This window comes from Anolis carolinensis, chromosome 5 (assembly GCF_035594765.1).
Source record: "Anolis carolinensis isolate JA03-04 chromosome 5, rAnoCar3.1.pri, whole genome shotgun sequence".
Classification (NCBI taxonomy): domain Eukaryota; kingdom Metazoa; phylum Chordata; class Lepidosauria; order Squamata; family Dactyloidae; genus Anolis; species Anolis carolinensis.
Genome location: NC_085845.1, coordinates 23,032,804 through 23,104,892, shown reverse-complemented (window position 1 = coordinate 23,104,892; position 72,089 = coordinate 23,032,804). Strand labels below are relative to the sequence as shown.

General features: G+C 38.8%; 1 long non-coding RNA gene across 2 annotated transcripts; it reads left to right on the top strand.

Moving 5' to 3' along the window:
* The first annotated feature begins 19,818 nt into the window (after positions 1-19,818).
* On the top strand, positions 19,819-68,135 carry LOC103280076 (uncharacterized). Of its 2 annotated transcripts, none has more exons than XR_507139.3 (4): positions 19,819-20,482; positions 63,814-64,013; positions 64,158-64,395; positions 66,829-68,135. It is a non-coding gene; the product is annotated as an uncharacterized LOC103280076 (long non-coding RNA). The 2 variants fall into 2 exon arrangements; XR_010006662.1 differs by lacking the exon at positions 19,819-20,482 and adding an exon at positions 41,500-41,793.
* Positions 68,136-72,089: the final 3,954 nt, after the last annotated feature.

Here is a 72,089-nt window from a genome sequence, read left to right as displayed (position 1 = left end):
TACAACTGGAAATTCAGGCTGTGTTGTTAGGTGCATGTCGGCAGTGAGGATATACTGAAAGCAGTTTAGGTTGCCATCTCATGCTGTTTTTTTATTTTTATTACGCATTTTGAATGACAGAGCAGTTAACAATAGCTGGTGTATAAATCATAGTTATATGCTGCTTTTTAGCCACATCTCAGATACTTTAATGTGTGACATGCTTGACTGAAGAGCCTAAATCTGTACGTTACTCTTATGTTCAATATCCCTTTATACCCTCCCTGTGGACTACGACTGTTTAACCAGGTGGCTCCCAAGTGGGAAAATCATCCTGCCTTGTAATTTCAAAAGCTCATGTTTGTGTTTATGGTGGAAGCAGAAAGTGGCACTATCTGTGTCAAGCTGTTGGATTCTACATCCAATTTCCTGAGTCACTGGCAAAATAGCTGGAGGCTAGGCAGGTATATTGCTCTTGCAAAAACAGATGGCAATGCACACGGGAGGTTTAAGAAGCACCCAAGTCCCAGCTCAGCAAATGATTCCTTAAAAATGAGCCAACCAATTTATTACAGATTATATGAAATCTCTCATTTAAGCTTCTATGATTTGCCATTAAATATACACTATGTAGGAAATGTTTGTCAACACAAAAGAGCTTTATTATTCAAATTCAGAGTCTTGGTGTTAAACACAAAATGACTTGTAATGCCTTGATTTTATGTTATGCAGTTTGGTATATAAGAACCAATTCAGATAGTGAGAACCCATAGCTAGTAATAAAGTGCTAAGATTCATCCAGAATACCAATAACAGGGAATAGATGAACTATCAACTCCAAATATTTAGCAACCCCTCCCCAGCTGTAGGTATCTGTCAGGACCCAGGCTGCAGAGCACCAATAACCATACGCAGAGGCCAGAATCTATCTAATATCTTTATTAAAGAAATATATAAAGTCAATAAAAACAAGTGTAGAATATAGTTCAGAAGTAGACCTTTCAGGAAAGGTCAAATATAGTCCAGGAAAACAATGTCCAATATATGATATTAAAGTCCAAAGTTATAATCCACTTCACCGAAACACACACTATTTGACAAGCAATAGTGTGGGGAACTGTCCATAGTCTTTGAGGCTTAAGGTAAATCCGAAGGAAAGGAAAACAAGGCTGGAATCCGAGAAAGAGGGTCCGTGGTTTAAAACGCAAGGCAAGGCAAGACTTGAGACTTGGCAAGGTCCAACTTGAAACAAGGCAATCGTGGAACAAGAACTGAGTCCATAGAAATCCGTGGAACAAGGCAGGGCTGGGAACTTGATTCAGGAGCTGGGAACTGGAGTACGAAGTCTACACACGATCTCACTCCATGAGCTGACGAATTGACTCCACAAGGCTTCCTTCGAGAGCAAACACCTAAATAGGATCTTGTTTTCCCGCCAAAGAGCACTTTCTCTGGGGAACAAGAAACGAAAGCCATTCTGTGTCCAGATGTTTGACTCCTTAAAGTTTCCCAAGGGAAACAGACTTAATCAGCTAATTGTCTGGCAGCTATCCTGGCGCTCCGGCGAGTCGCCTCGCGAGCGCCTCTTTGTTGATTATAATAATCCCGGCGAGAAAATGGGGGAGATTTCTGCTCAAGGCTTGTTTGGCTGACTTCTGGAGGGCAAATATCCTGCAGGTGCAAGGGCTCCAATTCTGGCTGAAACGGTGGGAAATCCAAGTTTTCCTCTTCATCTGTCACAATAATACTAGGAACAGGACTACATGGCCCATGAGACATCACAGTATCTGGGATGCTATTTTTGCCTATGCTCCAGGTTGGGCGGTTGGGTCTAAAACATTATCTGAAATACTTATTTGAATGCAACCTCTATATACAGCAGCAGCATCTTTATTGGTGCAGAGGTTTCATAACATATCTCATTATTGAATCATTTCAGCAATCCATCCAGACTCCCTAATGATAATAGCAAAACAGGTGATGTGTTAGTGATCCATCAATACTACTTGTCCACTTATCTTATTTAGAAATTAATTAGTGCATAAATTATATCAGTATTGATGACACAGCGATTTCAAAGCCAGCTCACCCAAGACTGAACAGTAATTTGTACAATGCTACGTCTGCATTATTATGGCACAGTAAATCGAGTGCCAAAATGTCTCCAAGTAACCAAAAGATTGTCAGAAATACACCACAAAATTTAAGGGAAATTGGCCATACCTGTATTAGATAAATGCAAACAAATGATGGCTAATTTCTTACTCTGAAATGAAAGCCATACATATGGCTGTGTGAAGAAAAAGAGTTCTACATCTGGTAAATTGAACTATGACTAATATAGAGCCTGCTGCACATAGTACACTCTAACTGTGTTTGACTACATATGTCATCATCCCTAACAAAATTGTAGTGAACGAATGTGGATGACACCAGGCTGGAAAGTTGGGCTATAAGTTTGGAATAATGTTGATCTGAAGACTGCTGGCATACACCCTGATCAGGTGCATGACCAGGTGAAATGGCACCAACAAACCAGTAAAGTGGAGAAAAAGAAGAAGGAACCAGATCCAACATGCTTGCTCTTATGTTTATAATGTGGAATTCAAGGACTGATCACTCTAAAAGTGGATAAGTCCAAAGAAATTCAGTTTTTGAATGTGTAGGGAGTATGTTGTGAGAGAATAAAAATTCAATTCAAATCTGTATAGGCTCATAATTTATGGATCTTTGCTTTCTCTCTTCCTTTCATGTACACACACACGTGCCATAGCATTGGAAATTGGAATGAGTATACAGCTTACATTTTAGGCAGGAAGATGCTAAAAGTAATTTCATTATCACAATGAAGCATATTTTTAATAACCCTCACTTTACCTCTTAGATGAAATCATCCTCTCAGCTGTTCAGTGAAGGGGAGGTCATGCAGAATTATCACTGGGAAGGGACAACTGTGAAGCTAGAGTGTCTCTTTGGACTATCTGGCTTCAAGCCTCAAAACAGATGGCAAAAATAAATAATAATTTTATTCCTTTCCCTTTTCAGATCTGCATATATCAGCATTATAGACTCAGTATCTTCAGGGGAATGAGCCATCAGAAAAGAGACCTTTACCTAGAACCCCTAATTTATTGGCAAGCGAAGTAATTCACAGGGTTTTTTTTACGGAGCGGCTTAAAGAGCTGGGCATGTTTAGCCTGCTGGGCATGTTTAGCCTGCAGAAGAGAAGGCTGAGAGGAGACATGATAGCCATGTACAAATACGTGAAGGGAAGTCATAGGGAGGAGGGAGCAAGCTTGTTTTCTGCTGCCCTGCAGACTAGGACACGGAACAATGGCTTCAAACTACAGGAAAGGAGATTCCACCTGAACATCAGGAAGAACTTCCTCACTGTGAGAGCTGTTCGACAGTGGAACTCTCTCCCCCGGGCTGTGGTGGAGGCTCCTTCCTTGGAGGCTTTTAAGCAGAGGCTGGATGGCCATCTGTCGGGGGTGCTTTGAATGCGATTTCCTGCTTCTTGGCAGGGGGTTGGACTGGATGGCCCATGAGGTCTCTTCCAACTCTACTATTCTATGATTCTATGATTCTATGATTCTACATCCATGGACACTTCTACAGTTTCTTACTATCTTAGTCCACCCTAATTTCTTCCCGTTTTCTTACCATCTTCATATATTGGCAAAACGGAGTTCCACAGAGGCCATCACTTCCAGTGGCTGTGTGTGGAAATCTATCTTGCCAGTGTGTGAAGACAGTCAGAAGATGTCATTTTCAGGAATCAGGTGTTCCCTGACTCCTGATTGAAGGCAGTAGGAAGAAGAAGAGGAAAGCCGCAAGAAGAAAGCGAAACTTTGTGGGATGGCCGGCAATCCCTGAAGATGAACCTTTACGGAGTTCGTCAAGTCCCCACCAAAAGGACACTTTCTCCCACTTTCCTCCTGCTGGTGGGATAAAGTTCTTATATTTTCAAATAAATAGGTGGAAAATTGATACATATCCAGCAGTAACAGGTTTATGTTTGGCGTATAGTGAACTTTCCCAATTTTTCCAAAGCTTTTAAAAGGTTTTTTAAAAATGAATGTAGCTGTGAGTTCTGGATACATCTTATTTGATTTTTAAAAAATATTTTATAATTTGGATTTGGGGGATTACTATGGGCTAGAGGTTAGGTGGTCCCCATAGGCTAAAATATTAATTTGCTATTTCTACTTTACTGGAAGGTAAAGACTAATGCTTTCTTGTTCATAATGTTGAATGAAATGATATCCTTGGCTAAGGGAGGATTTTTCTGAATGTTCAGGGAATGAGGGAGATGATGGGTTCCAAAATTAGGAATTGCAGGCAGAAGAGACTGATATTTTGGATTCTGCAGCTTGCTCCCAGACAACAGGGGGAAATGGAAGTACCAGCTTCCTTGAGAAAAGGTTTCAAAGGAGAATATATTAGGCCTGAGAATGCAGGGCATTAAAAACTGGCAAACTAGATATTCTCAGAGGAATCGAGATAAGACCTTGAGGTCCAGATCTTTGGCATGATGTCATGGGTGTCTTGGAGGGCTTAATTTAAGTAGTTTGATGTCAGGTCTTCAGAGGAGACAATGTTGCCAAAAGAAATCTGTCTTCTGTTAATGTTCATGTGCTGTCAAGGTTCCTATTTCATGTTCCTTTTTCGTGTTCCTTTTTCATGTTCATGTTTATGCCCATGTATCTTTGGAGAAATTGCCCTGGAGAAGTTCCTGTCTTCATGTACCTGTATATACCTTTGGATTAAAGTTATGCTTTTGGATTCCTTGGTTTTGCATGTTTGGGTTTCTGTTACTGAACTCTTGCTTCTTTTGAGAAGTGCATTTTATATCTTTTACTGACTCTTTTGTATTTTGCCTTTTTCCTTTTTATATCCTTTCTTTAAGAACTCTTGTGTGGTGTTGTGTGAATGTGTGTTCCTGTGCTGGACTGCAACAGGAGGGAAGAAATTATGGGATTTTGTTTTAGAATAAAATTCCTATAATCCTCCAGCAATTATGGTTACTGACCATACTGACTGGGTAATTCTGGAATTGAATTTAAACTGTGAAACTTATACAACCTTTCCCTTTGACTCATGTGATCTTTCACATTAGAAAGGTCAACAATATCTGGATAAAATGGGAAGGAGACATAGTTGCTGATATTATGCCTTTTGCACCTGTGATTTATCCTATACTTAACATGAGTAGGTATAATTTTCCTGTAAAATTCTTGTAACTGTAAATTTTACAAAGATGCATATATGCATTTCTATAAAACAGTGAACAATCAGGAAGTAAAGGCAACATAGTTGTAATAACATGTCTCTTTACATAAAAGGTGCCATACAGTCAACACTGTAATTATATTTAGCTGTAATGTAATTGTCTGCTGGACCCTCTTATTATGATGATGAAATGCATGATTATTTCTCCTTTAAAGTATACAGAATAGATTGCATGGTATTTTCTCTTCATCACCTAAGTACTAACGAAAACTTTTAAAAGTGCATGTATAATTATTATTCTGTTTAAACCAAAAGGCAATCAAACTAAAAGAGAATGTATGTCTAAGTGCATTGAGGGGGGGGGGGGTTAAATATGAAGGAATTTCAGAGAATCAATCTGTAAAAAAATGATGAAATAAGGATTCTTTTTTTTTCTAAAACCACAACAATATCATAAAGGCTGTCACGCTGTTACAGAAAGGAGGGTGCTGGCCTGGTCTCTTCTGCCCCAAAGGATAGAAACAGGCCTAATGGTTCCAAGTTATAGGAAGGCAGATAAGAGTGGTTCAGAACCAAGTGCCTAAAGAGGTGATGAGGTCTCCTTTTCTGGACATGTTCTGGATAACTGCCGACTAGAAATGCTTTAGCTGAAGATCCTTAATGAGCAGGGATTGGACTTGATGACCAATGAGGCTCCTTCTAGCTGTGTGATTCTATAAGCAAAAGGGCAGATTCATATTTTACCATTTATATTCAGTATAGAAATCCTGAATAAAAGACTTTGATTTTGAATTTTATCAAGTATGAACACCTCACAGGGAAATTTCCATTTCCATTTCCATCTTCCCAGTCCTAGTCAGTACAATCCCTTGAAAAACCTTTCTGTCTGTTTAAATTTCACTTTAATGCAGAACACAGATGCATTTCCTTTAGAAGTATAACACCAGAAATCTTCAGAATTATGGCCATGTTGCTAATGGCTAGGCTGGCTGGTGTACTATGGCAGTCAACTTCCAAAACAAACTTTCTGAAGTTTAGACACTTTCACTTTGCTACCATTTTCCAATGTATTTTATTACTTGTTTCAGTTGAATGGCCCAGATGTTTCTCTATAAGTCAAGATAATTGGACCATGGCCAGAAACCAGTTTTCTGCTCCTAGGACTCTTTGGAATCACAAGGACTGCCAAAGTGCCAAACAAAATAAAACAGAATAAAAATGGAAGTGGTTGAAAGTGCAAGGTTTTGTCTGCCTAGTTACAGATGTTCACATTAGCACTGCATCATGGGTAGGTACTGTAGTTTTGAAACAGCTTTATCATGCAAAGTATTATCCTTCCAATACAGTGAAGATGCTTTGAGTTGAAAGTAAGATAAGGATGAAGAATGGTGCAAAATTGTTGAAATACTGTGAGAATATAGATATTTTGGTATGTTTTGTTTGCATATAAGACTCATAGTCACTTCGCTGATAGGAGAGCAAGACTCCAGAATATACATTCATATGTTCCTACCAGGATTTGGATATATAGTGATGAAGCCAAATACCTCTTTTTGCAAATTTTGTGAAATGTGCTCATGTAATCAATGCAACATTTTGGCAGTTCAGATACAAAAAGTGTGTGTGCAAAGCAGCTTTTTGGATAGAGAAGATGCAAAAGGTTACTACAATGTTAGCACCATTTAATAGAAAAAAGTTTGTCCCAACTGCATAATGACAGCATGAAATTTTAATTTAATGGCTTCATTATAATGCTACAATAAATGGTGTAGTATGGTGACATCCATATCTTCCTATGGCTTAACTCATGCATTAGTAAACCATATCTGTTTCTGAAATCACAAAACCTGTGTGTTCTTTTGTGTTTTTCTCCTTCCATTACTCCTGGTAATTCTTGGACTGATGGTGTTCTGAAATTGCAGTTGACAAAAGTGAACAAGGATTTGTCTAAACAACATTATGGAGAAGTAGAAACAAATAAAAAGAAAATAGATAAGAAGAAATTGAGACAGGCAAGAAATGACTTAGTGGTAAAGGTCATTCCTATTACTTTTCTCATTCTTCACCCTACAGAATTAAAGTGCTATTCGTCCACCATAGCTGTAATAGTCCCTCTAATAAAATCCTTGGAATGGCAGTTTAGGGAGAAGAATCTAGAATTCAGTGCTTCACCAAACTTCAGTGCAATAACAGTGTTATAATTCTGTTGTGTGAATGGGCTTCAACAGAACAACAATTTTGTTAATATTCCTATTCCTATTATCACCAGAATATAATACAAAGAGAAAAAAAGGTCAAATATAATCAAATGACACATAATGCTATTCCAGACAATCCCTGATTTCTAATCGAGAACTCTTGCAAAGATATGATAGATAAATTTGTAATTTTATTTCCCAATCTCAGACATCCTTCAGTTGGACACCAATGGTGACATGGCCAGACAACTTCAAACTGCCTTTCTTTGAAATCCACAGATTTCAAGTTTTTAATGGTTCAATGTACATAAACTCAGCTTCATGTGCAAAATTATTAAAATAATTTATAAAATCAGATTCAGGATATATATATATATATATATATATATATATATATATATATATGCACACCCTGTTTCCCTGAAAATAAGAGATCCCCGAAAAATAAGACCTAGTAGAAGTTTTGCTGAATTGCTAAATATAAGGCCTCCCCCAAAAGTAAGACCTAGCAACATTTTTGTTTGGAAGCATGCCCAGCGCCTGCCAAACAGAACACCAGAGCATGCAGGATTGTACATCCAGTTATTTCCAGTTGTACATGGAAAAAATGGTAGTAACAAGAAATTCTTGATAGGATTCAGAGTTTGTCTGGTTATGTTGGTTTGTGATGACAACTACTGTACAACAACAATATTGTTGTTCAACAATAAATGGAAAAATAAAACATCCCCTGAAAATAAGACCTAGCACATCTTTGGGAGCAAAAATTAATATAAGACACTGTCTTATTTTCGGGGAAACACGGTATATATATACAGTAGAGTCTCACTTATCCAACATAAACGGGCCAGCAGAACGTTGGATAAGTGAATATGTTGGATAATAAGGAGGGATTAAGGAAAAGCCTATTAAACATTAAAATAGGTTATGATTTTACAAATTAAGCACCAAAACATCATGTTATACAACAAATTTGACAGAAAAAGTAGTTCAATACGCAGTAATGTTACATAGTACTTACTGTATTTACGAATTTAGCACCAAAATATCACAATGTATTGAAAACATTGACTACAAAAATGCATTGGATAATCCAGAATGTTGGATAAGTGAGACTCTACTGTGTATGTATGTATGTGTGTGTGTGTGTGTGTATATATATATATGTATATATATATATATATATATATAGAGAGAGAGAGAGAGAGAGAGAGAGAGAGAGAGAGAGAGTACCCCAAAATCTAAATACATTTTGTGCTTAGACTTAAAAGCTGGAAAAAATCTGAAATCTAAGGAAATTATGTCCCTAGGCATTTGAATACGACAATTTTTCTAGTTTCTTGCCCACCAACCGTTTTGAAAGTAGGGAATAATACTATGAAGTGCAACATTTGCTTAAAGTGCATGATTCCCACAGCTCATCCTCACTGCTGGTTTTGGTCTCACCATATTTCCAATTCTATTATCATTTATATCCCCCCTGTTGTTCTTATATAGTTTATTCTATGAAAATAAGACAGAATTTTTCCAGGGTCACTTAAGGTTACTTTTGTAATAATTATGGAACTTGAGCATATTGTATGTCTTATTCATTAAATAGTCATTTTTTTTCTTCTGAGTCTATGATAGTGCTAAAATAAAGCCAACCTTTGTATGTGTATGACCTGCAATATTACAGCAACTCTGCAAGTCTCTCTTTCTTATTCAATCCATGAAAAAACCTATATCCCACTGTAAAACTTTCCCGGACTTTGTTAACTGTTCAAAAGACTTAACCATACTTTTTTTTTCAGATTCCAAGCCATGGATTCCACCATCCAAGGCTTGAAATTATATATCTTTTAAAAATTAAAAAATGATTTTATATAACAGGACTGGAGCATCCATTAGTATTTTGATATTCAAAACAGTGAGGGTGAAGGGTTCAAACAACAAAATAATCTGACACTCTGAATTGGTACTGAGATCAGTAAAAGTGTGGCTAGTAACACATGCTCATTTAAATTCACTTTCAAACTGAACCAGATTATCAGATTCTACACCAAAATGTGGTCCTGAATGTAGGTTATCCCTAAGATTTATGGTCCCAGAATATTTTTTCCATCTACCCTCTTTCTTTCCCTTTCACGTTTCATCCTTTGTTTCCTCAAACTATGGTTTCAAGTATAAATTCTTCAGATAATGTTTTTAGGATTATGACAAAGTGTTGAATGATTACATGACTGCCATGGTCAGTTACGGTCCATTTTGCATACTACTAAATTAATATTTCAAAGATCGTCTTTGCTGCTACAAAACATTTCACTCATTTAGCATCGATGCTTTTTTTTTCCCTTTCAGAAGACCTATGACCCAGCAGAAATTATGTATAACATAAGGTAAAATAAATGATGATTCCTGCTGGATCAGAATAAGGGTCCATATAATTCATTTGGCCCCCATCAACACATTTCATTTACAAGGCAATCCTAACTCAGTATTTTGGAGATTGTTGCAAAGCCACAGTAGCATCGAGAGCTGGAAAAAAAAGCTGTGAGAATGATAGCTCAAACCTGTTCCTTCATGACTTTCCTCTCATACACACTGTTTTTTGAAGGAAATTTTAGGTAGATACGGGGCAAAGTCCTATACTGAGGCAATGGAGGTTATGTGGCTCTGAAGCTCTGCTCTTTTTCAAACACACCCCATTTTCGGCCCTACTTCCGGCAGCCATGCATTTGAACAGTACCAGACATATATTTATTCATTAATAATATTTTAAGTGTCTTCACCCACATAGGCAAAACACCTCTCAAAAAGTGGCAATGTGCAAATAGAGGGACATTTACACAGCATCCTAATCCATCCAGAGAAGAGATTCATTGTAGATTGTGCTTGGAACTATTATGGCTAATAACCACTTGTGTTCTTATCCTCAGTGAATTTATCTAAGCCCCTTAAAGCTTCATAATCCCCGATAGGTTTTTTTGCAAATACACCCCTATCTTTCAGCCAAGATCTAATGGTGTTCTTCTCGTTCCAGTGATGTACTTCCAAGGCCAATGGAACTGGGAATTTCTTCCTTGGTTGCTACATGGCATCAAATTACTGCTCCTGAGGATTTTCTGTCCTTTTGCAGCAGGTTTTTTTTTTTTTAAAGCATGTCGGTTTTAAGAGGGAGCAAAAGAATTGTAGTAGAATGAATAGGATCCAATAGAAATGTGTATTGCATGAATGCAGAGGTTCTGTTTGAGTATCCGGTCTCAGAGCTTTTAGCTAACTTTCAGAAATGTCTGCCCAAGTAAGTACTACTCTCTCTCTCTCTCTCTCTCTCTTTTTTTTTTTTACAAAATTCACAGCACCTGGCACACATTATTAGTGGGAGAATATTGAGTGCCCACTGTTGAAATTAATAGGCTTACTAGATGATTAATGCAAAATGAATATTTTCTTTTCTTTTTATTCCTTACACATGCTTCATTTTAGAACTATTCCCTCTTGTTGCAGTAGCATAAGCAAATTAGTACCACTGAGACTTGGAAACTATGAAAATACATCTTTTGAGCATCTGTTAAGTGGATTTTTGTTATGCCATCTAAATGAGGATCAGGCCTAGGTCAGGTCAAGTACTGTGAAGGACATACTAAACATCTCAATTTGTTGCATTTATTCATCTGTATGTAAAACAGAAAAAGCAATATACTCTTCCTCATTTTGTAGTGAAAAATTATTGGAGGACATGACAGTTGAAAAAATAAAACTGTAACAAAGACCTTTGCTCAATTTTTTATTTATAAATTTCTTTAAGTCATGTTTCCAGAATATTTGTAAATGTATTTTTTCAAGTATTCAATTCAAATAATAAGCATATTAGCAGTCAGTGCAAATCTTTTAAGACCTGTGTAGTATGCTGCCTATATAGCTTTTCATTCAGCAGTGAAATTTGTACTAATGACAGCTCTGGGTCATCTTCAAATACACCTATGAAAACTGCATTAGTCTAATGGAAAGGTTGCCATTACAGGAACCTCTTTGGCTAATTTATACTAGTTCATGAAAGCATATTGTTTGTTAACCAACTGAAGCTAACTCTGAGCCTCAGGCTCTAGTATCAAAAATAAAATGCCTCCAATCTATGTATCTGCACCCTTGGAGGAGTGACATTCCACACAGCCAGGGTGTAATTGTTTACCTAGTTCCAAACAATTCAGTTCCAAAGGATTCAGCTTTAATTTATTGGTTCACCTCCCACACCCATTGCTGAACCTACATCCATTACAGCATTTGGGTGTGGGTTTAGCACTTGCACAGTGCTAAGTAACTCTGGTGACATGGAGAAATAAGATAGAACTCTGATATTATATACCTTCTCCACTGTGTAATTCATTATTCTGGGTCTTAACAGGAATCCCCCAGTGATCTTCTCAGGAACAGAATCTCTAGATAGGAATAGAATTCATCATCACCTGTGATTCCTCATGTCCAAGTATGATTGCCTTACAAGTGAAGGGTCTTGCCGATGGGTCCGTAGGTGACTGTGCAGACCTATTCTTGATCTGCATAGTCTTTGACAGTGAGGACATCAGTTTCCGGATAGAAGGTGGTCCCAGTCTGGGTTGACTTGACACACCTTCCTCTTAACACTTTCTCTGTTTTGTCCTCCATTTGTGCCTCTTTGAATTCCACAGTACTGTTTGTAACGGCTGACCTCCAATTAGAGCGCTCAAGGGCCAGGGCTTCCCAGTTCTTGGTGTATATGCCACAGTTTTTAAGGTTAGCTTTAAGCTCATCTTTAAATTTCTTTTCCTGTCCAGCAACATTCCATTTTCCATTCTTGAGTTAAGAGTAGAGTAACTGCTGTGGGTGACAGTGATTTCGCATTTGGACAATGTGGCCACTCCAGTCCAGTGAAGTTGCTTCTTCCAGAATGCTGACATTTGTCCCCCTGTCTTCCCAAGAGATTTGCAGGATTTTTTGCTGATTAGATCATTCCAGAGGTTGTGTGTGACATCTGGAGATGGTCCACGTTTCACAGGAGTATAACAGGGTTGGAAGGACAATAGCTTTATAAACTAGTATCTTGGTATCCCTACAAATGCCCCAATCCTCAAAAACTCTCTGCTTTCATTTTCAAACTTTCATTTTCATAGAACAGAAAGCATCTTGTTTACATCACGAGTCTGCAGCAACTGAAAATGATTCCAGAAAACCTGACCAGATGGTGAACTGTATATGTCTTCCATGATAACTGTAGCGTCAGATTCTGAGCAAATACAGGCAGCATTCTCCTCAAAGTGTCTAACACATTTTCATAGTGTGAAATCCTTGTCAGAGGAAGGGGAGAGACTATCATGCTTCCAGGAAGACATAGGATTGAGCAAACCTTCTACTTAATCATAGGCCACCAGTAGTACCCAGAAATTTGTCATTTCCCATAAAGGAGTTCAAACATATACCTCATTATGATCAACTTCTACCATCTTTTCTGTGCATTAGTACTAGTTTTCTTTCTGCCAATCAAGAACATGTTCAAGCACCACAGTTGCTTTGATGTGCAATGAAGATTGACTTTCACCTCCTTGTGGACCATAGTCTGAGTGGGAGGCATGCCAGCTAACAATGCTTTTAGAAGTGTTTGGAAAAGAACAAGGAAATAATGTATACCTAAGATAATATTGCTATTGCTAATTTATCATCCTCTCCATAAACTTTTAGACCCCCTGAACATCACTCTTTCAAGCCTATTGAGGTTACTAATAGTTTTTTAGTCCAGTGACATTATACTTTACAAGGAGATGCAAATTAAAATCAGGAAAGGAACATAGACCCCCTATTATTATTATTATTATTATTATTATTATTATTATTATTATTATTATTATTATTATTATTATTATTATTACTATTATTATTATTATTATTACTATTATTATATTATGACACAGCAAACAAGATAGATATGCTGGATTTCATATCACAAAATCACAAGTCGAACACGTTCCAAGTGTCTAGGACTGTGTGATGTATTTTCGGATGATGCGCGCAGATCCCAGCAGGGTGGCCTTTTGCAGTTGGCAGATCGTAATTTTGTCAATGTCTATTGTTTCCAAATGCCAGCTGAGATCTTTTGGCACGGCACCCAGTGTGCCGACCACCTGCACTGGTTTCTGCCAGAGTCTTTGAAGTTCAATCTTGAGGTCCTGATAGCGGCTAAGTTTTTCCTGTTGTTTTTCGTCAATGCGACTGTCACCTGGGATGGCAACATCAATGATCCAAAGCTTTTTCTTTTCCATAACTGTGATGTCTGGTGTGTTGTGTTCCAGAACTTTGTCAGTCTGGATTCGGAAGTCCCACAGTATCTTTGCATGTTCATTTTCCAATACTTTTGCAGGTTTGTGATCCCACCAGTTCTTTGCTGCTGGAAGGTGGTACTTGAGGCATAAGTTCCAATGAATCATTTGGGCCACATAGTTGTGCCTCTGTTTGTAGTCTGTCTGTGCAATTTTCTTACAGCAGCTGAGGAGATGATCAATGGTTTCGTCGGTTTCCTTACACAGTCTGCATTTTGGGTCATCAGCTGATTTTTCGATCTTGGCCTTAATTCCATTTGTTCTGATGGCTTGCTCCTGGGCTGCAAGGATCAGGCCTTCTGTCTCCTTCTTCAGGGTCCTATTCGTGAGCCAGAGCCAGGTCTTCTCCTTATCAGCTTTTCCTTCAATTTTGTCAAGGAACTTTCCATGCAATGTTTTGTTGTGCCAGCTGTGAGCTCTAGTTTGTAGTGCGGTTTTCTTGTACTGGTTTTTTGTCTGCTGTGCTTTGAGGAGTTTCTGATTATTATTATTATTATTATTATTATTATTATTATTATTATTATTATTATTATTATTATGACACAGCAAACAAGATAGATCACAAGTAGAACACTTCCAAAGCATTTAGGACTGTGTGATGTATTTTTGGATGAAGCGTGCAGATCTCAGTAAGGTTGTTGTTGTTGTTGTTGTTGTTATTATTATTATTATTATTTGACACAACAACATAATATGATACAGCAAACAAGATAGATATGCTGGAATTTGTATCAGAAAATCACAAGTTGAACACTTCCCAAGCATTTACGACTGTGTGATATATTTTTGGATGATGCGTGCAGATCCCAGTAAGGTGGCCTTTTGCAGTTGACAGATTGTAATTTTGTCAAGCGGCAGAAATATACAATGCCAGAAAACCACACAATTATTATTATTATTATTATTATTATTATTATTATTGACACAATGACATTGTATGACACAGCAAACAAGATAGATATGCTGGATTTCGTATCACAAAATCACAAGTCGAACACTTCCCAAGCGTTTAGGACTGTGTGATGTATTATTATTATATATCCCCCTTTTTGTCTCCATATGGAGACTCAAAGCGGCTCAAATTTAATAGAATTACAATACAACTTAAAATATACAGATATACACATATTTAAACAGTATTAAATATCATTGAAAGCATATAAAATCACAGTTGCTCCTGACAATCTTAAAAACTTTCTTTTTTTAAAGCCTACCTAAATACAAAGGTTTCACCCTGCCGCCTGAAGAACAGCCGGGGGGAGGGGGCATTCTGGCTTCCCTGGGCAAGGAGTTCCAGAATTGAGGGGCAATCACCAAGAAGGCCCTCTTCTCATTTCCATCAATTGAGCTAGAGATGGAAATGGGACTGAGAGACGATCCTCTCCTGAAGATCTCAGGGCCTGGGCAGATTCGTACAAGCAAATGCAGTTGGCCAAATAGCCCAATATGTGCTGGTGGAAAAAGTACATCTCTTGTTGCTTTCAAAGGAGGAAAAGTTAAATTTCCTCAGGAGCTTCATAGGTAGGAAAATGATGGCTAAGCAAAAAACATTCCTAATGCAAATGCAAAAGGAAAAAACAAGCAAATTTATCACATCTGAATAGGAATGTTTTTCAGGAGACTATATGACAAAATTGTATAATTTGTCAACCGATTGATTTCAGAATAGTTAACAATTACATTTACAGTAATTGTAAATGTACATTTACAGTAATTGTTATTTACAGTAACAATTACAGAATAGTTAACAATTACAACTTTTTTATTGCATTTAACCAGAAATCATTGATTATCTTGGGTTTTGTATTTGATTTATTTGCATCATCATGAAAGTTTTGGCTATAAAGTGACTGACAAGCTGAAGAGATGAACAGATTTAGGTAACAATAAGTTCTTTCTTAACAACATTTAGCAGTGGAAATGCTGTAGGCTACTCCTGTCTCATGGGGAAGAGCAGGATATAAACCAAGGCTTAATACTTGCAAAACAAGTACACTACCATATCTCTGAATTCAAATACATAGCCATGTTATCCTGGAATAAAATTATGTAACGGGATCTTGCAGCACCTTAGAGAGTAACTGAGAGGATGAAATTGGTAGCATAAGCTATCATAGACTTAGGCTGTGTTAAAATAGTGTCGACAGCTGCTGTAGTGAATAGACTTGTGCACAGATCAGTTTTAGCCATTTTCCTTTGGCTTCTTCACCTTCTCCAGAGGGCCGTAACGGCAAGAGTTCAGCTGCCATGTTTTTTCCACCCAAAATGGCTCACATGGCCGCTGGGAACAGCTTCTTCCCTTCTATTCGGGAGTACGTGGCACATGTTTCCCTAACCTCTTTCCTCAAACCGAGGCTCCCTTGAAAGGAAGAATGGAAAGGGTCCCAGGAAGGGTGCTTCCTTAACCCCATTTTTCAAACCCAGGCTCCCTTGAAAGGTAGAAAGAAAAAGAGGCCAGGAAGGAAATCAGTGGATTTCACAGTGCAATATCTAATTAATGACCAATTTTTAAAGAGAGACTGCCATTTACCTATAGAGCTTTATTTAGACTCTAATACAAATAAGCCCTTTTGGGTTCTCTCTTGTTTAAAAACCTTACTTGTCAAAACAATTATTTATTAAGGGTATATCCAGTGCTCCTTCTTGTTGCAATTTGCTAATTTTTTCTTAAAGCAAATGGTTATTGAGCATACTAATACTTAATGATACATTTTTATTTCATTCTACTTAAATTATAAAGCCAGGAAGATGTATTGTTTTCTAGCCAAGTTGCTTTGGAAGCACTCAATCAGCATTGTGTAAGATGCTTTCCTCAATTAACTTAACTGACAAGACTTTTAAAACACATCTTGGAAAATACGGTGCTCAGTAAGGCTGCAAAAGGAACTGCGAAGTCCAACCAAGTTGACAGAAACATGTTACAAAAAGATACTAAAATCCAACTATAATATCAAGAAGAATTTAGAGCTTTGCTAACTTCTGTTACCGACAAAAAAAGCTTCCCTCTACTTGGTGGTGCTATGACTAATATGTCACCAAATCAAACCTCCCTTTATGATGCCAGTAGAGAGAAGCTCCAATAAATCAGATTGTCAAAGGTCTAAATAGTATTACAAATGTCAATTGGGTTCGGAACACAGTGTACCATAGTAAAGTGTTTGTAAGCCATGATTGCATTTTCTGAGAAAAGTATGGTTTTCAACAATCAGGAAGCCATTTTGTGGTGACAAACTCTTTTAGTAGTATTCCTGTGTTGGTAAATTCTTTACTTTTCCCAAGGTTTCCTATTTTGGTTTGACAAATTCCAAAAAATCTAAAATCTACAGTCTAAGTGCACTGACCTTGCCCCTTCCTCCATTAAGGTAGCTTTCAGAGAGAGATGCAGAGGTAATACTCACTAGAACAACACTTATCCATTGTGTATTAGATAGCCACATGCACTCTGCCAAAAAACAACAGCAATATGCAGAAAAGTACATCTGATGATGAATTTAAACAGATGCAAAATTAGAAATTGTTCTGATTGAAATAGGGAAGTCTATAACGCAGGTACTGCTAGGGAAGTTAATCTTCATTAATGTAATTCTCAAAGGAAGCAACAAGTGATTTCAGGAGTTTTGCACATGGGATTTTTGAGTAAAAACAGCATTTTCAGCAAAATGCAAACATATATTAATAAAATGACATGTCAACATATGCCAAGTAGATATTCATCCTTTCCCAAAACGTAGATACATCGAGTCTGAAAGTTTTACTTGAAGAACATCTAATTGGTATGCAAAAGTTGCTCAAGTATTTCACACAATATATTTTCACACTGTATAGAACACTTTGTTGCCACTTTCTCTCAGTTAACTGAGGACCCATCTATGCAGTCATATAATGTAATTTGTAACTGCATTATGCAACAACAATGATCAGTGTAAACTGCATTGAACTACATTATATGAGTCTACACTGCCCATATGATGCTGTTTCAAACAGCATTATATAGCAATGTAGATGGGATCTCAGTAGGAACCAGAGGAGTGGTGGATTTTTTTCGCTTTCCTATAAGCTCAGACTGTTGCAGCGCAGCCACCTATGTGATTCCTTTTCTCCTAAGATGAAGAGCTAATTAGCTCAAATATAGCACAGCCAACAGGAATCAATCAACTAATTAAAAGTTAGAAAGAGTGTGTTATAGAAAAAGCTGGTTCAAAAATACATTCCAAAGTAAAGAGTACAAAAGTATTTCTAAGGTATGCGTAAAAAGCAAAAGTGAAAGTACATCTAAACTATAAGTTTCAAAAGTAATTCCAAAATATAGGTTACAGTCAGAATATTTTTTTTCTTTCTATTGATACAGCCATTCAATTAACAAACTTTTGCCATAGAGGTCTTATCTCAATATACATTGTTACAAAAGTCACTTTACTTTAATTGGTGCTTTATATATTCCTTGTATGTGTATCACTCATTTCCCATGTCCTCCCCTCACTTCCTCCCTCCCTCCTGGAACAGCGATTCCAAATGATACCATCGCATAGATTTAACCATGTGGAAAGTCTGGTTCAGAATCCTATATACTGTATATCATCTCCATCTGTTTTGTTTATTAGAATAGACCATTTCTTATACAAGTTCTGTTTTGTATAACTATTCATATACATGTTTTTCTTTGATTAATAACATCGTTGATTATGTAATCCGAGAGATAAGACCACCAAGTTTCCAAATCCTATCTTGTATTTTCTCTCCATCCTCAGGCTATTGTAGCCTGTATTACAGCTATCATATATTTTAGGATTTCTGTCCATTTATTGTTATCTTCCTTTGTCTCTATAGTGAGAGACATTAATCTAGTTTTATCTTACTTCAATTTTTGCCCTATTTCCTCCATTGCATTTCTGATTTTGCTGTAATAGTTCTGATTTTTTTCTGCAATCCCACCACATATGATAAAATGAACCTATCTCTCCACAATTATGCCAACATTTGTTGGAAATATTTCCCATTATATGTGCTAATTCAAGGGTGGTGGTGGTTCTATACCATTTGGAGATTATTTTCCATTGAGCTCCTTTGATCCTAATATGTTTAATTTTCTGAATATTGTTGATCCAAGACCTGATTAATTTCTTGCTGAAGTTTTTTCTTGTTTCCAGCTCTCTATAAGGGTGTTTTTTTTTACTATAAGATAAGGTAATTAATTCCTTATACATTAACCCGATAATTCCTTTCTCTTTTTCTACTTTCCTTTTAATTATTCTGTCTAGAGGGGCATCTTGCTGTCTCTCTTCTTTTCATGGCCTGAGCTCTACTGGACAGGTCTAACCACACTATCCAGTTCCCTTGTCCACCTTTATCTTTTATCTCTTCCCAGTTTGTTATTTCTCCATTGGGTTCCACAAGATCACCTACCTTTTTAATACCATTTTCTTTCAGGCCCTTATTAGGTTCCTGAATGTCTTGTAGTTATTTTCCAAGGTTTCTAATGAAAAAGGGTCAGTCTTATTTATTTGTGATTTATTTTGCTATTTTTTCTAAATTAACAACATTGATAAGCAGAGGCCATCTTTTAAGTTCTTTAAGGCTTTTTTTGTCTATTCTCACTCCCATATGCGTCCCCCTTTTCTAACTATTTGCTTCCTTTTCTATTTGCACCCATCTTTTTGACCCTTCCAGTTCAAATTCTAATAACCTAGCAAATTGGCTTACTTCATAGTATATTCCCAAACAAGGGGGCCCCCATCCAACCATTTCTTGAAAAATAAAAAGTTGGAAATTCTATTTTTATTTCCTCCCACTACCCATTTTTGATAGAGTTATCCCACTTCTTAAGTAAATTGTTAGGAATATTCATCAGCAGAGTTTAGAACAAATATAATAATTGCAACGTCTTCATCTTATAAAATTTTAACCTTGTGGTAATATCCCAAAATTTCTTTCCACATGTGTTAATTTGTTTGCTTGTGTTTTTCCATAGATGGTTAAAGTTCATTGGTATTATGTTATTTATATTTTTTGGGATATTTACTCCCAGGTATTGTATCTTCTTTTTCTCCAGTTTTACTCCCATAATATTTTGAACCTTTTTGATTTCTTCTCATGTTAGACTTTATATAGTTACTCTTGTTTTCTGAAATTGTAAGGCCCAAAGTTTCTCCAAAAACCTTAATTATTTTAACTGTTGATTTTAATGACACGTTCACTTCCCCTAAGATTATCATAGCATCATTCACATAAAGATTGTTTCTAATTTCTTCCTTGCCCACCTTGAAGCCTTTAATAACGAGGTCGTTCCTTATTAAATTTGCTAATAGCTCAATGGCCAATGCAAATAGGGCTATAATGTAATTGATTTTACATTCCATCCTTGTGGGGTAAGTCCCTATATATTTTATTTGTTTATACAGTTCCATGTTAAGGTCTCCCACAATGATTATGTCTCCCTTTGCTTGTTTCTCAGTTTTGGCACAGGACCTTTGTATGAATCCTAACTGGTTTTTACTTGCTATAGTGATATCACTATTGTTTAATTTTCCCTTTATCATCATTCTCCTTGATGAGGGGGTTGCTCAGAAGGACCTCCTCACACCTGTCCAGAATATCATAAAGGAGTAGAGACCCTTGCTGCAACTTCTCCCTTCTGTCATTTAACCCTTAACCTATATAACACCCAGTTATATAGTTATATGAGTTATTCTGGCATGGAGTGCTGTTACCTTCCAAGCAGACGCATCCGAGGGGAGCTCCACAGCAGTAAGATTCCTAAACAGACTTAAATGCCTCTCCTTTTATTTATTTTCTTTATAACAAAATAATTTGACTGTTGGCCTTGACCAAACATACTGTGTTGCTGATAAGTTAACAAGTTAATAAGCTTTGTGGTAACAACATGAGGAGAAAGAAACGCTTGAGAGAAGCAGAAAACAATACTCCCCCTTCAGCTCCTACAGCAAAACAAAAGAGGATTGCTGACTTCTGCTCAAATCATTTCTCCGTTCTTGCAGAAAGAGAAATAGGGGAAAATGGGGGTAGTGAGAGTTTGAAAAAGCAGAAGCGAAGTGCTGCAAATAACATGGTTCTGACAAACAGTAATAGCAACAACCACAGAAGCAAGGAAGATAAGGGCATACAAACCTCCAAGCAAGTGGTCGAGTCAAGTTACTCAGACATGCTCCAACTGGTTGCTACCACGGTTGAGCACTTATACAACAAACTGAGAGATATCAACCTCAAAGTCGATTCCATCATTACAACCCAGAAAGAAATAAAACAACAGAGACAGACCACCTGTGATCTAGCCCTGAAAAGGCTTAACTGTAACTGAACTGAACATCCACTAATTCTATAAATTCCCACCCATATCTTAGACTCAACTATTCTTTCAAAATCTGTGATCCACTCTTGCTCTATTCCCCTTTTCTCTGCCTTACTATAAACCAGATTCTCCCTCCTCTTTCTCTTTTCCTGGAAGCAGCTAATGCCTTCTCCTTTCAGCTCATTTCCTTAGTTAATGGTACAGTCTCTAGATAATCATAATAAATACCCTATTCCAATTTTAAGTTCCAGACAGATCCTTTCTACTGTTAATTATTAAGCAGGTCCTAGTTATATTACAAAATGTTAATGATTATAAAAGTTAACTTAGTCTATACTTTTATGTACTTGTGCAGTCTACATATAACATCTCTCATGTCAAGCTACTTGTATTTACCATTCCCATCAGATAAGAAATACTTACTACAGAAGTGGTGGGCTCCAGTTCAGGATCCCCTTCCTCCTCCTCCTCAGGCCAGGCCTCAACACAGACAAAAGCAAACCATTCTGGCCCCTCCTAGCCACACATGTTCAATTTTAATCTGTCGAATATTGGAGATATGCAATAAATTTCAATAATACATAGCTTCAATAATAATACAGCTTCAAGCCAAATTCCCAAGAACTCAATTCCTGGCTTCTTATCTCTAAACAGTTATTGGAGGAAACATCTACAGAAGCTATGCATTGGATAAGTCACACCAAATTTGGCCAACCTTATTAAAATACAACTCGTAACTATGTCAAGTGGTTGCTTAATGAAACTCTATATAGGTATCACACTTGAAGCAGGCAAATGTCTTCAATGTATATTGTTCAGAAAATTATTTAATACTATATCATACAGAAAGTAGCATGTGTCTGCTTGTGCAGACAAATGAACAAATTATTCATTTCCCAGGACATTATTTTTATCATGGCAAATTGTTCTATTCCCATTACAAATGTATTAAAACCCATATTTTTATGTTTTTCTCTTAGAAGAACAGTGGCACCCTATCTTTGCTCCTAGGCCTTTTTACTATGATTAATAACTCATGATATCTAAAAGCATTCATCATTGCTAATGTAATTCAATAGGCAGCCCCCATGGCTTACACCAATAATTAGCTGTCAATACTAATAGAGGAAAGCCCTCGATACACATTGCAGGAGCAATCTGGATTATGTGGATTAAAGTAAAAGGGGAGGGGAGGGGGGATTGCAAAGGAGGCAGAACACACCATAGGGCAGAGTTATTCAACTTACTGGAGACAGGAGAAGGGCTGGGTTTCTCCAGGTCCCTTCATAAAAGAAGTGAGTTATTGATATTGCAAGCCAACGTGTTTTTTTTTCCTGAAAAAACACTCACTGAATTCAATGTACTTTATTACCTAGTAAATGTAGTCCAGTTGCTGTCTCAAAATACAATTCTGTACAGTTTACATGAGTAAATTATACTACGTTAAATACAATAGGATTTACTTATGAGCACATGTCCAGAGATTGCACTGCAACGGTGCGGTCGTTGGGTTTATCTATCTACAGTGTAGAATTAATGCAGTTTGATACCACTTTAACTGCTATTTTTCAATGGTATAGGATCCTGGGATTTGTAGTCTGGTGATGCTCCAGCACTTTTTGACAAATAATAATAAAGACCTTGTAAAACCTGATTCTATAGCATTGCTCCATGGCAGCTAAAGTGGTGTCAAACTGCATTAACTGCAGTAAGGTCACCTTAGCAAGAATGGCATAGAATCATACTGTTAACTATGAATGTGCAGCAAAGTCAAAAAGAGTCTGATGTCTGTTCATATGAAGCAAAAACATTCATGGGTGCTTCAAATATATATATGGTTCTAGATGAAACCTGGAAAGGTTGTTTTTCTTTTCTTTCCTTTGGCAGGTGCAGGAGCAAGTGAAAGATTCCAAAATTGTAGTATGAAAAAGGAAAGCTCTGGTCCTTAGCCACAAAAAGGGCACATTTTGTTCGCTAAGCATTTTCTAAAATACTTTTCTCATACAGAAGTGGGGCTAGCTTTGCCACACCTGGTCTTGCATGACTGCCACCATCATCTGCTTATTGGGATGCCACATTGTATGTTAAGAGCATTAAAATTTGTCCAATACACTCTGTGATCAGTGCACTAGCAGGACCAATGGTCATGGTGTAATTCTGAGTGCAAATTAGTCCAACATAAATACCATATGTGGATAACTGCCATGCTGGTGGGTAATCCCTCTTCTTGATCCCATTGTTGCAACCAGTATTGTAATGTCACTTCCAATTCTAGTTTTTGGGCCAAAAAAATAACTGTTTTTAAGGAAAAACATCTCTCTTTTTTAGGGAAAGTTATAAAGGGTGCGAGAATATGCCACATTTATTTTCATGGTTTGGTGATTGGAAGGCCATATCTCTATTAAAAATGGGAGTGTGACTGGGTGCAGTATCTCCTGAAGGCCTGCAAAATAGGGGTGCAGGATTTGCATGAAACGTAGAAGCCACTTTCCCCCAGTTTTGATATAAAAATAGAGCTCTTGATGATGGAAAGATAATACTCTGCCTCCACACATCTTCATATCCATCTCCACAGCCTCTCTGGATCAGATACATTACTGATAAATGTCATATTAATTCTCTCTCTCCTCCTTCCCCCCCCCCCCCATCTCTCTGTTGAATGATGTATTGCTATTCCTATTGCCTCTATTTCTCCTCTGAGGCTTTTCTTGGGGAAAAAGGAGTTGTTTTTCAAGAAGTTGTCTTTCTGCCATAGGGCACTGTGTTGCTTTTCATTAAGATGCATTTTCTTTGTGTGATGGGCTCTAATCTCAGTGAGTGCTAGTTTTATTTCTCTCATGTTTTGAAGAACCATTTATCCTGCAATCAATACAGAATATAGAATAAATATTTTCCATTAAAATCCTAATTAGTTTTGGGTTGTTTTTTTTTAAAAAAAATCTTATATTTAGAGTTCACTTTGACAGATGCATTGCATATTTCTAAAAACAATCAAAAAGTTAACTGTCCCCCCTTCCCTTTCCTTTCATAAACCATTATAACCTCTATGAGATCCACACATGCAGTGTTACATAGCAACAGGAAAAAAGTGCTCTCAGTTCACACTACTCAAACACAATCTATAGGCATGGATTTTCATAAAGTAGGAAAACTAGTATAATGTTTTGTGAACTTCTGAAGAATTACTCAACAAGTGGCATAGTGTTAGGAATTAATACTGAAGTTAAAATTGCATTTATGGCACCTGATAATAGAATTGTATGTCCACTGAAAAATTCAAAAAACCCACCTAAATAGAACATGATTTGATTAAGTTATCATTTACATCATTCCCTTCTTCCATGGATTTCAAGGCAGTATGCATGGTTCACATTACCCTCTCATTTTGTTTTTCATTTGAAGACATAAATTTCAATTTCAAATGGAGGCTTGTAAGAATAAAAACAAAACAAAACAAGCAGCCTTAACTCACTAAAAATCATGGTAAATGGCTCAAAAATTGCTAGACAATTTATGATTGTTCTCTGAGGTCCACAGGCAATTTTCAAGTAAAAATTCCAATGAGAAGTGTCTAAGGGCCACATCCTGGGCCCTGTCGCAGTTTTATTGAAGGTGTCCAAACGATGCCTCTAGTAAAAGAGGATTGATACGTTTTCTTTTTATTTTAAAGGGTATTTGTGTGTGTGTGTGTGTGGGGGGGGGGGGGTATGGCCAGATGCTGTTGCTAAAGTTTTTGAGAGGGCATGTGGATAACCAATGGGCAAAGCCCATTTTCCCCCCTGGCTGTGTGGGGCTTAAAACCCCTTCAGAGCGAATTTCCTAAACCTGCTCCATGTATGTATGTCTTGAACCACCCTAAGAAATCAAAAATATCACCAAAGCTAATTTGGAAACTATAATAGATGCCTCAAAATTTGAGAGAGTGACACTAAAATTAGAAACACGAGGCTCACTAGAGGCAAAAGAAGGGGGTGTGCCCTATTTCAACAGGACTTTTTTTATAGACTGAAAAAGGGAAGAGCACTCTCTTAGACCTTGTGGATGGAAAAATACTCAGATATGTGAAAAAAGCTAATGAGAATGCAGATGGTGAGCCTATAGCTTCCCCAGTTCTCACATAGGTTCTAAACTACCCTCCTGATGTCTTCTCCCAATGTTATACAGGTGAGCAAGGGAGGCTAAGAGAACATCAAGAGAAATTATTACATACATGACCTTCAGATGATGTGCTTCAACCTCCTGATGTCCTTTGTGGGGTGGGCGGAAGAGTTGTGTGTGGGGGGAGGAGTCATGGGATAGAAGGTATGGCCAGAAAAGTTATCTTCTAATTGCCCATTCTCCTCATCTCATGCAGGCACCCTGTTGCTAGTGACTTTCCCCTTTTTGCAATACCTCTTAAAATGGCATAGTTTTCCAAGATTATTAGGAAGTAGATAAAATTGATTCAATTATTTATTCATCTTGTGGGAACTATTAATTTAACTCCATACAAGACACTGCTGATAAAATTCCAAAGGCAAAGAAAGCAAAGGTAGATAAGACTAAGGCACCACTGCTAAAGTTCCTGGGGTTAAAGTGTGGTAAGAAAATAGTAAAGGAATCTCTGAAATACTGCTGACAGAATTTCTGAGGTTAAAAAAGGATCATAAAATAGAAAACCCCAAGGGCTCTTTCTAGGGTGCTCAGGGTGGATCTGGAAAATGCAGGAACACTTCAGTCAATAAATAAACACATATAAACACTTCAATAAAATCAAAGGGAATTCTTAGTGTGAGTCTGTTTGTATACATACCTGCAGTCTCACAAGGGGAAAAAACAACAGCAGAAAGAGAAATGAAAACTGTCCCTCTTCTACCCAAATGTTCCATTCATGGCAATGCTTTTAGGTGGCCTATTTGCTATACTTTGTCTTCCTTCAATACAAAATATTTTGGTCTTTCATTTTACATGCACTTTTTGTTAGTTTTGAATAAAATATTTGCTCACATGATGTAATAATTATTCCTATTGTTTTCAAACACCCCCCGATAATTTTTTCCCTGCATCTGAAGTACAAATTGTCAGAGAATTAGCAGCGCAGCAGTAGTTGGATGGAATCAGTGGAACGCAGAACGAAGAGACATCAGAGACATTGGTAAATTATATACAAAGTTTTACTGAAAGCAGTAATAAAGACAAACAGACTTGCAGACGAACACAGGACTTGACTTCTCAGCAGACAGCAGAACAGAACTGAACTGATGCAATCAGTAATGCACACACACTTGTGTCTGGACACTCCCCAATTCCAGCCACACATCAAGGTCAACACAGCTTCTCAGCAATTAACTCTTTACAGACTATAGTACACTCTGGATGATGCAATCAGTATGCAATATTGGCAAGACACAAATTTCATTTAAACACTATCTATACACAAATACCATATTAACACAAATCCACTAGGGTTTAATTCCAGGACACCCCCTCCCCACTCCTGTGGATCCCAAAGGTAGTGGATGTTCAAATCCCATTATATACAATGGAGTGGTAAAATGGTGTCACTAATATAAAATGGTAAAAGGAAATTTTGCTTTTTGGAATTTTTTTGGTCCCGGGGGGGGGGGGGGGGAGGAGGGAGTGTCTTTTCAAGCTGTGAATGGTTGAATCCATAGATACAGATGGCTGATTGAAAAGCCCAAGAATACCTGTATAGAAATCCATGAATAAAATAAACCAACAAATAAAAAATGGTGCATACCCTTATTAGGCTTTACATTGCCTATCAAAGACTTGAACAATTACAGATACAGTTACTTGTTCAATTACTGATATTAATGTTTGTTCAAATGTCATGTTTATTTCAGATGCACAGAATAATATCTGATTCCATTTATGTGCATATTTACAACCACATTTGATGGATTGGATTTTATTTTTACATTAGAAAATAATTCACTGTCAACAACATTAAAAATTTGTCCATGAGTAACTAAATGAATAACTGATCTGGAATTAGCCAATAAAATATATTAAGTCCTCCCTTTTTAGTAAATAAAATTCATTTGCCTCATGATTTATTTCATAGATAGTTTTTATATAAAATAGAGTTCTTCTCCACTATCTCCTTCTACCCTTTAAATATCTGATTAATTCAATGTCCTTGAAAGGATGAATATTATTTATTACTATCATTATTATTGCTTCAATAAGATTAAACTGGTAATCATGGTGATAGGTAGCAAAAACTGTAAATATTTCTTCTTTTCAATTTGGCTTTTATTTCTCTGTCATTGGCCTGGTAATATAAGGCTCCCCTGTGTTACAAAGTACATGTCTTTACTTTCTCAAAACAACGGAAGTCATTGATATGCTCAATTGAAAATTAAAATTTGAAAAATACCAGTCAACATGTATTTATCTTTTTATTCTGTTTTTCATCCCTTATGTGCACAGGATGTTCTAACCATGATTCCCAACTATTAAGCTATAGCCCTCCATCACCCCCAGGTCCACATTAATTGCATAGCAGCAACACTTGATTTGTTACCTAGCATTGCTTCAACAGAGACCCACAGCTAATCCCAGGCTCCTGAAAACTGTTTTGCATATTGCAGGATCAGACAGGTGTTAACTGTAGACTGGGTCCAATACTTCATCCGATTTTAGGATTTAGAAAATAAGAAATGGTACCCTTTTAGAAAATCTAGGTGGGAGTAGAGTGTATTTTCCCCATGCCCCTATCCCACAACACACATTGCAATTCCTGACATGAACATAAGTAACATTGTGCCAATTCCACAACTATAGCCCATTTTTGCAATTTGGGGGGAGGGGGGCTGATGGTAGTGAGGGAGAAGTCGAACCAACCTGGCACCTTTCCTATTTTTGGTCATTATTCCTGCATATATGTCATCAACAACCATCACGTTTAAATAGTTTTTGTTTATCTGAGCCTATGTATTTCTTACATTGAATAATTATTTCATCTCATTCATTAATTGTGTTTTGTGATAACAATGACCTTTACTTTTTCTGCAAATCCAAAAATTGTCCCATTCTGTAAATATTTTTGTGCATAACATCATCAGATCATATCATCATGATCACCTCTGACTCATACCACCATTTTATACCATAATCAAAATCTAGACAGTGTTGACTTGTAGCTAGCTAATTCATTCAGAATTGCAGAAATTTTCTTATAGAACAATGTACCACTGTAAAGAATGAGGGAAATCTCCCTCTACCTCATAGAGACATTATAGAACTACTTATTATTAAATAAGATTGTGAATAATACTCATTTTTTGTGTTCAATGAGATTGGATGTCTTAGCATATCAAAACAGTATGCTGAGAAATCACCATACTCCATAAGAGTTATTGTTTCCAGTGTGATAATGAGACAAAGAATGTATTCATCATAGTTTCTTTCTATAATTGGTACCAAAATGTTTTTTTCTCCTTTGTGGAGTAAAATGCACACACGCATAAAAGGTTAATTGATCCAAAAGTTCAGAATAACGTATCTGATGCTTCTAATTTTAATGCATCCTCTTTACAATGTAGCAAGCAGCTATTGAAATTTATATATGTAACTTGTGCAAAATAAAGTTTCCACAAATGGAAAAAAAACCTTTCTTAAAATATCTCATAAACATGGATAAAAAGGATTTTTTGTTTCTGAATTTGAAAACAAGACAAAGACTTGCATCTTTTTTGTTACAACTATGACATGCAATCCTATACATGTGTGTTCAGAAAACATGGAGATGTAGTTCCAAGTAAACTAAATAGACTATAAAAATATAAGCTCAAAAAGGCTTTAAAATAGTGCATGAATTCAATTACTTTGAAATAGAAGAAGCTGCCATTGTTGTATATAGGATCCTACTTCTCATGCTTCTGAATGGGAATCTTCCTTGACAGGACCACTGGGACAATCTGTTGTTAACTGATGGAAATATAGTTAAAATTAGTCAAAAATGTGTTAACAAACCCTAAGGAAGGGTTTTGACGGGACTAAAGAGAATACTTGCAGTTTGGGACTTACCCTGTGTGAAATGCTCAGAGGAGAATTTTGCACAGACAAAAGGTTTTCGGCACAGAAAATGCTGTTTGCTCGGCAAAAATGCCATGTGCAGATAAATCCCATACTTCAAAACTGTACAGTTTTTGAAAGCTTTCTCACAGCAGGAAGGAAATTTCTAAAATTATTTATAGTTTCCTTCAAGAGCAAAATTAACCATAAATAAATAAACACTGCAAGCCTAATTTTCAGACTCATCTGGAGGAGATAAGTCTGCCTATTGGGATGAGGTGATCAGCTGCTCTCATGGTGCAGGGACAATAAGCTAGTTCAATAAGACCAAGGTGCTGATAGTGAACTCCAGAAAGAACACCAGAAATCCAGTCCTTGGTCATAAATGGGGACCAAGTGGAGCAGGTGGCCAGTTCAGGTTCCTGGGTGTCACTGTTAAGGAGGATCTGACCTGGGGCACCTATGCAGCAGCATTGGTTAAAAGGGCTCAGCATAGACTGTACTACATGAGATTTCTAAGGTAACAATAACTGAATGAAAAACTGGTGACTTTCTAAAACTGGTGGCAGATAGAAAGGAACTCTAAAGGGTCACCACTACTGCACAGATAATCATTGGTTGCCCTCTCCCCTCTTTGGAAAAACTTCATAGATCCTGTAGCCTTAAGAAAGCTCAGAGCATTTTTGGGGAGCCATCTCACCCAGCATATTCTTTTTTTTAATTATTACCACCTGGCCAATGTTACAAGGTGACAAAGGCAAGGCCAAATAGATTGAGAGACAGCTTTTATCCTAGAGGCAGGCCAATAGCCAGAATTTTGATTTGGGAGGGGCTGGGATTTGGGTTCGGGGGGGGGGGGGCTGAGTCTGAGTGAGAGAGGGTCTACCCTAGCAAACCTTTTGTATCGTTATCCTAATACCCCCATGCATATGGGATATATTGAGCATGGTTATCAGATCATGATATGAATAAACATAACAGTTTAAATAATAAATGTAAGGCCTTCTCGCGGAGCACCCTGAGAATTTGGGGGGGGGGGGGGCTGAAGCCCCTCAAGCCCCCCCCCCCAGCTACATGCCTGCCTAGAGCTGTAATTATATTGAACTCCATGGCTTCATATTGATGTAACATTGGGGGCTGTGCAGTGGTGGTGGGAGTGTGGAGGGATGGGTGTGTTGTTTTGTGATATGTGTTGGGGAAAGCATTTAATTTCATTATACAACGTACAATGACAATAAAGTTATTCTATTCTATTTCTTGTTAGTTGAACACTTCCATTTAGACATGATTAGGATAGTCCGAAAGACAATTGGAAGAAAAGGATAAAAGATAACAGGGAGTTAAAAATGCCATGGTAAAAGCAGATCTGGTAAAATAAAAGGAACAAAAGAAAACAAATTGAGATGTTTGAGTGGATTAGGAAAATTCTTTTTGTCTTTAACATTCCTGATACTTTTCTTTTGTACTGATCCTTCTCTGTTGCTGATCTGGAACTTCCATTTCAGAGCTATGTATCTGGGTCCTTTCCTCCTGCTATTCCATAGGAAATACAGATTCTTTGGGAGTTTACTAGCACCATTCGCTCTGGGCCAGCTTCATTCATTAGTCTGTTTTATTCTTTCTCTGCATTCATTCATAAATCTGTTCTATCCTGCAGACATCCCCCACTTTACAACTATTTGTTTTTCAATGTTCCACTATTGCAACATATGTAAATTACACTTTTTTACTACACTTTTGACCTCTGGTTCACTCTTTTGACTATGTTCTCCATTTTCTCTCTCAATTTACTAAGCATGGTATTTTTGTCAGTCAACTCAATGCCATCTTGCATTCAATCTTGCATTTTCAAACTAAAAAAAACCCACTGGGCTCCCTTTTACAATTATTTCCACTTTTTGACAGGGGCCTGATCCCTAACCCATTGAATATGCAGGAGATGCCTGTGGCTCTATCCTGATGTCTATTTTAGGAATCTATGTAAAGAAATATTTAAATGTAAATATATTTTCACAGAAAATATATACTTACAAACAAAAGGCATATGCATGCATTTGTGAAAATATTTAATTCTAATGTATTGATATTCTAACATATTCTAGAGCGTGGAGGTTATGCATATACCAAGGAACTGTATTGCAAAATTCAAATAAGAACAAAATATGATGGCTATTTATAAGATAATCCTACAATAGTCTGATTACATTACTTCACCCATTTCAAATTTCTAAATCATCCTTATCTTTTAGCTCAAACTAGTAGGGTATTTTTGGTTTTGAAGCTGTTTGTAGGTTTTCTAAAGCTTGAAGGAATTATGTTTTGGTTGAACCATATTGTCATTCTCTTTGTTTCATTTTACTGCATGTCACTTTGAATGCGTTCAAGGAAAAACTGTATATCTAGTGAATAAACCAATAAACAAATGAAAAGGATGAGGACCAGCTACAGGGCTGACAAAGTTTATAGCCTGACTGTAGCCTAGCAATACAACTTACAATAATCAATAACAACAGAAGAAAGAGAAGAAGTTGTTGTTCTTTTTTAAAGTGACATGTGAAAACTTTAATTAGCCAAGATATTGAATCAAAGATCCATACATGTAATGGGAACATTTGGAGCATAAGCATTACTACGTAACTGGTGTGTGTGTGGATGTTTTACAAATACTGATTACATTTAACCAAAGCCTCATCTTAAATAGCAATCTTTTTGGACAATAATCAGATTGTAAAGTTGCATCCTAAATACAAAACTTCACCATATTATTTCAGTTTGTTTTCAAAGGGAGCTTCTTGCCATGAAGTTTCCCAAATTTAAAAGGCATAGAGGATTAAAGAGAGAAATGAAAACTGAAGGAAATGATTCTGTTTTATAGGAAGCTGAAGAATGTGAGCAGATCTGTATTTCTATTTAAATACCAACCCATGACTTTAAAAACAGTACAAGTAGCTGAAAATGGGTGCATCATTTCTCTTGATTGGCAGTTGAAATATACTGAAGGGGAGACATTTACAATAATGATATCTCTCTGTTTACTTTGACAAACTCATGACAGAATCATCCCATTCCCTGATATATTCAGACAATTCTATGAAATGTGCTAATATTCTAGCCTTTTCCGTTGCTTTTTTCAATTTCTTCCTTTCCCCTCCATATCAGTGACAGACATTTATTGCAGGCAAAAATTCAGCCACATGGAAAACCAATCTCTCTCCCAACTGGTAAATATGCATGGGCTTTTCTTTCCCATACCATGGTAACTTAAAAATTCTCTATTCTCTAGAACTTTCATAAGAGACTAGACACAATAAATAATATGGTTGGTGTTGTGGGGAAGCACTTCTGATATGAATGGAAGGAGCTTGAAACACATGTGAAAGATAATGGGTTACTAGGCTAGGACTTACTGTATATAAGTATAAGCCTAGTTTTTCAGCTTTTTTTTTAAGGCTGAAAAAGCCCCCGTCGGCTTATACTCGGGTGAGGATCCTGGTTGGCTTATATTTGGGTCAGCTTATACTTGAGAAAATATGGTACATTTATTATTTTTCTCTATTATTATTGGTATTATTACATTTATTATTTTTCTCTATTTTTATTATTATTAATACATTTATTATTTCACTCTGATCTTCTTATTATTATTGCATTTATTATTTTACTCTATTATTGCTTGTATTATTTTCCTGATTTATTTATTTATTTATTTATTTAATACATTTATATCCCGCCTTTCTCACCCCGAAGGGGACTCAGAGCGGTTTACAAATCAAATTTACATACAATATTATATTATTAGCATAGCACAATACTGGCAATAAATTACCATATTGTACTTTATTATTATTATTATTATTATTATTATTATTATTATTACATGTATTATTTTACTCTATTATTATTAAAAAGGATACACAAGCACATTTACATTGAAGAAGATGAGAATAATGATTTGATCAGAGTTGGACAGTCTTATCTTAAATTTGAGCTTTATGTAAATATTCAAAAACATTTAACCTACTGATGCCTCAATTAATGTAATTTTATTGGTGTCTATTTTTATTTCTGAAATTTACCACCCTCGGCTTATACTGGAGTCAATGTTTTCCCAGTTTTTTGTGGTGAAATTAGGTGCCTCGACTTATATTCAGGTCGGCTTATACTCGAGTATATACGGTAAGTATGATATGTGAAGGATAGAAGTCAATAATCGCATGTGATAATATGTATGTGTACAGGTATGTTTTCAAGTTCCTTATAATTTCTCATAAATGTAATAGGATTTTTTAAAAGCAAGGAATATTCAAGGGTAGTTTATTATCGACTTCCTCTAAAATATAGCCTAGTACCAGATATTCACTGGCAGTCTCCAATCCAGTTACTAACAAGCCTGACCCTTCTCATTTCCAAGATCAAATGGTATCAGTGCCCTCAGAGTTTAGGCCACTATGTGATAGTTGTCCCAGGTTAGGCAGGGGTGGGCAATCTTTTAAAAAAAACTTGAGTTGAAATCCGTTGGGTCAGCACAAATAGATAGAATGAGAAAAATGTAAAGGCATGATATTGTGGATATTGTTGCATAATTGTGATCCACACCAGACATGTACATCTAGCCTGGATTGTGTTGGTAGAAAATGTTATGTTGCAAAAGTTGTAATTCACAAAAGAGAAAAGGGAGGGAATATGTTATCTCTTGTGCTATTTTTAACAATGGGTTAAATTCTGTTTTATAAGGATATGAAAATGAGTGATAGATCATGTAATTAAAGACATCAAGTAAATCTGTTGCTTTTTTCGTATCAGGAGTGACTTGAGACGTGCTTTCCCCAGGTTGGATTCGAACCGGCAACCTTCAGGTCAGCAACCCAACCTTCAAGTCAGCAGTCCTGCTGGCATAAGGGTTTAACCCACTGTGTCACCGGGGGTTCCTCTTCTAATGGTAGGAAAGAGAACCCAATGCAGACAATGAAGTTCCAGCAGCTCTGAACTCCTAAGGGAAAGAAAAGGTGGGTGCAGTTCATTTGAGAGAGCATATTCATTTTATCTCCCTCTAATGAACTGCAAATTAGGTAATTCCCTATTTTTTTACTTACTTTATGATCTAAAACAGACATAGATTCGCTCAAAAACAACACAACAAACACACACCTCTATGCCAACTACTTTACTCTAAAAACTAATGTCTGTGCTATGATTACCACAAATTCTAAAATGGAAAGGAAAATGGTAAATAGATTAAAGCTAACTTCCAACTTTTCTACCAATTGTATAAATAATACCTCTTCTTGTTGTGTATTCATTCAGTCACTTCCAAATCTTCATAACCTCATGGACCAGCCCACACCAGCGCACCCTGTCGGCCATCACCACCCGCAGCTCCTTCAAGGTCAAGCCAGTCCCTTCAAGGATACCTTCTATCCATCTTGCCCTTGGTTGGCCCCTCTTTTTTTTTTCCTTTCATTTTCCCCAGCGTCATTGTCTTCTCCAAGCTTTCCTGTCTTCTCATTATGTGGCCAAAGTACTTCATCTTTGCTTCTAATATCCTTCCCTCCAGTGACTGATTTGATCTTCTTGTGGTCCGAGGCACTCTCAGAATTTTCCTCCAACATCTATCTTCCTTCACTCAGCCGTTCTTGTGGCCCAGCCCTTGCATCCATAGCTCTCGAATACCTCTTACTTCCCCTATACTCACAATAATCTCTCCTACTACTTATTAATCTGAATTACTAATTCTCAAACCCTGGAATTAATGTCTTGTCCCATCTTTCTTCTTAAAAAAAGGTTGATTCTCTATGGTTCAGAATCACCTTCCTACACTCTTCCTTCACCATCAGTAAGCTTCAGCAGCAAGAACCCATTTCCCAGGGCCTTAAAAGCTGTCATGTAGTAAGCCAAGGAACTGTATTTGCACATGGAAGATCTCAATCACATTGTCCTACATCAAGCAGCTGAACTGTTTCCATAACAGGTTTCCCTGCTTTTTAAGAAGATACACCTGTTTCATTATGCACAAGTAATTTATAAGTAAAGCTACCTTGATATGCATTATAAAGAAAACTAAGCAGTTTTGTTTATTTTCTTAGCTACACCCTTTGGGTAGATAGTTGAATCTTCTACTTTGATTACTCTGCCTAAGAAATCCTGTACTATTTGTTTCATTACCCACCATTTTGCTTGTGATATGATATGGGACTAGGAAGGACAGGGTTAGTACATTGCAAATACTGGAGAAATGTTTTGCTCTCGCTGCTACATTTCCAAAGGTTGCTGTAAGTCACATAAAAATCTTTAAAAGTCACTTCAAGTTCTCAATACTGTTCAAGGTACCCATAACAAAAATCAAAGTGGATAGGAAGGCTAGAGCACCATGAAATAAGAAGCAGTATTAAGCAGAGAGAACCAGAAAATAATATTCTAAAATTTCATTTCTGAAATCATAATGCAACACATTCTCAAGTGTAGATAACTTCCCAAGTAGATTATATGTTTTCGGTTCTTTAAAAAAGGGGAAAGAAACCTTGAAAAGTTATATCTACTAGAAAAAGGAATATGAACAAGTATTACAAAATATAGCGCAAGCCAACATATCTGTTTAAGTAATGTACCTTCAGGGATTGAAGTTGCGTTTTGGAAATCCCTGCCTGGAAATGCTAATCACAAGGATTCATAATGTTAACCTCTGATTCAAGGTGAGCATAATAGTCCAGAATTCTTTTCTGGCTTAGGTTATAATCAACTTTTCCTTCCACTCTTTCATTTTTCTTGCTCATCCATGCTTTTACAAGTGTGGTAAGAGGAAATGAAAGAGAGAATCCTCTCCCCATTGTCAACTCTCTCCCAATGCTCCTTTCATAGAATCATAGAGCTGGAAGAAACACAAGGGCCATCCAGTCCAATCCTGTCTGCCATGTTGGAACACACAATCAAAGCACCTTCGACAGATAACCATCCAGCCTTGACTTAAAAACTTCCAGAGAAGGAGACTCCACCAGACTCCCAGGCAGCATGTTCCACAGCCAAACAGCTCTTGCTGCCAGGGAGTCATCCCTCAGCTGAGTAATAAGTCAAAGGTGCACCATTTATTAGATATGGAAAGTGTGTTGGGGAGGGCATGTATCCAGTCTCCATGGGTTGCCTACTTAAAAGTTATTTTCTGTGGTGTGTGTGACAAGGTCCATGAATTCTTTTCCTCAAAGCTTTAAGATTTGTTTCAAGTCCTAAATCAAGCATCTTTATAAAGAATATATGCTTTGCTGGTCCGTGATGATACTGTCAATGTAGGCAGGGCAGTAGCCAAGGGGGGTGTGTGTTAAGGGTTCAACCCCCCCAAGGGTTCAACCCCCCCCCCCCCCCGAAACCTGGTTTACTCATGAAGTTTAACTGGTCTACCAATTTATAAGTAAACCAGGATTTTTTTTTTTGACCTGACACATTTTAGGGGGGTGAACTTTTAAACTCCCTCCTCTGGCTATGGCCCTGAATGTAGAGTATCCTGTATCATAATGAAGGCAAAACAAAAGATAGCAAGGGGGTAGAGAAATAAAGAAATACTTACAAACCATAATAAACCCTAATTGACTACAAAAACAATATATGTTTTAGTATAAAAATTCATTCAAAACTGAAATGTTGGTCAACATAACATAGGAGGATTATTTTGGCTCATTTTTTTTAAAAAGCCAACTTAACATGTAACCATTTAAACAATTATTTTAATCCAAGCAATGCAAAATTAGTAGTCAAAGCATTGCTCTCTGTAGTTTTCATAACAGGCAAATGGATTTTGCATACTGTTATCTACCTGATGGCATATAAGTTTTGCCTGCAATCATTTGAGTTGGATAAATATTCATAGTTACCAGGTTCTTTCTCCAATCACAAATTCCAAATGCGATGGCAGTACTGACACAACTTTGCCAGAACTATGGAAAATTTTTCACCTCCTCTTTCAACTCTTCAAGTTGTCCTGAAACCAGATCTGGAGGGCTTCTTAGCCCAAAAAGCTTCAGTGGCAAATAGAATCCGCTTTGGCAGTGGATCCTGCTGCTCTATTATCAGTATTCCTAATCCATGTAAATTGAAACATAATATTTATCATTCTAAACATTCTGATTACCATGTATATTTGTGTATAAATCAACTACATGTTCAAGTCAAGGGCAGGTTTTGGAGCCAAACATGGATTTTGATGTATCTCATGGATAAGTCGAAAGTAATTCTTTGGAGGGGAGAAAGCACCTGTGCCATCTGGAAGGAGGGGAGCAGCCATCCCTGGCCACTGCTGCCATTTCCCTACTCAGGAGACACCACAGCAAAGCAAATACAAGGAGTTAGTGCTTTTTAAGGTTCTTCTGGGATGGAATAAGCTCTCACCTTTTACTACTCTACTTAAAGAAGGGGATGGTTGGCGTTTTTAAAATGAGAGTTAAGGTACAGTACTCACATTGACTCATGGATAATTTGGGTCAGATTTTTGCGGCTGGTGTTTTGACTAAAAATTATAGACTTATGTATGAGTATAGGGTAAATAAAGTCATGTTAAGGACTTGTGTTATGTGGGATACAACATCCCTAGATCTCTACCAATGAGCTCCCATTAGGTTTTGACTATCACCAGAATTAAAATTACTTTTTTAAGAATGAAATTTTGAGTCAAAGATCCATGTCTAGTTTTGCACAAAGGAAGGTGACATTTTTATTACTGAAGCTGGATGGGATTCTATTTCACTTGGACGTTTCATAGGTTATCAATGGGTCTGAGGGGGAAAGGCTTTAAACCTTTGCAAGATGAGAATATCTATATATATTTCTGACAGCCCATTAATTTAAAGATTGCTCTCTGTGTTGTTTTGCCTGCCTTTCTTTTCCTTCCTGAATCACCATTCCAGGATCATCTGGAGAGGTCTTTGGGGCAACATCCTAAAAGAAAGGTTATAAAATTGATTGGAGGAGGAGTTGCTGTCTGATGTGGTAGGATTTACAGTCAGGATATATTAACTTCTCAATTCCCAGTCTATCATCTTTCATTAGCCACTTCAGTGCTGGGACTGAACACCTCATGGGCTCCTTGTCACAGGGACCAAGAAAGAGATAAGAAATGATGTAAAACTATTTCCCTTGACACTGAGACACAGATGGAGACTTCATTCTTGCCATATTGTCTGCTTTAGTGCCATCCCTGAAGCCATTAACTATCATAATGATGGGTCTCTTGTTATTTATTTCTTCCTGGTTTCCTGACACATTCACTGTATTACAGCAAGGCATTGCATTGTGCGGCAATCATCTGTCCTTGAGTTTTCTAGACATCATTTGCCCTTGTGCATGTAAAGTACTCCTTTCAAGGTCTAAAGATATCAGGTCAAGTGCAAATAATAGAGATGTGAAGGCTGGTAGAATAAATGAAGTTATGCACACAATGGAAATACGTTTCTATGGTAAGGTTATTTCAATATTTTGCATGGCTTCTTTAGCTCCATTTTGTGCCAGGAATTAAACAGGCTTACTGCACATATGTTGTTGAAACAAGAACATATAATGAATTTGAAGAGATAACATAAGATGATAATATAATGTTAATGTGAATATTTGAAATGTGGAGAATATTAATGTGACAGGGAAGTTATCAGGCCCCCAAGAGATTCTGTGAATGAAATATGCTGAAAATATGCTGAGCTATGTAGAAACACAATAGATGGGAGAGAAAATTGTTTGGTCCTTGATTTCATGTGGATCTACCTAATTTGCACTTTCCATATGAATATGCAAACTAAGAAATACCTGTTCATTAACATTCACATTTCCCTGGATTTTGCAGTGTAAAACAGTGTAATACAAAAATATGCTATTTTAGAAATATGCTATTTTAGAAATAGGAAAATATGAATGTGATTATATTTATGAAAATAGTGTACGAAAATGTATACAGGCAATCACCAAGAGTCTGTAGGTTTGTTCTTAAGTTGAATTTGTATGTAAGTTGGGACAAGTACATTTTTAAATTTTGAAGACATGGCTGTTTCAACAGGCATTTGACAATGATTAGCTAAGACTATAATGTGGGCAAGACTTCTGTTTATATGGACACACCGGACTTGAGTAGTAGGCTTTTAGTTCATAGAAATGACAGTGTTTTAACTAATATTTTAATAACTTTTATTGTTAATGCTAATTACACGTGTTTTAACTTACCTGATTGTTATTTATATTGTTTGATATGATTTGTTTATTTCATTTTTTTAATGATATTGTTATTTACTTATGTTGTGAGCCACCTCGAGTCCCATGGGGAGATGGGGTGGAGTACAAATAAAGATGATGATGATGATGATGATGATGATGATGATTATTATTATTATTATTATTATTATTATTATTATTAATGTGAGCATAAAATGCATACAGATTGCCAAGTGGAATATTTTAAAATGGCAAAATGATTTCTAAATGGCATGGAAATAGGATAAAATTAATATAATTTGGGAGAAGGGGAATAGAAAGTGAGAGAAACTAAAATGTACAAGTTCCCTAGGAAATATCAATAATTGTTGGCAATTGCATTTATTTGTCAGAAAATATTCACTATTTATTTTATTTATCATGTCAGAAGCAAATTGAGAATACAATTATGATGCATAAAGCCACAAACAAAGTTAAAACTTAGCATTATGCTAAATTTCCTTTGACCAGAAGCTGGCCACTTCAATTGCCTCTGGTGTCGCTGTAAAAAGGTCCTCCATTGTGCATGTGGCAGGGCTCAAACTGCATTGTAATAAATGGTCTGTGGTTTGTTCTCCTCCACACTCGCATATCATGGACTCCACTTTGTTGCCCCATTTCTTAAGATTGGCTCTGCATCTTGTGGTATCAGAGCGCAGTCTGTTTAGCTTCTTCTAAGTCTCCCAGTCTTCTATGTGCCCAGGAGGAAGTTTCTCATCCAGTATCAGCCACTGTTTGAGGTTCCAAGTTTTAGACTGCCACTTTTGGACTCTCATTTGCTGAGGTGTTCCTGTGAGTATCTCTGTAGATCTTAGAAAACTTTTTCTTGATTTAAGATGTTGGCATACTGGCAGATATCCGAAGAGAGGATGGGCCGGAAATGTCAATGCCTTGGACCTTTCTTTACTGACTGCTACATCCCGACGAATATCAAGTGGTGCAATGCTGGCTAAACAGTATAATTTCTCCAGTGGCATAGGGTGTAGACATCCTGTGATAATGCAACATGTCTCATTAAGAGCCACATCTACCGTTTTAATGTGATGAGATGTATTCCACACTGGGCATGTGTACTATTCAGCAGCAGAGTAGCAAAGCGCAAGGGCAGATGTCTTCACTGTGTCTAGTTGACACTATGTATGTATATTCACTATGTACACTGCATACCAAAAACTATGAAAAATACACCTTTTAAAACTGACATTCCCAAAATTAAAGCAGAATTCACAATATTCAAGCATAATTAGAAATATAGTTATCAAAACTTTGGCATATTCTATTGTGTGTGTGTAGTAATAATACTATAACTATTATATTTTATATTTTTAAATGAATAATGTTATTAAAAGAGGCCAGGATTCAGCTCAGTACATCTGCAGATAGAACCAGCCCCATCAGTGGAACTGAAAAGGCCATAATAAGTGTGAAATAACTTATGTCCAATGCAATGCAGTGGGCCGGGCTTTGACACAGCAGGTTAATCACCAAGCTGCAATAAATCTTGCCAACCAGAAGATTGACAGTTTGAAGCCTGGGTCAGGGTGAGCTCCTGATCTTTAGCTCAGCTTCTGCCTACTTAGCAGTTCAAAAACAAATGTGAGTAGATAAATTGGAACCGCATTAAAGCAGGGAGTTATTTAGGCTCAGCGTTTGATCAGAAAAAGGAGGAGGTTTATGAGCAAAGAAAGCTCTTCGGCAGGTAGATGGAGCGACAACACTTTTTCTCTTATATTGCCCTGAATGCTGTTCATAATCACATAGTGGTTATCTCAATTGAACTCCATTGAACTGCAACTTATTGTGAGTTCAAATCAAGAAACTTAGCAACAGGTGTTGGGTCATATTTCCTACACAGGCCAGACCGGTGAGCAATTAACATAAATTGCTATTCAAAAGCAAAACTAATATCCATATAGTGGATGTACAGTAAGATGCCCTTATCTGCAGGGGGATATATTTCTGACCAGATTATGGTTGCACAAAACCACAGATATGGCCAAACATCACTAAATCACCCAATATATTCATTGAGAATTTTTAACAACTCTTCTAAAACAACAAATATTTTCATTTTTCACAACATTGACTATTTCTACCTTTAGCATATGCTGCACTATGACCACAAAAACAGAAAAAGTTAACTGAAAGAAAAGTTGTGAAATACAATGTACTAATATGGAAAGATTTTCATGTGACATTTCTTTCCTAGGGGTGCAGTGGAGAGACTTTATGTTTCATCCTCGCTGTTCAGCCTCTTATAGCTGTAGTCAGTTCCTATGGGACTCATGCATATGCACAACAGAAGACAAAATATAGCCCTTGGAGGCTCAGAGATATTTTAACAGGTGCTTATCTCAACTAAAAAGAGACCATAAAAGAGGAAAATTTCAAAGAGCCGGCAGATCCATTCTTATGTTCATTTGCTTTCATTTAGCTGAGAAACTTGCTGAAGTTCTGGCTATGCCCATCATTGGAGTACTGTGATCTTTAAGGACCCATTCTATGTTGAGTAAGTACCATAAAGATGGTTATTCTTCACACCTATGTCATTCATGAAGATTTCTTGTCAATATAAGACAGCAGACTCTCTATGGTAGCTTTGCTGTCCTGGACAGAAATCTAGAAGGCAATATGCGATTCCGTGGGCTGCTTCACTGTAAATGCATACTAAGTATTTGATCTGTTTAACAAAGGGAGTCCTCTCAGAGAAAGCTTTGAATTCAGGGCAACTGACTTTTCATAAGCAGATTTATTGCACTTTATCTTGTCCTATCAGTTTGTTTACAGTCACAGGGTCCACCCCATCCCAAGTTGCTTTCTCATTGACGGTTGCACTGAATCAACTACCTCGTGTTATAATACTCACTCGTTGCACTTTGCCCAGTTTGTTTTTACCCCCTCTACTTGGGTGCCAAATCCATGTTTTAGTATTTTTGTCATTTTATACTTTTGTTATGTTTAGAGTGTTGAATTTTAATATGTGTCTGTATTTTTTGATGTTTTTATTTGGTTTGCTGTTTTTATCCGGGCTTGGCCCCATGTAAGCCACCCCGAGTCCCTTCTCAAATTACTCTCAAATATCAACACTGACCACAGTAAAGATCTGAAGATCCATGTCACCCTGCCCAGCCATTTGAAAATATTGTTATGTCCTGCAGTTGATGGCGGTTGGTATAGTGAAATTCCTATCAGTTGGTGGTGGTTAGTATATATAATGCATGACAGTTTGGTGATGAGTAATATATGATCATGATTAGTAGAGTGGTGTTGCTGCAAAAGGTATGTAAGATCTCACAGGCAGCAGCAATCAGGGAGGAGGCCTGCAGAGATAGGATGCAGTTGTGATCAGCTGCATAAAAAGAGCCTGGCTAGAGAAAAATATCCATCAAAATTGGCCATAGAGGCTGGTGGTTTTTCCCTCAGGTTGGTGGATGGTGTTATTCCTTACCTGTAACCTAAACTCTTGTGATGTATCTTGAACCGTGGTGATAATTTTCTTGTGAATATTGTTGCTCTTGTATCCTATTAAGAACCCTTGGCATTTGATTCTTAGATTGCGACCTTGACTACTGTTTCTTCTTGATCCTGAACTGGCATATGTAGTACTTCCAATGTTCATGAGACTTTGCTTCGTGACTTCAGCCGTGTGCTATCTTTATGCTTGAACTCGGACCTGGAAATAGTCAAGTGTTTAAGTTACTGTTGTAAGTAAAATAGTTTTGACACAAGCCTGGTGTTGTTTAGTTAACCTCTGCCTGCATACCGGCAGAGTCCTGGATCCTGACAAATATAGGGCAGCAGACATTATTTGCATCTTTCTGAATCCTATTGCAGTCGATCTTACTCCAACTGTATAAATGTGTTTTATAAGCTCAGGCTTTAATTTCACTCTGTACTGCATCTGTAGAAATGGGTTTATCTCTATAAAACATTCATGCTAAAATTTTAAAAAGCTGGTACAGTAGAGTCTCACTTATCCAACACTCACTTATCCAACGTTCTGGATTATCCAACGCATTTTTGTAGTCAATGTTTTCAATATATCGTGATATTTTGGTGATAAATTCGTAAATACAATAATTACTACATAGCATTACTGCGTATTAAACTACTTTTTCTGCCAAATTTGTTGTCTAACATGATATTTTGGTGCTTCATTTGTAAAATCATAACCTAATTTGATGTTTAATAGGCTTTTTCTTAATGCCTCCTTATTATCCAACATATTCACTTATCCAACATTCTGCTGGCCCGTTTATGTTGGATAAGTGAGACTCTACTGTAGTTGTAAACAGGGCAGGCCCTAAGTAATTTTCAAGTGTAAGTGAATAGAATTTTGGCGGCTCCCCCCCCCCCAAAAAAAACCAATCACTGAAAAATAAAAGGTAGAAGGTAGAGGTGTGCAGCCACACTCCCAAACGAGTGGCAGACTTGTTGCAAAACATAATGTTTTTGGTGCTTAATTTGTAAAATCATAATGTAATTTGATGTTTAATAGGCTTTTCCTTAATCCTTCCTTATTACCCAACATTTTCACTTATCCAACATTCTGCCGGTCCATTTATGTTGGATAAGCGAGACTGCATCATAAAAACATGGGTAAAGTTTATTAAATGAAACAAACTTCTGGTTTTTGTGGGACATCATCCTGCATCACATTTTGCTAGAGTTTTTCAATGAAAAAACATCATGTTTTACAACAAAAATGACAGAAAACTCAGTTCAATACATGGTAATGTTATGTAGGAATTACTATATTCACAAATTTAGCACCAAGCATTGCAATGTATTGAAAACATTGACTACAAAAACATTGGCTATTATTATTAACAAATTGACTGCAAATAAAGATAGAACTGTATAAAATAAACTTGTAGTAAGAACATTGTCGGAAGTTAAATCCGTAAAAATTTCAGTCCTTGCTGCCTAAAGAAATATTATTATTATTAAAGAAATAGCTGTGGATCTATATCTATATAATGTCCAGGGTGGAAGAAAGTACTCTTATCTGTTGGAGATAAGTGTAAATGTTGCCATTGGCCAGCTTGACTAGCATTGAATGGCTTTGTACCTTCAAAGCCTGGCTGCTTCTTGCCTGGGGGAAGCCTTTGTTGGGAGGTGTTAACTGGCCCTGATTGTTTCCTGTCTGGAACTCCCCTGTTTTTTTAAGTGTCGTTCTTTATTTACTGTCCTGATTCTAGAATTTTTAAATACTGGTAGACAGATTTTGTTCATTCTCATGGTTTCCTCCTTTCTGTTGAAGGATGAACACCTCCCAACAAAGGATTTCCCCAGGCAGGAATCTGCCAGGTCTTGAAGCTGCAAGATTTTGAGTGCTAATCACAGTGATTAATCACACTTGCATCCAACAGATAAGAGTTCTTTCTCTCACCCTGGACCTTTCACAAGTATATAACTCTCCCTTGACTAGTTTCCAACAAACCTCACAACCTCCAAGGATGCCCTGAAGAGGTGGTGCCCTGAAGAGGTCGGGCTGCAGCAGCGGTGACAAAGAGGGAGGGAGTCTGTGGACATGCATGCCCTGCATGCCCCTCCTTTCCCCTCTCCTCCAATAAGGAGGCCTGGAGTTTGCTGGCTTGCGTGCCCATGTGTGCGAGACTTCTGCAAGAGAGGGCTTCCCTCCAACTCCTTCGCTTAAAGCAGGGCAGGGAGCCGGATCAGGAGGAAGAAGCTGAGCTCTTTCTTTCTGTTCCAGGCTCACGTAAGGGTCTGAGACATGTGCCATTTCCCCCCATCTTCTTCTTCCCCCCCCTCCCCTCTTTTTAAAATCCTCACATGGCGAAAAGGTGCTGATGCGCCACTTGCTCCACTTCTTCTCCTCCGCAGGTGCGTGGGCACCCACAGGTAAGCACGCGTGCACTTGCTCATGGCTGGGAAAGAAGGTGGGAGGGGGAGGCCTGCTCACGCACTCACGGCTGGAGTTTTCCCTCCGGCCGTGAGTGCGCGAGCTGGCCTTCCCCTCCTATCTTCCTTCCCAGCCATGAGCGAGTGCACGCGCACTTACCTGTGGGTGCCCACGCATGTGGGGAGGAGGAGAGGAGAGGGGGAGGAAGTGGCACAACAGCACCTTTTCTCCAGGTGAGGATTTTAAAAAGGGGGAAGGGGGGAAGAAGAAGATGATAGGGGAAATGGCACACGTCTCTGACCATTATGCGAGCCTGGGAGGAGGAGGCGGGGGTGCGCACACATGCATGCATGCATGCGCACACATGGGAGGAGGAAGGTGAGGCGCGCCCGGAGGGCATGCCCCCTCCCAGCAGGGAGGGGGGGAAAAGGAAAAAAAGACAAAAAAGAAGCTGTTCATTAGCCTTAGGGCAATTGGAGATGCCTCAACTGCGCCCCCAGAGGATGGCGACTTCAGCAACCACATAGTTTGCCTACCGGTTGAACTGCGCCTGGTTGTAAAGGTACTACAACATCCCTATTTTTCCTTTCTTTTTTATGCTGATCCCAAGAGAATCTTTTATTAGAAGAAAAGTAATAAAATTAAGTTCAATCACTCAAGGAATAGCAGATGTATTTTGTAGTATACCACCCTTTCTTTTTTATTTGAACTTGATTATAATTAAGACACACAACCACACACATATAAACATATAATAAAGCATATAAAATTGCCATAGACTGACCCAACCTCTGGTCCATCTACCCAATATTGTATGTCTGGAAGTTCTCTGAATATGCCAGAGCCTGAACATGTAATACCACAAAGCATGACCCTTCTGTAGTTCTGGGCCAATACCTAACATACACCATAGGTCTCTTTATCTTTAAATGACACATCCAAATGCTGTGCTTATCTAGAAAAACATTACCATGAGAAACTAGATGTTTAAAAGTATGCAGTAATGCATTGAGTCCCATATATCTTGTAGATCTCTTGCCTGATCTTAGTTAAAGGGACTAAAGAAATGTTCATTTATCACAGCCATCCTTTCCTTTTGGCTAGATACCCAATTATAAAGTAATATGAAATTCAAGCTTGCTTACTCAAGAATTGGGGTTTCATGTTGCTGTTAAAATACAATTAATGAGGTTCCAAGACAGTGAGGAAAGTGAACTAAGTAACCACAAACTCAAGAAGTAGCTGAATGGTATCATGGACAAAAACACACTGTTAATTCTTATTGAGTGTATATAACTTAGTTGAAATGGTGCTCTCATTTCTCATCCAGTTTTCATTTAAATAAAAACATCCATATAATACAAATTTGGAGGATCATATAACAAATAATTACAACTTAAAGAGAGCTAAATATTCAGAGATCAAGCAAAAATGTAGCACAAGGCTGTTTATATTAAACCAACACAAATAAACATGCAATAATTGAATAACAAATTGAAGCATAATCCATGAACAAGAAGATGAGAATTTATCAGGTTACTGAAGTTCAGAATATTATTGTAAATCCACTAAAACTACAAAGTACAGAATAATCCACTAAAATGGTTGTGATTCACAGAGGAATGTAATAATCTACAAAGCAAGGTTTTCTGCTTTTCAAAAATCACCTCCATTTCTCTTCCTTAATCCCCTCTCATCAGCTTCTCTATAGCCATCAGTTTTACACGTGATTTCCCACACATAAAGAATGTTTGTTTTTACCCCCTCTACTTGGGTGCCAAATCCATGTTTTAGTATTTTTGTCATTTTATACTTTTGTTATGTTTAGAGTGTTGAATTTTAATATGTGTCTGTATTTTTTGATGTTTTTATTTGGTTTGCTGTTTTTATCCGGGCTTGGCCCCATGTAAGCCACCCCGAGTCCCTTCTCAAATTACTCTCAAATATCAACACTGACCACAGTAAAGATCTGAAGATCCATGTCACCCTGCCCAGCCATTTGAAAATATTGTTATGTCCTGCAGTTGATGGCGGTTGGTATAGTGAAATTCCTATCAGTTGGTGGTGGTTAGTATATATAATGCATGACAGTTTGGTGATGAGTAATATATGATCATGATTAGTAGAGTGGTGTTGCTGCAAAAGGTATGTAAGAACTCACAGGCAGCAGCAATCAGGGAGGAGGCCTGCAGAGATAGGATGCAGTTGTGATCAGCTGCATAAAAAGAGCCTGGCTAGAGAAAAATATCCATCAAAATTGGCCATAGAGGCTGGTGGTTTTTCCCTCAGGTTGGTGGATGGTGTTATTCCTTACCTGTAACCTAAACTCTTGTGATGTATCTTGAACCGTGGTGATAATTTTCTTGTGAATATTGTTGCTCTTGTATCCTATTAAGAACCCTTGGCATTTGATTCTTAGATTGCGACCTTGACTACTGTTTCTTCTTGATCCTGAACTGGCATATGTAGTACTTCCAATGTTCATGAGACTTTGCTTCATGACTTCAGCCGTGTGCTATCTTTATGCTTGAACTCGGACCTGGAAATAGTCAAGTGTTTAAGTTACTGTTGTAAGTAAAATAGTTTTGACACAAGCCTGGTGTTGTTTAGTTAACCTCTGCCTGCATACCGGCAGAGTCCTGGATCCTGACAAATATAGGGCAGCAGACATTATTTGCATCTTTCTGAATCCTATTGCAGTCGATCTTACTCCAACTGTATAAATGTGTTTTATAAGCTCAGGCTTTAATTTCACTCTGTACTGCATCTGTAGAAATGGGTTTATCTCTATAAAACATTCATGCTAAAATTTTAAAAAGCTGGTACAGTAGAGTCTCACTTATCCAACACTCACTTATCCAACGTTCTGGATTATCCAACGCATTTTTGTAGTCAATGTTTTCAATATATCGTGATATTTTGGTGATAAATTCGTAAATACAATAATTACTACATAGCATTACTGCGTATTAAACTACTTTTTCTGCCAAATTTGTTGTCTAACATGATATTTTGGTGCTTCATTTGTAAAATCATAACCTAATTTGATGTTTAATAGGCTTTTCCTTAATGCCTCCTTATTATCCAACATATTCACTTATCCAACATTCTGCTGGCCCGTTTATGTTGGATAAGTGAGACTCTACTGTAGTTGTAAACAGGGCAGGCCCTGTGATGACTCATGGGCCTTGTAGTCCTGCTCATGACATTGTAATGCCTGATGAAGAAGAAAACTTGGGTTTTTTACCTTCCCAGTCAGAACTGGAATCTTCTCAGCCAGATCTTTCCCAGGCAGATCTGGGAACCTTGCACCTGCAAGAAAGTTGTGTCCCAGAAGTATGTCAAACAAACCCTGAGCCTACATCTCCCGTGTTCTCTCGCCATGAGTTTTGTAAACAACAGAGGGGTTTGGAAGCAGCTTCACGCAGGAGTGCTAGAATAGCAGCTAAGAATGTACCCAATTAAGCCTGCTTTTCGTGAGAATCTTTAAGGAGTCAAACATCTGGTCTCAGAGTTTAGCTTTCGTTTCTGGTTCCCAGAGAACTGCTTCGGCGGGAAAGTTAGACTCGATATAGGTGTTTTACCCGCGTAGTAACTTCGCGGAGTCAATTCGTCAGCCTCCGGAGCGAGTTGTGTCTGAACAGCGCGCTCCGTTTCAAGCCTCGTTCCTGCTCAAGCCTTGTCCTTGTTTCCAGCCTTCGCTCCTGTTTCCCAGCCTTTGTTTACCTACGGACCTTGCCTTGTTTCCCAGGACTAAACCTTGCCTTGTTTCACGGATTTTACCAAGTTATTCCACGGACCTTGTTCTTGTTCCTCGTTACCTTGTTCCACGATTCAAGCCTTGTTTCAAGTATCAAGTTATTTCCTAGCCTTGCTCAAGTTCATGGACTAAAGGACCTTGTCATCTCCCCTCACTTTGCCTGGCAAAGTGAGTGTTTCGGTTATTGGATTACAACTTTGGACCTTAATATTTCATATTGGACATTGTTTCCTTGGACTAATTTTGACCTTTCCTGAAAGGTCTGCTTCTGGACTAACTTTTACATTTGCTTTTATTAACTTTATATATTTCCTTAATAAAGATATTAGATAGAATCTGGCCTCTGCGTATGGTTATTGGTGCCCTGTAGCCTGGGTCGTGACAGTTTGACTCCGCCACCCATAAGCACCAATTAACCAAGGCCAGAATGTCTACCGGAACCGTGCCGGGCGGCCAGCCGATTACCTACACCATCGACAAGGATGAGGTGGACCGAATCCGTGATAAGCTCAATGCACAGGATGGGGAAATAAAGGGTTTGAAGGAACGCGGAATCCGTCTTCCGGCCATGGCGTTGCCAACCAAGTTTACTGGAGAAGCTTCTAAGGTTCATGTTTTCCGTCGCCAATGCCAAGCTTATCTAGAGGCCCGTGATGCCGAGTTTCCCCAGGAAGACATCAAGGTGGCGTGGATTTACAGTCTCCTAGACGGGCCAGCGGCTAACTGGGCGACGGCTCTGTTCGACCAAGCCTCCCCTCATCTAAGGTCAGCGCAACATTTCTTGGACCACCTTAAGGCGACCTGGGGAATCGAGGACAATTTGGAGGCAGCCGGTCACAAACTCCGCCGCCTCTTCCAAGGAGACAGACCCATGTCTCAGTACATAGCCGAGTTCCGAGTGCTGGCCCACAACACCGGCTGGAACGATGTTGCCCTCAGAGGACAATTTCGGGAGGGTCTCAACATTGAAATGCTGGAGGAAATCTCCAAGGTGGATCCTCCCCAAACGCTTGAAGCACTCATCGATCAATGTTTACGGGCTGAAGTCATGATTGCCAACAGGAAACAGTGGGTACGAGGCCAGAGCGGTAGAGCTGGGGCAAAACCCCCCGCTCCCGCCGGCGTTCAGCCGCGTCCAGTGTGGAGACCCCCACCACCATCCCCATACCCCAGAGGGAGCGAGGAGGTGCCGATGCAGTTGGGCAATGTGCGTCCCAGATTAGATGCCGCCGAGAAGGCCCGCCGCCAACGCCTAAATCTCTGTTGGTATTGCGGGAATGGGGGCCACTTCGCCAGAGAGTGCCCAGCCAAAGGGAAGCCCGCCGCCCGTCTTGCGGCGGCGTCCTCCACGGAGACGAAGGCGTCTGAGGCGGCTGGCACACAGCCGGCGGGGGAAGCCAACGACCGGGCGTAGAGAGGCTCGCCAACCCGGTCAAGAAACCCATTCAAGAGCCGCCAACCGGGGTCCTGTTCCTTCTAGTGGTCACCTTATGGTCAGCAAAAAAGGGACCCGTCATGATCCACGCCATGATAGACTCAGGAGCTACCAACAATTTCATTGATAGAGAGTATGCCGACTCTCTGGGATTACAATATCATGACTTCAAGAATGCCCGTGTGGTACAAGCCATCGATGGCCGCCCTCTCAAGACGGGCCCCGTAAGCCAGTGGTCGGAACCCACCAGGATGTGGATAAGGGAACATATGGAAGAGATTTCCTTCTTTGTTACTGAGGTTCCCCATTTCCCTGTGATTTTGGGGATTCCATGGCTGACACTTCACGACCCAAGCATCTCCTGGTCCAACAGAGAACTGCAGTTTGCTTCAAGGTACTGCCAAAACCATTGCCTCGTAGCCAAGGTCTGCCATGCCACAGACACCGAGCCCATTATCACCTTGCCAAAGAAGTACTCCGAGTATTGGGATGTATTCAATGAAAAAGAAGCCGAAAAATTACCCCCACATAGACCTTATGACTGTGCCATAGACTTGGTGGAGGGGGCCCCGATCCCGCGAGGGCATCTCTACTCCCTGACTGAACCAGAGCAAGAAGCTCTCAGGGAATTCATAGAGACAAACCTTCGCAAGGGATTCATCAGACCCTCTCAATCCCCAGCTGCCTCCCCAGTGATGTTTGTGAAGAAGAAGTCAGGGGAATTACGCTTGGTGGTGGACTACAGAGCATTAAATAATATCACCAAGCGGAACAGCTATCCCCTGCCCTTAATCTCGGATCTACTAGACCGACTTCGAGGAGCCAAGGTTTACACCAAGCTGGATCTTCGGGGGGCTTACAACTTAGTTCGCATCAGAGAAGGGGACGAGTGGAAGACCGCCTTCCAGACTAAATTCGGATTATTCGAGTCCCGAGTTATGAATTATGGATTATGCGGAGCTCCCGCAACGTTCCAGCATTTTGTCAATGACATTTTCCAGGACTATCTAGATAGGTTCTTGATAATCTACCTGGACGATTTTTTGGTGTTTTCTAGATCACAATCAGAACATGAGAACCACGTCAAAATGGTGTTACAACGATTGCGGGATCATGGACTTTATGCCAAGCTGGAAAAATGCGCTTTTGATCTACAAGAGGTAGATTTCCTTGGATACCGTATCTCGCCTCTAGGGCTCTCCATGGATCCAGCCAAGGTTTCAGCAGTATTGGAATGGCGGGCGCCAACTAACAAGAAGGAGGTGCAGCGATTCTTGGGGTTCGCGAACTATTACCGCAAGTTCATTCCAGATTTTGCCCGCTGGTCTGACCCAATCACTAGCTGCATCCGTGGAAAACGGCCCTTCCGCTGGACTGATCAAGCAGAGAAAGGGTTCCAGCAACTAAAGAAATTATTCACATCCCAGCCAATCCTTCAGCATCCAGATCCTGAAACCCTTTTTGTGGTGCAAGCGGACGCCTCTGATGTGGCAATTGGGGCTGTGCTCCTACAACCGGTGGGAGATCACCTTCATCCTTGTGCCTATTATTCTCGTCAACTAACCGCACCAGAGAGGAACTATACCATTTGGGAAAAGGAACTATTAGCCATAAAGGCAGCTTTTGAAACTTGGAGACATTGGCTAGAAGGGGCCAAATTTCCCATTGAAGTCCACACTGATCATCGGAATCTAGAACATCTAAGAACTGCCCGCAAGCTAAATCAGAGGCAGCAACGTTGGGCTTTATTCTTTGAACGTTTCAACTTCCAGATTCATTATGTGACCCCAGCCCAAACCAAGCAAGCAGACGCCCTGTCACGTAAACCGGAATACGCTGCAGGACGTAAGGAGACCCTTGAATCCCAACTATTACAACCCGAGAACTTTGCCACGCTCACAGTGGGGAACACCAAATCCACTCCCATTGGTTCAACTTCCTCCACTCCAGGACCCATCTGTGCTCAAGAAATCAGGGCTAGTCAGCAAGCAGATCCCTGGGCGCAGGACCAACTTCGTCAAGGTCTGCATTTTCCCTTTTCGCTTAAGGATGGACTGCTTTGCTATAGAAATCATGTTTATATCCCACCCGGACCGGGCAGGGAAAAAGCACTTCGTCTGTGTCATGACTGCAAACCAGCAGGGCATTTCGGACTATTTAAAACCATGCATCTGATCCTAAGAGATTTCTGGTGGCCCAAGATCCGCAAAGATGTGGAAAAATATGTCAACACCTGCCCAGTATGCCAGCGCTCCAAGATAAGAAGGGAAAAGCCCTCAGGGCTTCTACACCCCCTTCCTACCCCATCTCGCCCATGGGAAATAATTTCTGCGGATTTCATCACTGACCTACCACCTTCCTGTGGATTCACCACGATCCTAGTGGTGGTGGACCTTTTCACCAAGTTAGCCCATTTCATTCCCTGTGAAGGCCTCCCCACGGCCAAAGAGACTGCAGATCTATTCCTTCAACATGTTTTCAGACTACATGGATTGCCCAAGAGTTTGGTCACAGACCGTGGATCTCAATTCACCTCTCGTTTCTGGAAGGCACTACAAAAACTATTGGGCATAGACTCTCGTTTATCTTCAGCTCATCATCCCCAAACAGATGGGCAAACGGAGCGCACCAATGCCACTTTGGAACAGTATCTTCGCTGTTATGTAAACTACCAACAGGACAATTGGGCTTCTCTGTTACCACTGTCAGAGTTTGCCTACAACAATGGAGTTCAAGCTTCTACAAAAGAAACGCCGTTCTTTGCAAACTACGGCTTCCATCCACGTTTCTTTCCCCCTGTCATTGAAACTTCAGAAGTTCCCGCAGCAGAGGATTGGCTGCAGGAACTCACAGCGGTGCAACAACTTTTGCTCCAACAACTAGACCAAGCCAAGGAGGACTATAAACGTCACGCGGACAAACATCGCCAACCGGGCCCCGAAATCAAGGTAGGAGATCGGGTTTTCCTGTCCACTCGCTTTTTGCCCTCCCATCGCCCTTGCCGGAAGTTGGATGCCCGTTTCATTGGCCCCTATCCAGTGGTAGCGCAATTAAACCCCGTGACTTTCAAACTCCAACTTCCGCGTTCAATGCGCATTCACCCAGTGTTTCACCGCTCCCTGCTCCTTCCGGCGGATGGTGTGCGTCCTGATACAGACCAACCGGCCCCCCCTCCTGTTTTGATGAATGGGGAGGAGGAGTTCGAGGTTGAGGACATTTTGGATTCTCGCTTTCACCGCCGCCGCCTACAATATCTCATTGACTGGGTGGGTTTTGGCCCTGAGGAACGCTCTTGGGAAGACGCCTCCACAGTCCATGCTCCTGATTTAACCCGTCGCTTTCATCAAACCTATCCCGCCAAGCCGCGACCTCGCGCCTCGGGGAGAGAGTCCCAGTTTGGGAGGGGCCTTGAGGAGGGGGATAGTGTGATGACTCATGGGCCTTGTAGTCCTGCTCATGACATTGTAATGCCTGATGAAGAAGAAAACTTGGGTTTTTTACCTTCCCAGTCAGAACTGGAATCTTCTCAGCCAGATCTTTCCCAGGCAGATCTGGGAACCTTGCACCTGCAAGAAAGTTGTGTCCCAGAAGTATGTCAAACAAACCCTGAGCCTACATCTCCCGTGTTCTCTCGCCATGAGTTTTGTAAACAACAGAGGGGTTTGGAAGCAGCTTCGCGCAGGAGTGCTAGAATAGCAGCTAAGAATGTACCCAATTAAGCCTGCTTTTCGTGAGAATCTTTAAGGAGTCAAACATCTGGTCTCAGAGTTTAGCTTTCGTTTCTGGTTCCCAGAGAACTGCTTCGGCGGGAAAGTTAGACTCGATATAGGTGTTTTACCCGCGTAGTAACTTCGCGGAGTCAATTCGTCAGCCTCCGGAGCGAGTTGTGTCTGAACAGCGCGCTCCGTTTCAAGCCTCGTTCCTGCTCAAGCCTTGTCCTTGTTTCCAGCCTTCGCTCCTGTTTCCCAGCCTTTGTTTACCTACGGACCTTGCCTTGTTTCCCAGGACTAAACCTTGCCTTGTTTCACGGATTTTACCAAGTTATTCCACGGACCTTGTTCTTGTTCCTCGTTACCTTGTTCCACGATTCAAGCCTTGTTTCAAGTATCAAGTTATTTCCTAGCCTTGCTCAAGTTCATGGACTAAAGGACCTTGTCATCTCCCCTCACTTTGCCTGGCAAAGTGAGTGTTTCGGTTATTGGATTACAACTTTGGACCTTAATATTTCATATTGGACATTGTTTCCTTGGACTAATTTTGACCTTTCCTGAAAGGTCTGCTTCTGGACTAACTTTTACATTTGCTTTTATTAACTTTATATATTTCCTTAATAAAGATATTAGATAGAATCTGGCCTCTGCGTATGGTTATTGGTGCCCTGTAGCCTGGGTCGTGACAGGCCCTAAGTAATTTTCAAGTGTAAGTGAATAGAATTTTGGCGGCTCCCCCCCCCCCAAAAAAAAACCAATCACTGAAAAATAAAAGGTAGAAGGTAGAGGTGTGCAGCCACACTCCCAAACGAGTGGCAGACTTGTTGCAAAACATAATGTTTTTGGTGCTTAATTTGTAAAATCATAATGTAATTTGATGTTTAATAGGCTTTTCCTTAATCCTTCCTTATTACCCAACATTTTCACTTATCCAACATTCTGCCGGTCCATTTATGTTGGATAAGCGAGACTGCATCATAAAAACATGGGTAAAGTTTATTAAATGAAAAAAAACTTCTGGTTTTTGTGGGACATCATCCTGCATCACATTTTGCTAGAGTTTTTCAATGAAAAAACATCATGTTTTACAACAAAAATGACAGAAAACTCAGTTCAATACATGGTAATGTTATGTAGGAATTACTATATTCACAAATTTAGCACCAAGCATTGCAATGTATTGAAAACATTGACTACAAAAACATTGGCTATTATTACTAACAAATTGACTGCAAATAAAGATAGAACTGTATAAAATAAACTTGTAGTAAGAACATTGTCGGAAGTTAAATCCGTAAAAATTTCAGTCCTTGCTGCCTAAAGAAATAGCTGTGGATCTATATCTATATAATGTCCAGGGTGGAAGAAAGTACTCTTATCTGTTGGAGATAAGTGTAAATGTTGCCATTGGCCAGCTTGACTAGCATTGAATGGCTTTGTACCTTCAAAGCCTGGCTGCTTCTTGCCTGGGGGAAGCCTTTGTTGGGAGGTGTTAACTGGCCCTGATTGTTTCCTGTCTGGAACTCCCCTGTTTTTTTAAGTGTCGTTCTTTATTTACTGTCCTGATTCTAGAATTTTTAAATACTGGTAGACAGATTTTGTTCATTCTCATGGTTTCCTCCTTTCTGTTGAAGGATGAACACCTCCCAACAAAGGATTTCCCCAGGCAGGAATCTGCCAGGTCTTGAAGCTGCAAGATTTTGAGTGCTAATCACAGTGATTAATCACACTTGCATCCAACAGATAAGAGTTCTTTCTCTCACCCTGGACCTTTCACAAGTATATAACTCTCCCTTGACTAGTTTCCAACAAACCTCACAACCTCCAAGGATGCCCTGAAGAGGTGGTGCCCTGAAGAGGTCGGGCTGCAGCAGCGGTGACAAAGAGGGAGGGAGTCTGTGGACATGCATGCCCTGCATGCCCCTCCTTTCCCCTCTCCTCCAATAAGGAGGCCTGGAGTTTGCTGGCTTGCGTGCCCATGTGTGCGAGACTTCTGCAAGAGAGGGCTTCCCTCCAACTCCTTCGCTTAAAGCAGGGCAGGGAGCCGGATCAGGAGGAAGAAGCTGAGCTCTTTCTTTCTGTTCCAGGCTCACGTAAGGGTCTGAGACATGTGCCATTTCCCCCCATCTTCTTCTTCCCCCCCTCCCCTCTTTTTAAAATCCTCACATGGCGAAAAGGTGCTGATGCGCCACTTGCTCCACTTCTTCTCCTCCGCAGGTGCGTGGGCACCCACAGGTAAGCACGCGTGCACTTGCTCATGGCTGGGAAAGAAGGTGGGAGGGGGAGGCCTGCTCACGCACTCACGGCTGGAGTTTTCCCTCCGGCCGTGAGTGCGCGAGCTGGCCTTCCCCTCCTATCTTCCTTCCCAGCCATGAGCGAGTGCACGCGCACTTACCTGTGGGTGCCCACGCATGTGGGGAGGAGGAGAGGAGAGGGGGAGGAAGTGGCACAACAGCACCTTTTCTCCAGGTGAGGATTTTAAAAAGGGGGAAGGGGGGAAGAAGAAGATGATAGGGGAAATGGCACACGTCTCTGACCATTATGCGAGCCTGGGAGGAGGAGGCGGGGGTGCGCACACATGCATGCATGCATGCGCACACATGGGAGGAGGAAGGTGAGGCGCGCCCGGAGGGCATGCCCCCTCCCAGCAGGGAGGGGGGGAAAAGGAAAAAAAGACAAAAAAGAAGCTGTTCATTAGCCTTAGGGCAATTGGAGATGCCTCAACTGCGCCCCCAGAGGATGGCGACTTCAGCAACCACATAGTTTGCCTACCGGTTGAACTGCGCCTGGTTGTAAAGGTACTACAACATCCCTATTTTTCCTTTCTTTTTTATGCTGATCCCAAGAGAATCTTTTATTAGAAGAAAAGTAATAAAATTAAGTTCAATCACTCAAGGAATAGCAGATGTATTTTGTAGTATACCACCCTTTCTTTTTTATTTGAACTTGATTATAATTAAGACACACAACCACACACATATAAACATATAATAAAGCATATAAAATTGCCATAGACTGACCCAACCTCTGGTCCATCTACCCAATATTGTATGTCTGGAAGTTCTCTGAATATGCCAGAGCCTGAACATGTAATACCACAAAGCATGACCCTTCTGTAGTTCTGGGCCAATACCTAACATACACCATAGGTCTCTTTATCTTTAAATGACACATCCAAATGCTGTGCTTATCTAGAAAAACATTACCATGAGAAACTAGATGTTTAAAAGTATGCAGTAATGCATTGAGTCCCATATATCTTGTAGATCTCTTGCCTGATCTTAGTTAAAGGGACTAAAGAAATGTTCATTTATCACAGCCATCCTTTCCTTTTGGCTAGATACCCAATTATAAAGTAATATGAAATTCAAGCTTGCTTACTCAAGAATTGGGGTTTCATGTTGCTGTTAAAATACAATTAATGAGGTTCCAAGACAGTGAGGAAAGTGAACTAAGTAACCACAAACTCAAGAAGTAGCTGAATGGTATCATGGACAAAAACACACTGTTAATTCTTATTGAGTGTATATAACTTAGTTGAAATGGTGCTCTCATTTCTCATCCAGTTTTCATTTAAATAAAAACATCCATATAATACAAATTTGGAGGATCATATAACAAATAATTACAACTTAAAGAGAGCTAAATATTCAGAGATCAAGCAAAAATGTAGCACAAGGCTGTTTATATTAAACCAACACAAATAAACATGCAATAATTGAATAACAAATTGAAGCATAATCCATGAACAAGAAGATGAGAATTTATCAGGTTACTGAAGTTCAGAATATTATTGTAAATCCACTAAAACTACAAAGTACAGAATAATCCACTAAAATGGTTGTGATTCACAGAGGAATGTAATAATCTACAAAGCAAGGTTTTCTGCTTTTCAAAAATCACCTCCATTTCTCTTCCTTAATCCCCTCTCATCAGCTTCTCTATAGCCATCAGTTTTACACGTGATTTCCCACACATAAAGAATGTTAACAAATACTACTTCCCACTCCAAAAGAGTGTTAATGGAAATTATCGCAAGCTTTGCATGTAGATCATATTGGGCAAAATAGGACCCATGGACCATGTATGACTATACATTTCACTTTTGTGGCCCCTGGAGCCCCTGACATTTTCCAAACCCAAACACCCTAAACACCCCCCCCCCTTTTTAAGAAAAAACATACATTTTGCTCAAAGCCACACAGAATACCTTCCCATTCATGACAGTATATGGAAATAGGCCATCCCACCATTACCAAATCCCCAAGCTTACTACACCCCAAATATCTTAATTTCATTCCAAGTATTTGGATTTGCTGTAGGGAATTCAGTCTTTGTGAGGTGGATTATTTTGTGCAGAAAACTGGTCCCCACACAGTTGCCCACTCTAATGTAGGTGAAATCCATTAACAGGACACATCGTATAATGGGATTACATGGGTGGAATGGAATTTGGGTGTTCTCTAATCTCCAACATTAATACCAAAAGGGTTACGAATCTGTTTTTGGTCAACTTTTGATTCGGTTTGGTTATTTAGGGTGCTGGTTCAGAAAATTGCATTAGATTGACCACATCAGCTCTAGTTTCTGATACAGAACATATGCCATCTGCTCGCCCACAGAAAACCATATTTAATGATCTGGAGCTGATATGGTCTATTCAATGCAATGGTCAGCTCTGTGGAAAGTAGCAGAAATAAAATAAATAAAATAAAGAGGAAGGATGTTCGTGGACCAGATTTTCATTTTCATGGCCTACTGCTGGGCCATGGCTCACAGGTTGGGAACCACTGCTCTAATGAAAGCCCACTTTGCTGATGGACAGCTCACTACCTCCCATAATAGTACATTCTAAAGTTGCACTCGAAATTTTCACTTATTGTTTCCCTGAAATGTTGCCTTCCTTATTTATGCATTAGTTCTAATCCAGCCTTCTGAAACAAAAGAAAAACAGCCTGCTTCATGACAATCCTTTAAATATTTGAAGGCAGCTATCCTATCTCATTTTAATCTGCACTTCTTCTGGTTAAGAAAAAAGATGTATTCTTTGAACCATGTTTCATAGGACAAGTTTTACACAACTCTCGCCACTCCAGTCACCCTTCTCTGGATGTGCACTAGCTAGTTAATGTCCTACTTAAAATGTTTTCTGCCCATGGCCTTCACATTCACACTGCAATTTCTGCACAGAATTTATGCCATCTTTTATGCATGCAGACCAGTTGTCATCCACATGTTGGCTGGCTTGGAGTCCAGTCTTCCTTCACCCAAGTCTATGCTATGCTGAGCTGTTTCCTATACCCTGGTCCTATCCTAGTCTGCACCAAAGTAATTACATCACCTGATAAGGTCCACCAGGTTCCTCCAAACAACTCAACGGGTGACGTAATCATTTTGCATCTGTGTACTGAAGTGTTGTCAGAAGCTTCTGTGACAATTTCCAATCTCCATTGGTAATAGAATGGTCATGGAGAGCTATGGCAGATTTGTGGTAATCCTGACAAAAAGGTTTTGGTTATTGTGAAGATAGGAAGAGAACATTATCCTTCACAGTGACTAAAGAGAAACATGCAGAAGTGTAAAGTTAACTTGCCCCCTGCATAAGTCACTAACAAGATATCATCCAGTGTATGAAAGTTGAGACTAAGGGCTGCAGATTATACAATTGTACACCTTCCTACATTAAAAATTATCCCCAGATTGTGGTCACTGTGGGTACTCACACAGTGGGGTATGAAATATGGATTTTTTTTCTCTCCTGCCCCCAAAATCTGAACCCAAATATAAACCCCATTTTCTGACAGAAGGTTTTCCTTTAAAAGCAAGCTTTCTGTAAGGTTGGCATTATGTCATGTCATCACTTTCATCTTTCAGCAGCAAACTATGATACACATTTTTATAACAATGAAATGTAAGTGGGTGTAGATATTCACCTATAGGACCAGATTCTGCTCTGACATCTTTCTGTTCTGCTCCACTGGTGTGTGAAGATGCATAGCATTCAAAGAACAGGTCCAATTTAACTGACACTCAAACTCTCTATAGCTTCTCAAAAATATAGGTTTAAATGAGAAAGCTCTGCTAAATATAAAGTGCCCATCTGCTCCACCTCTCAGCACAAGAAAGCATGCAAGTTACTTGCAAACTTTGTCATACCTGTGAAGAGTTTCTGTTCATTATCCTTCTATCTATATTGCCGGCATGGCACACTTCCTAATAAATTCCTAAACTGTATTTTATGAACATGAATGTACACATTTAGTGATTGTAAGCACATGTACAAATGGTTTAATCATACCAAATAACAGCAGACTTAGTACTGTCTGCATGCACATATTTATTGTGCATGTATGCCAATAATTCAGATATTTTTTCCTGTTGCAATTTATGTAAGTAATATTATTTCCATCAATGATTACTCAGACATACATGCTAGGCAGCCAGATCACATTCCAAAATCTAGTATAGGGAAAGACTATATATCACATGAAAAACCTTAGGTAGCATTGTTTCTTATAATTTCAATTATATTTCTCAACAGCATACAAGAAGCTAAGAATTCCCTCAATTTCCATTTTTATAGATATATATCAAAATTATTACTGAATTGAAGAGTGACAAACTGAGGCTTCAGACAGGAATTCATGAAACATCTAAATACAATACAAAACTATTACTTGTTTTTAAAAAGGGGGTGAGTGATTATTTATGGTCCATATCACATTTTTAATCTGCAATCTCACTGAGTTTCTGGATTACATGGAATTTACCTAATTTACCTAAAGCCAAGGGGGAAAGGAAACAAATAAATTACAAACACTTTATTTTTTCCCATTTAAAATGCTTTTTGGACAGCTGTCCTGGGGCTCTGCTTATCACGGTAGGCCAGTTGGTATTTTTATTGTGTCATGTCACTTGAATTGATATCATAATCAATAGTGTTGGTAGAAACCCTTGTGGGGTGAATATTTTAGGTAGGAACATATCTCACCACATGCTTAGAAATGTTGGTTCAGACTTCTAAAATCTTCTAGACAGCATGGTTATAGAATTCCGGAAGTTGTAATCTAAAAACAAAACTACTCAAGCTCCGACTGGAACAGTTCCAAACTGAATATTGAGCATATTTAGCTAAACACACTAATAGTATTACTTCAGATCTGCATATTCAGTATGGGAAAGTTGAAGATGAAGCCAGAGCAGAATTCCAAGCTTCCCAGTGTTCCAAAGCATAACTGGGCCTGTTTCTTTCTCAAAGGTACTATGTTTAAATGCCCAAATATGATTTTGGTATACAATGCAAATATGCCTATAAGAAAGTGAAATGACTCTAAACTTCACAATGGCCATTTTAAAATATGAATATTACTGACATATTCGCTACGTAGTCAAACTCATTAGGTTTCTGGATGAAACATGGATAGTAAGTTTCTGGTAACAGTGAGCTGAGCTTTCATAAAGATGAGGAAGATGAAATACAGTATGATGCCCATGTCTGCAGAGCCAATATTCACAATTTCAATTATTCACAAAATATATCCTTTCTAGGCATTTTCTAGGTCCTCCAATATGACTTTATGGTATTTTTGAGGCTGAAGTTCCTTAATTGCAGTAGGATTCACTATTACATGATTTCATGTATCTCACAACATGTATTACAACTGCACACATCATTGACTGGCATGCGACTGAAACAGAGAGAGCACTAAGCTGTCCCTTCCTTCCTTCCTTCCTTCCTTCCTTCCTTCCTTCCTTCCTTCCTTCCTTCCTTCCTTTCCTAGATAACAATTATGTTATATTGATATCCAAGAATGGCATGGTTCAAGTTGAAATGAAGGAGAAAACTGTCTACTGTCTCACATGCCCTGATTAGTTTTCTCTGTGGTTGTAGAGCTCAGGTCAGAGGTCACTACACCAAATGAATAAGTCTATAGATGCCATCAATAAATGAGCTAATTTTTTTGTTGCTGTACTTAGTGCCTGAAGAGAAAAGGTTAGCTTAGTTAACTTAGCATTGGTTTAGCTAATGGGCTTGTATGAGATACATACAGAGCAAATGGTTTAATCAGTACAACAGATGCTTCTGAGCTTGCAGCCATAGATTTAAATCCCAGCAGGGGATTTACGATTAGCTGAGCCATTAGCATAAATTGATCACTCTGATTGGCTAATCACTTAATTAGGAAAAGGCCTTTGCTATTGAGCCATTTTGGAATAATTTCCATAATTATAGGACCAACATTCAGATTCAACCATCATGTTATATGTTAGAATGATATTCTTCCCCCGCCCTTTCCTTCTCAATGAGCTTGAAAAACATCTGAGAAGAGGCAGAATCCTGTGGAAAAATCGCGAAATAAATAAATAATACATTCTAAGACAATAAAACACTCTTAAGATTATATAATTCTACAACTTTATCCATATTATCCAGATTAATATGCAGAGTAGAACTGAACAACCATTGAATTCTGCACTCCTTCAAATTCCTCAGATTAAAATTGTACTAACATACATATTGAAGAAGGGGAGACAAAGTGTAGTCCTGGAACTTCAACTCATGTGGTCCTCCAAGAATATATTTACAGACCAATGGCTCCCTATAGCCTACCCAATACTGAGCTGCCTTTCCTGGAATCTCTCATGAGCGGATTCATTTCAATATCAAAATGTATTTTTACGGGAAGGTACAGCACAGTTTAATGGTCTGTTGCATTAAACTGTAACTCTAGAGACCAGGGCAACCTACTGGATGATCTTAGGCAAGTCACAACCTTTTAGACTAAGGACCTACTCACATTAAATAGTGGATTCACCATAGATTGTGGCAAATCCAGCAGAGCCCGGGGGGGGGGGGGGACTGGACCAGCCCCTCACCTGGTTTTCCCCTTATTCCATCTCACAAGGGGAAGCATCTGCCACCCAGCTTCCCCGCGTTGTTCCTTATGCAATATGGGAAGACTCTTGTGTTGCCACCTTGATGGTTTACAACATTCCCTCTTCACTTGAGCCATGGAGCCCCACCGGAAGTAGATCTACATTGTGGAATGGGAGCTGGTGGGCTCCATGGCTAAAGAGGGCTGAAAGCAGTGTAGGATGGGCAATTTTTCCCGTTTGATCAGTCCCTCAGGCTACAGCAATGGCAAACCTCTAATGAACATAATCTCATCAAGAAAACCCAGCGATAGCTTGCTGCAGGGTTGCTATAGCTGGTAAACATCTTGAAGGCACACAACCACAAACATTGATGAATGAATGTTTCAAAGAAAGAGCAGATTCTAAAAATGGTACTTAATGTATGCTTGAATTTGATAAAGCATATTTTCATACTTTCTTTTCATACAAGTCTCTTCAAAATAATTCAAAATAAATAATGAACTTGGTAGCAACCACAGGTTAATCTACCAATGTCTTATTGTAACATCCAAGTGTAGAACCATATATATTTTAACTGTTCCCAAAACTTTCTACCACTTTGGGAAATGAGAAGTCAAATTTCACAGGGAATGTTCACTCACATAATCACAACACTAGGCCGATTCAGATTTAATAAGGGATAAGAACAGACCCAAAGAAATCAGTTGGACGTGAGCAAGTAAACTAAATGATTTCTTCCTGATTTCAATGGTCTCCTCTAATTTTTGATAGGATCCATTAGCGTGTGGTTCAAGAGTTGTTGATACAAGGGGGAAGAGTTCAGCCATCTCTTTAAAGATAATAGATGGTAAAATATGTTTTCTCTCCTTCTTCTTTTGCAGAGGTATGAATAAGACATGAAGGAGACCCTTTGTTGTTGTTTCAAAGGCCACATCAACATTTCTACAAAGGAATCCCAAGGGTCTTGTTGCCACTTCACTCTCTGATGAAGCAGATTAGCTGCCTCACTAGGTGACATCATAGAGTAACTAGTTGAAAACAGCACTTCAAGGGCTCCTTTAAAAAATATAGGAAGAATTAAGTGAGTCTGTCTCGTTTAATTTCATTTAATTTAAGTGATCCTCTGAACTGCATTCCTTTGCACTAGCAGTGAGCTAGGAGCCATGCTGACTGATTAATGCTTGGCTGTTTGAAGTATACTCTTTTCTTATCTGGTCCTGTGCAGGCCTCATGAAAGCCCGGGGAGACCTGCTGGTAAGTCAGACCTCGGGGAGATTTTTGTCTGCTGCATCCTGAGGAGGAGGATGAAGAAGAGATAAATGGCAGGCCGTACAACAGAAAACAAAATGAAAACCTGTTGCCCTTTGAAAAAATTAAAGACATTCTAAAGCTTATTGACAACGGGAAGAAATCAACCGATCACACAGAGCGGCAGCGTCTCTGTCTTCTATATGACTTCAATGGTAAACACCCTTTCAGTTGAAAATGAGCAGATAGTATCATTGCCTAAAAACTTAACATTATTCTGGAAATGTTCTTTTTAGTTTAATTTAGTCATGATCATAATGCATTGACCATAATAATCACTTTTTACAAACCAGTTAGCTTATATTTGGCCGGCTGATGGAAAGTCATGCCTTGCAAAATTCTCATAGGGCAATGATTATGAAAAGGAGAAGTTTAGCCCCATTATCTCAACTCATAGTGACGGCTCCAGTCCAACTTACCTCTCCGAACCTATCTCCCTCTATGAACCAGTTCGTAGATTAAGATCTTCTGGGGAGGTCCTGCTCTTGGCCCCACCAGCCTCATAGGTGCGGCTGGTGAGGACGAGAGACAGGGCCTTCTCGGTGGTGGCCCCACGGCTGTGGAACTCCCTCCCAAGTGAGATTAGGTTGGCCCCCTCCCTCCTGACCATTAAGAGACAGCTAAAGACCTGGCTGTGGAACCAGGCGTTCGGCCCATCATAGGAATATTTAAAGTTAAAGTGAAAGTTGAAAGTGCAATGACCCAGGACAGTTTACAGACAATGGCTATGTCTTTGTGTGATAGATGATGTTATTTTATGTAATGTGTTTAATAATGTTTAATGTTTTATTAGGGCAGGGTCAACTTTGATGTTTTATACTGTTTTTTATCGAGGGTATTGAATTGTTACCAACAGTGTGAACCGCCCTGAGTCTCCTTCGGGGTTGAGAAGGGCGGTACATAAATACTGCAAATAAATAAATAATAAATAATCTTACAATAACACCTTCCAATAACATCTTGGGTCTCTGTTTGCTATAAGCAATTTTTGAGATTTCAGCCCAGGAAATTACTTTTTAAAATTAAGTAGTTACAGTTCTAGTTTTAAAGAGCCACCCTACCAGATAAACAGATAATGACAATCCTCCATATTCATGGATTCTGCATCCATGGATTCTGCATTCATGGATTCAACGAACCATCAAAATCAAAATCAAACCTTGATTTTGCCATTTATTCAAGGAATGCCTTTTTACTATACCATTGCATATTAATAAAACTTGAACATCCACAGCTATTGTTATCAATGAAGAACAAAACTCCAGAGTATACCAATGGCCTACTATAATTGTATCCTTTTAAAAGTAATTTTTATGTTTTAATTTCTCAATGATAACTAAAATGGATGCCTGGAATTTAGTCTTACATTCATAGATACATCACCTGATGTTAATGTATTCATGATTGATCCATATTCACAATCCTTATGTTGTATCGTTTGAGACACTATTGCTACAGTCAAATCTCTACAAACTTTACTTTAAAGGGCAACCTACAGGTGGTCCCTCCTACCAATGATAATGCAGGTGGCAGATGTTTCAGACTCCACCACTAACAGTGAGGGATATTGTGACAAGCAGAAACAGGACCTTTCCCATATTTCTGTGTTGCAGCCATACTCACTGGCAAGAAGGAGATTGCAACATTATCCATCTGTGCCTTCATTGCCAGTTGCAATAAACTGTCAGTACACAGAAGAAGGTTTGGGCAATGCAGGATCAGGCTGGGGGATGTTTCTTAGTTTGCCAAAAGGTTATTAATTAATTAATTAATTTGCCCTACATGTATCCCGCCTTTCTCAACCCTGAAGAGGACTCAAAGCAGCCTTACAAAGGGAATAATTCAATGCCACATGTATACATACATCAATGAATAGGCAAAAATATTAAAACCAACCAATTAAAACATACCATTAAAACAAGAATTAAAATCACATAATCCAGGTCAAATTCCAAGTAGCCCAAGTAGGATTCTGGCTAATATTTTAGTAACATTCACTTAGCAGAATAAAGCACAGCACAAGCCAATATTTAAATCATGTGATATTTCTGATCTGCCCTTCAGTGAGACCACATTCTCATAACTACAGGAAGAAAATTTAAACTGGGGGAACAAAATTGTCCTTCATTGAATTTCAGTCATAATAGAATATGATACCTCCTTAGTCATTGGGAAAAAGAATTAAATCCACTAACTGGAATTGACAAATCATGTTTTTTATGATGGAGCTATGTCTCCAACTATGGCTGCATTCCCCATAAACTTCTTCAAGGCAAAGTCTGAGTTAGAGAGAAAACATTCCTAGTCAGCGTTTCATCTTTCTACTCTTTTGATAGAAAATACATTGGGAATACTGTTTCTACTGAGGAGTGTGCTCTAGAAAGGCTTTGAATTTTTTCAAATGATAGACAGTTATGTAAATAGTTCACTTTGAGCATATAACTGATGTTTTCTTCTTATAAAAGTTTTGATCTGATTGGACAAGGAGCTAAGCAGTTAAAATGAAGCTAGAGGTGAATGATGGTGATGATGGAGATTATGATTGATGATGTTGTTTGTTTTTTTGTTATTCTAATCTTCTATGATAGTTTTTTCCCAGCCACATCATCAAACTGAATAAAAGAGACCCTCATAGACAGTATCACCCAAGATAAAATGAAGGCACAGTAGTGATGACATTTTCTTTCATATCTTGTAGATGTGCTTAAAGGAGACAGCAAGAGGAGTTAAACCATGTTCATTATAATGAAAGCTGGCTTCTAAAGCCTTTGTTCCAGAGCAATGTTTTGTAACATCTATTAACACTTTGATATCCATTCAAAAGAGAAATGTGGATAAGGATTTTTTTTCCAACTTCAAAATGATTAACAATGTATAACAAGCATGTTGCTGGAAAATTGCTTGAAGAGTTTGGAACTTCTGGCTCACACATCCTCTAAATACATATGGCAATAAAGCTCACTTGAAAATTAACACTGTTCTATGGCCCACATCCTCTGCATGAAACTGCATGGAAATTTCCAAAAGAAATTGGAGCGTTTTCCAAGTTATTGACACCTGGGCACAAAATATGCATATTGCGGACTAGTAAAGTATGTTGTTGGAGGGTTGTTGTATGTCTTTCGGGCTGTGTGGCCATGTTCCAGAAGCATTCTCTCCTGACGTTTCGCCCACATCTATGGCAGGCATCCTCAGAGGTTGTGAGGTATGGAGAAAACTAAGCAAAGAGGTTAATATATATCTGTGGAAAGTCTAGGGTGAGAGAGGTCAGTGTGAATGTTGTGTAGTTAATCACTTTAATTAGCATTGAAAAGCTTATCTGCTGTCTTCTTCCTGCCTCTGGGGCATCCTTTGTTTAGAGTCGTTAACTGCCCTTGGTTGATTCATGTCTGGAAATCCTCTGTTTTCAGAGTATTGCTTTTTATTTACTGTTCTGATTTTTGAGTTTTTTAATACTGGTAGCCAGATTTTGTTCATTTTCATGGTTTCTTCCTTTCTGTTGAAGTTGTCCACATGCTTGTGGATTTCAATGGCTTCTCTGTGTAGTCTGACATGATAGTTGTTAGAATGGTCCAGCATTTTTGTGTTCTCAAATAGTATTCTGTGTCCAGGCTGGTTCATCAAATGCTCTGCTATGGCTGATTTCTCTGGTTGAATTAGTCTGCAGTGCCTTTCATGTTCTTTGACTCTTGTTTGGGCGCTGCGTTTGGTGGTCCCTATGTAGACTTGTCCACAGCTGCATGGTATCCGGTAGACTCCTGCAGAAGAGAGAGGATCCCTCTTGTCCTTCGCTGACCGTAGCATTTGTTGGATTTTCTTCGTGGGTCTGTAGATAGTTTGTAGGTTGTGCTTCTTCATCAGCTTCCCTATGTGGTCAGTAGTTCCCTTGATGTATGGTAAGATGTATGTTGTTGGAGTTTAACGGTTAGGGGTATGTAACTGTGATAAAGGAGTCTGCCATTATCTTTACATAATACATATTTATGCAAATAAAGTAAACCATAAATTTACATTAATAACTAGTAAGAGTCATAATTAGTTGAAATCCTAATGGTAATTCTACAGATAACAATAATCTGTTCACATTTTTGAAGTAGACACAACCACATCTACCCCAGCAATTTCTTCTACAGATCAGATAAAGTAGATTTATTCAGTAGATTCAGTTTGTGTCTACATTGGGCAGGTTACTCAGGTATATATTTTCTCTGGAACACACCTGGATCCAGTTGCATCTGAGGCTGGTGTCCAGGGTTTTGATTTTTTTTGTGTGTGTGTGTCAGGAGCAACCGGAGTTGCTTCTGGAGTGAGAGAATTGGCTGTCTGCAAGGACGTTGCCCAGGGGACGCCCAGATGTTTTGATGTTTTACCATCCTTGTGGGAGGCTTCTCTCATGTCCCCGCATGGAGCTGGAGCTGATAGAGGGAGCTCATCCACACTCTCCCCAGGTGGGATTCGAACCTGGCAGCTTTCAGGTCAGCAACCCAACCTTCAAGTCACTTAGTCCACTACGCCATCTGGGGGCTCCATCAAATCAGGGTTTTGATAATGAGCCATGCTTTAACTCAGTGTTTAAACAAAATCAAAGGTAATGCCACTTGGAAAGCACAACGAAGCAGAAAAGATCCTCTTTCCTGTTTCTACCCAATGGGGCCCTTATATGCTTACAGAATTATAGCACTAGGATGTCTACATCCTATGGAACCTTGGAATGTGTAATTTAGTGAGGTGTAATACCCACTCAAACAAGAACTACCCATGACAAGGTCATACACTATTAGTATCAGATAGAGGCAAAGGGAACTCCACTTCTGAACTAATCTTTCACACACAAAAAGATAGTTTGCTTTAGGGTTGCCATAAGTTAGAGGTACACAACAACTGATTTTGAATTTCCAGTCAAAGAGATCTAGCACTTCATCAAACTACAATTCCCAGTATTACATAGGTGGCACCCATTGCAGTTAAATAGGAATCACAGTACTATAGCTATGTTGTGTCAATGCTCATATATCACTTATAATAGGAATAACAACTGCCTATGCCAGTAGGCAGTATCTGCTTGTACATCTCGGATATTTTGTTTAGAAAGACTCTTAAGGTGTTATCTTAAAAAGAAAGAGCTGATCTAATTCATTCTCCCTGGTTGTTCATTATGTTGCCATATGCCATCCATTAGTACAATTTCGCTTGTAGTTAAGATGGGGCAATACAAGTTAATGCATGTCATCCTCTGATGAGTTTCAGAGTGACAGCTCTTCTAGACAGCACATAGCATGAAACTACAATCACACAGGGAGGAGAGGTGGGTGGCCAGTGTATCTCATGCCAGGAGCTATCTCAGATCATTGGCCATATTCCCACCAATGGCATAACAGGCACCAACAATTGTGGGAAACAGCTGACAGCCACATCAAAACCAGACTTGGGCTCTGCAGGAATCAGTCACTGAAAGCGACAATGGCTTCAAGGAGTCTCTGGTGGGAACTTGGAGACAAAAGAGCAAAACAGCTTGCAGTGTTCTCATTATTTGCAAAACAAAGCATTTCATAAGCATGCCAAAAGGCTCCCTGTTTGCTGAGTCTGATGGCCACAGACCTTACACTGATGTAGAAAGTTACAAACAGTTGCCATTCTTAAAACTCATAGAGAGGGAAGGGAATAGATATGTTTTGCACCATGTATCAACTCATGTAATATGTAGAACAATAAAATGTGACTTTAAAAAAATCTTTAAAATTTATTTCATTAATTTTAAAAATTACTTAGAAGCATATGATTACTCATTGGTGATTAAAAAATAATTTATGCTTAAATTTTCTGCACTGGCAAAGTAGAGCACAGAATCGCACATGCCAGTTCATCACAGATCTGAATGTTGGACTAACATTTTGAATCAGTGGCACAGAAAATCCAAACAGAAAGAAAAAAGTATTATTCCAAGAAATAAAAACAGATGAAATAAAATACAGGAATCCATATGAAAGAATTCACTATATCTAAATAATTGGTCGGATTCTAATGTAGATTGAATTAAGGCAGTACATAAATTGACATCTTTAAAAACTGGCTTGAAATTCCAACTCCAGTTTCTCAATAAAATAAAATTAATTTTATTTGCATCCAACAAATCATTAAGTGCCCTTATGGAAAGATATTCTTTGGAATGAAAGCACTGAGTAAATATGATGGGCATCTTTAAAACAACAACCTGCAATGTATCCCCCCCCCTCCACACACTTTGTTTGTATCCCATATGCTTGATCATCTGCCTTGTTTATTGTTAGTACATTTGTACAATAAAATTGAAAAATAAAACTAGAAAAATAGAAAGAAAAGAAAAGGTCACACCAGTCCCCTTCCAAACAACAAATAAGGTAAAGGTAAAGGTTTTCTCCTGACATTAAGTCTAGTCGTGTCCGACTCTGAGAGTTGGTGCTCATCTCCATTTCTAAGCCGAAGACCAGTGTTGTCCATAGACACCTCCAAGGTCACATGGCTGGCATGACTGTATGGAGTGCTGTTACCTTCTCGCCGGGTGATACCTATTGATCTACTCATATTTGCATGTTTTCGAACTGCTAGGTTGGCAGAAGCTGGGGCTAACAGCATGAACTCACCCCCACTCTCTGGATTCAAACCACCAACCTTTCAATCAGCACGTTCAGCAGCTCAGCAGTTTAACCAGCTGCACCACTAACAAATATATTCCTAAAAAGATTATTTTCTGTGGGTTTCTTTACTGGGGTAAAAAACATCAGAAGCCTTTTCAGTTATTATTTATGTATTTATTTATTGCATTTCTATACCACTTTTCTCACCCCTAGGGGGACTCAAAGTAGTTTACAACATGGTGAGTGGCATATTCAGTGCCTCACATTCATAAAAATACATCATATATCTAATATCGCATATAATTGTGAATTAAACCTTTTTTAAAATATCAGTCATAGACATTGACATAAGACATAAACATAACATAAAACATTAAACAATTGCATTAATTTAAAAGTGAGTTAAAACTCACTGTATATTTATTTATTCATTTTTAATATTACATTATTCTCCCAATAGTGGTACCCAAGATAGCTTAACATTATTAAAAAATTAATCAATTATTAAAGATTATTAAATTGTTTTTAAAGAACAGATACAACTGAAATTGCGATAAAATGCAACATTAAAATCCATTTAAACATAGCATGATATTAAAATGAATTTAAAACAATGTCAAAAAAAGTGAAATGCACACCGGGAGTGAGGCAGAAAATGAGTGACTTCTCTCTTAAAAGCCTTTTGCTCAGAAACCATTCACTTGCAAAAATCTGCCCAGATAAAAAGTTCTTTGTTTGCCAGCAGAAAGGCAACATGTCTTACTTAACTTCATGCCACTATGGCCCTATTTGACATGAGGGCATCACCCCATCTGCTGCTAGTCTGCCAACCAATGTTTCTTCCACTAAATGCACCAAGGTTAAGCAGCATAGCATTGCACTGCTAACACTCAAACTGCATCAGAAAGTTTAGCTGCTGGCCACACTATCCTTGTACAACAGAAACAATGGGCAGAGCCGGCCTAAGGTAATTTTCAAGTGTAGGCGAACAGAATTTTTGCCCCCCCCCCCAACCAATCACTGAAAAATAAAAGCATTGGATAAGCAAAAATGTTGGATAATAAGGAGGGATTAAGGAAAAGCCTATTAAACATCAAATTACATTATGATTTACAAATTAAGCACCAAAATATCATGTTTTTAAAACAAATCGACAGAAAAAGCAGTTCAATACATGGTAATGTTATGTAGGAATTACTATATTTGCGAATTTAGCACCAAACATTGAACTGGGA